At 44.5% G+C, this 72,089-nt stretch overlaps 1 protein-coding gene and 2 pseudogenes across 1 annotated transcript; 2 read left to right on the top strand and 1 right to left on the bottom strand.

Moving 5' to 3' along the window:
• Positions 1-22,917: 22,917 nt before the first annotated feature.
• LOC136488342 (uncharacterized) lies at positions 22,918-25,740 on the top strand (annotated as a pseudogene).
• Positions 25,741-25,763: 23 nt separating this feature from the next.
• Positions 25,764-47,575, top strand: LOC136488237 (uncharacterized; annotated as a pseudogene).
• Positions 47,576-47,587: 12 nt separating this feature from the next.
• LOC136486377 (uncharacterized) lies at positions 47,588-51,470 on the bottom strand. The gene is made up of 8 exons (XM_066483253.1): positions 51,116-51,470; positions 50,895-50,993; positions 50,235-50,394; positions 49,975-50,154; positions 49,738-49,872; positions 49,070-49,152; positions 48,883-48,976; positions 47,588-48,791 (listed from the first exon to the last, which is right to left on the bottom strand). Exons 1-8 carry the CDS (start codon positions 51,424-51,426, stop codon positions 48,705-48,707), a joined length of 1,149 nt encoding a protein of 382 aa, XP_066339350.1. The 5' UTR covers positions 51,427-51,470; the 3' UTR covers positions 47,588-48,704.
• Between the last annotated feature and the right edge of the window lie 20,619 nt (positions 51,471-72,089).

Here is a 72,089-nt window from a genome sequence, read left to right as displayed (position 1 = left end):
CCTCTGATGTTCGGCCTTGATCCTGTTGCAGGTGTCACAATGTGCAACATGTCCCGCAATATCTGCTTTCATGTTCCTCCACCAAAAATGCTTCTTCAAATCAGCATACATCTTAGTGCTTCCTAGGTGGATGCAATACTTAGAGTCATGCCCCTCTGCTAAGATCTCATCACACAAAGCTTTATCTATGGGTATGCAGATCCTGTCTTTGTATCGGCATGCTCCCGGTTCATCCTCCCTAAACTCAGGGCACTTGCCTAGCTTCATGAGCCTTTGTATGTCCCATATCTCGAGGCACTCTTGCTGGGCTCTGCGGATTCGCTCTCCAAGGTTGTACTATACTCGAAGCTGGTTCAACTGACCTCTCGAAATCACCTCGAGCTGAAGCTTCTCCATCTCCTGACTCAGCTTTGGTGGTATGGCGTCAGCTAACAAAGTGTGACAATAGCTCTTGCGACTTAGGGCATTAGTGACTACATTAGCCTTCCACGGGTGATAATGTATCTCCAGGTTGTAGTCCTTTATCAGTTCTAGCCATCAGCGTTGCCTCATGTTTAGATCTTCCTAGGTGAAGAAGTACTTCAGGCTCTTATGATCGGTATAGATGTCATATTTATTCCCGATCAGATAGTGCCTCTAGATTTTTAAGGCATGCACAACAGCTGCAAGCTTAAGGTCATGGGTCGGGTAGCGCTGCTCGTGCCCCCTTAGCTATCGAGAGGCATAGGCTATGACTCTCCTATTCTACATCAGAACACAACCAAGTCCCTATCTAGACGTGTCACAGTAGACTACGAAGTCTTGCCGAATGTCAAGTAACGCTAGCATAGGGGTGGTAGTGAGCTTTTCCTTCAAGGTCTGAAAACTCTGCTCGCATTCTGGCGTCCACTCAAGCTCGTTGCTATTCTTTAGGAGGTTGGTCATTGGCTTGGCTATCTTGGAGAAATTCTCAATGAATTGACGATAGTAGCCTGCCAAACCCAAGAAACTCCTGATATCAGTCACATTGTGCGGCTGTTCCCACTCTTTCACGGCCTCAATCTTGACAGGGTCAATAGCTACTCCCTTAGCAGTGAGTATGTGACCTAGGAAGGCAACTTCTTCAAGCTAGAACTCCCACTTGCTGAACTTGGCATACAGCTGATTCTGACTCAGCTTCTCCAGCACAATCCTTAGATGCTGCTCGTGCTCTTCTAGGGTGGCCGAATAGACTAAGATGTCATCAATGAATACCACCACAAATTTGTCCAGCTCATCCATGAACACCTTATTCATCATGTTCATGAAATAGGTCGGGGCATTGGTGATTCCAAAGGATACGACTGTGAACTCGTATTGCCCGTACCTAGTAACAAAAGCTGTCTTGGGAATGTCCTTGGTCTAGATCTTCATCTGATGATACCCGGATCGAAGGTCGATCTTGGAAAAGAACTTGGACTGGGAATTGGAGCGCAAGGGGTAGCGAGGAACGTCAGCGGTGGGTTCTTCTCCAGTGGGCGCGGCTGAAGCGCTCGACGCCACCGTCGAAGGGAAACTCCCACCCCGATAACCAGGGAGAGTTTATTCCTTCTTTGGTAAAGATTACAATCTCCTAAGGTGCCCTTTATAGTATAGGTGCACTTTCCTAAACAAACTCCAATCTAATCTCTTAACAAATCTCTCCCTAATCTAATCTCCTAAGCCGACCAGCCTAGCCACGGCTTGGGCCCATTGGCTGGCGTGGTCGACGCCTATAGGTGCGTCCAACAAAGGAGTCTATAACACATAGAAACCCATGCAATAAACAGAAATGTGAGCTTTAGACTACCCTAAATGTTGATCATATTAATACGAGAATCATTTAATCTACTTAACGATATAAGTACAGGCATGTGAGTTCCCCAACTTCAGAAGAAACAAACCCATGCTGCCTCGTCGTAATCAACTAGCTCTCTGTACTTTCATAATGAAGCAGTGGTTCATGTTTTCTTGTTGTCCATGAACAAGCAGTGTTTCGTTTTAATTTTTTTAAATTTTATCTTGTTTTGTATTTTATGCAGCGTTAGCACAAGCAGGAACATGTCCAAATAGGGTACAGCACAACAAATTGTATTGCATGTTAAAGGGATGTTTGGTTCTTTAGTCGTTTCAAAAATCCACGTCACATCGAATGTTTAGATACTAATAAAGAGTATTAAATATAGATTAATTATAAAACCAATTACATAGATGGAGGCTAATTTGCGAGACGATTTTTTAAAGCCTAATTAATATGTCATTAACATATGTTTACTGTAGCATCAAGTTGTCAAATCATGGACTAATTAGGCTTAAAAGATTCGTCTCGCAAATTAGTCGTAAGTTGTGTAATTAGTTTCATAATTAATCTATATTTAATATTCTATGTATGTGTCTAAACATTCAATGTGACAGGAATTTTAGACGCCCCTGTAGAAACCAAACAGGGCCTAAATCATGCTGAGAAATATTTGCCGCATAACAGAATGAAGAATGAATTATTTTTATCTCTGCGTCAAGAAAGGTGAATTCGCACCTTCGTATTGCGTGACCCTGGCCGGTGAGATCGGTGCTCTATTATTCTTGTCGTCCTCCCACAGGGCACTAATCTTCATGCGGTACCATCTACAGGCAAACAAAAAATCAAGGCAAAAAGGGAAGAATTGAATTTCAATGCATTGCAAACAAAAAAAACCAAGGAAATGGAACAGCAAGAGTCCCATAAGAATATGATTTGTTTCAACGCCAAATTTGTTCTCCAAACACTAGTAGAGAAACAGGCCGTACTTCCGGTTCTCAACCCCCTTCAGTCCCGATTTTGGAACCGGGAGCACGAATTCGGGACTAAAGGGCCCCTCCTTGAGTCCCGGTTTCGCGCCCGGGCCCGGTTGGTAATACCAACCGGGGCTAAAGGGGCCTCCCGGCCTAGCCACGTGGGTCAGCCCTTTAGTCCCGGTTGGTATTACCAACCGGGACTAACGGTTTTTCTTTTTTTTCTTTTTTTTTTTGTTTCTATTTTCAATTGATGAATCGTTTTGGTTTTTGAATAGGTTTTCGAATACGCATTCTACGCTGCTAATAATATACGTATTCTACACGTTTATAATGTTCGAACATTTTGTACAAACTAAAGTATGAAACTAACGTATATATTACATGCATATACATATATTGTACGTTATTTTATGTACATATAATATGTATATATATATATATATATATATTAGAAATAAATCTTGCATTGTATATTCTATCATATTCTTGGGATAACAAATTCACTCCATCTGGTTTGGCTTCCATGTTTCGTTCACGTCATTGTAGAACTCGTCGGCAGGGTTTAGGATCTGGTCATTAAGAAATTCTGCTATGGTCTCTTGAATTGGTTTCAGTTGGTCACGTCGTATGATTTTTTCCTTCAACCATAGAGTCTTCAATAAAAGTTAAAGGAAAAGTATTAATATATATATGTGTTGGTCACGTGATTACTTATATATATGAGCAATAAAAGAAATTGTGAATATATGAATATATTTATATAACATACTTTGAGGTTCTCTTCAGGAGTTCTTTTTTAGTACGCCATGATGAACTCGCAAACATAGTATCTGCAATAGTTGTTCCCCTGTTCTTGCCTCATAACCCACTTTTACGAGAAAAAAGATCCGGTGAATTGAAAGCATGCATGGTGTTAATTGAATTATATATATATAAATATAGCTAGTACTTACTTTGTGTGCGATTACATCCAGTGGCGCTTTGCAATGTTTCATGTGGTGTTCCTCAATGAAATTTTTCCAAACACTGCGCCCAATAAAATAAAAAATTAATTTGGCCTTTAATAATTGTTGCAGTTAAGAGATCGGGGTATATATAGTTGCTAGAGAGACCAAATTACCCTTGGATAATATCTATCATGTCTTGATACTCTGATTGCTCTTTTCTTAACGAGTCTAAGATGCTCAACCGACTATTGGCCATATCGATGACCATCAATATCCAGTGATTGTTGCATATGTTTTTATACACAAATATGATCGACATTAACTAGAGTCAACATATATATATGGGAGATAGCTTAGCTAGTAAGCAAATAATTGAACAAATGTCCATATAATCGACATTAATTATTTAACACTCACTTGAAGTTATAGGGAAAGAGTATGTCCTTGTTTTGTTGGTTCACTAAGAACCTCATGAGATTTTTCTCGAGTTCAGCTTTCCATTGAGGGGGGGATCAGGGTGTTTGAATATGACATTTGGATCAATGAAACCAACATCATTATCCTTTCTCTTTCTGAGTTCTATCATCTCATATCTGCACATATAAAAATATAGTGTGAGGATATATAATTTATATATATACATGTAGCTTTATATATATACACTTTAATAGTAGAAAATAATCACACTTACAGACAATAGCAGCTAATGAGACTTTTGTCGAGAGAGTCCAGGTGGCATAGTTGGTGTAATTCTAAAAACTAGACATATATAACGTCATCTCCACGGAAGTAATGTTGGTTTCTAACTCTGACAGAAATAAAGTTCTCTCCCCGTTCACACGCTGCCATGTACCACTTGTTTAGCAAGTACATTTGCGTACCCAGTTCACCTAAGGCCTCAGGGTTGTATAGACTCTTTCCATGTTCAAATTTCTTCCAAGGATCCACTTTCGGAGCAGATGGTCCTTCAGCGAGCACTTAGGTAAGGTCCAAACCGGTATCCTCGTAAAACCGAACCATTTCCTCAAAATCGACGTCCGGTAAGTCTAAGTTTGAACCATATTCATTACGAATGACAAGAGGGAGGATTGATTGTTGCGATTGTTGTCCGAGTTGTGCAACACCTTTCCCTACTCTAGTCTTTTTCTACGCCGCCTCAAATGACTTGGTGAGAGAGTGGTCGTAGTCCGATTTTGGCCGGGTCTTTTGAGATTCCCGCTTTTTCTGGTCCACCTTCTTTCTTAAAAAATCTGGAGCTAGGTAGAAGTACGGTTTCTCTGGGTTCTCCCTCGCTTCTCGTTGCTTGCTTACTTTTTCGAAGAAACTTTTTACATCTTTTTGTACTGCATCCTTTAATTCCTTTTCACTTTTCTCATAAGACAGTTTTTGAGGAATAACTGGATTAGAGGAGGCTTTCTTCTTTGCCGGCTGGTGGGCCAACGGCTTCGTTTGTAGGGCGGACCTCTTAGGAGCTGGTTGCTTCTTGATCATCAAAGGAGGCGGGGCAGCCGTTTGAGACCTCCTTGGAGGCGTTGGAGACCTCCTTGGAGGTGGCGGCGGTGGAGACCTCCTTGGAGGCGTTGGAGACCTCCTTGGAGGTGGCGGCGGTGGCAGCGTTGCATAATCGATGCCCGGAGCACTATGATGATCTGGAGATTGAATAATTGGACTTAGGTTGGCGGAGGCCCTGCTATGTGATTACAAAAAAGAATAATTAGGTATAAGAAATTGTTATTATTAATCATGCATGTCAATAGAAAATTTGTGAAAAAATTGTTTCGTTCACTTTTGTCCGCACCTATTGTCTGGCAGTTGAGGAAGCGGCGGTGGACTAGAGGCCCCGGGAATAATGATGTAGCGCTTGCGCCGTAGTATGAATGTCTTCTCTGCTTCTCCTAGAGTTTTCTCCCCATCACCTCCTGGAATGTCAAGAGCCAGATCACTAAAACCTTTGTTAACTCTATCCACTAAGATGCTAACATATCCAGGTGGTATTATTGCCCTATGGATTCTTAGTGTCTTGGTAGGATCTGGAGGAGAAAAAACACCAAGAGCCACCATGATTGTGGCATTCTCTTTTAGAATATGTAGCTCACATGATGTAAACGGTGCAGTGATGTCATCCACAGGGAAACGTAGCATTGCATCATCTTGATTTGGCAACTCCGTGGAAGCGCAGCTGCTTTTCAACTGATCAGGGGGGCTAATATTAATGTTGATTCCTGGATCTGATGTCTGCCTTTGGGCACTCATTGCTATTTGCACTTGCTTTATGATTTTGTCCTGCATTCTGGCTTGCATGTCTTTTTCGCGCTCCTGTGCTTGAAGCAATGCCTCCCGTGACTCACGAACCAATTCCTCCAACCTACTGATCCGCGCTGCATCCTCATCCTTCCTTCTCTGCCGGCTTCTGTAGGTATCTCTATCGTCAGGAAAACCATGCTCCCAAGAAATATTCTGTCCTAAACCTCTCGTTTGGCCACTGTGTTCAGCGGTCCTGAGGGCATACGTTAGTTCATCCTTCTCTCTATTGGGCCTGAACGCACCAATAGCTTTAGCTTGTAGAGCATAAGAAAATCTTTGTGTTGCTCTTTCGAGTTTTGTGCCATGAACCAGCATCCCGGTCTCTAGGTCCAGTCTTTCCCCATGAGCAAAAAATCAATTCTTCGTGCATTTGGGCCAATTGAGTGATTCTGGTGTGATACCCTTGGCAAGAATGTCCACTTCCATTTTTTCCCACTTGGGAATGGCAGTCGCGTAGCCACTTGATCCCATGCCATGGTGGTATACCTTCTATCGGGCATTCTCTTGGTTCCTTCTCACCCGTTTCTCACCCTCTTTCGATGTCTTGTACTGTACAAAATCATTCAAGTAGGGCCTCAACTTCGCGAGTGGGCAACTAGTATTGAAATTGGGCGTTAGGATCTTCTTGACGTATTTCGTGTATAGGGATTTCTTCCAAGTCTGAAATTGTGTGGCCATCTGCTTCATAGCCCACTTTCGACTAGTTCCTTCAATTCATCATCGTTGATAGCATCACAATCATCCGCTTGCAACGTGAAATGTTGAAGGATATCATCCCAAATTAAATTCTTATCAAGATCAGAAATAAAACTAACATGAGGCTCGTTGATCTTTTGCTTCCATTCATGGCCACTGATCGGAAGTCTGTCCCTTACAAGGCACCCACAGTGTTGCATGAATTTCATTGCATGTGGACCAAATGGTTCGCCTGTCTCGATATTGAATTCCGATATTATGTAGCGCCCCTCCAATGGCTTTTTTGGGCCTCGAATATTTTTGCTTTTCGCCGTTGTGGTCGTCGATCCAGAGGGTTACGTATAAAAAAGAATAAATAAATATCATGTGTACACATAATAGACGATAGATATTCAAATATATATATAAATATATATACCTCACCAGTATTTTCTTGCACAATATTTTCTTGGTTATCTTCAAGAGCCAGGTATTGACTCCCGTCATCTACATCCTGCTGGTCACCATCGGCAAATTGAGTGTCGGTGTTGATAATATCCATCATTTCTTCATCCATGTTGTCTCTCGGGGCAGCCATCTAGCTTTTACACCACTAGATATATCTATAAAAAATAAAAACTATATCTATCAAATATCCATCAAATTCTAGCTCAAAAACATGTTTAAATAAATAACCATTCGTACTAGTTGACCTTGCTTTCATGAAAAAATTAATTCTAAAAAAATAGAATCAAGTTGTTCTTAAGACCAGACAGCCTAAATTTATTTGCAATGAATTGTACCACCTCCTATTCCACAAGTTGATTTGTACGTGGACCTCCTATTTATTATGTTTAGGGAAAAAGTTCTCGACCAACAGATATAGATTACTAGCGAATCAATGCAAACACGAGTATACTGTATACACAATACAGGTAGTTGGGCACAAGAAAAATAGAATCTTGTGGTGAACTTGTTTTCTTCGCTGTCCTAGACTCCTGCTAATCCGGCACTCAGCGAAGATTAGCCACCAGTCCACCACAAGATAGCAAGACAAGCACTCGATAGCTAGCACCAAATCGAAGCGATACATTCATTGAGCAACGGCACTGAACGAGTTGGCCATACAGCAGCAAGAGATCTGAACGAGTGCAGAGGAAGAGGGAGACCGGGCCAAACCTGCTATGGATCTTGGAGAAGGCTCGGGCGCATTCTAGTGAAGCAGCGCGCGCGGGGAAGGCTCGGGCGTGCTCCGGTGAGGCAGCGCGGGGAAGGCTCCGAGGCTCCTCATCCTCGAAGGTGCGGCAGCGCGGCGAAGGCTCGGGCGTGCTCCGGTGGTCGCTGGGGGTGGCGGCGGGGAAGGCTCGGGCGTGCTCCGGTGAGGCAGCGCGGGGAAGGCTCCGGGGCTCCTCGTCCTCAAAGGTGCGGTAGCGTGGGGAAGGCTCGGGCGCACTCAGATGGTCGCTGGGGGCGGTGGCGGGGAAGGCTCAAGCGCTCCGCTGAGGCAGCGTGAGGAATGCTCCGGGGCTCCTCGTGCTCGAAGGTGCGGTAGCGTGGGGAAGGCTCGGGCGCGCTCCGGTGGTCACTAGGGGCGGCGGCGGGGAAGGCTCGGGCGCGCTCTGGTGAGGCAGCACGGGGAAGGCTCCGGGGCTCCTCATCCTCGATCTGGTGGAGAAGAGAGGCGACGGTGTGGCGGAGACAGAGAGGAAGAGAAGGGAGAAGGGCGTGGTTTATAAAGGGAGACCTTTAGTCCCGGGTGATGATTAGAACCGGGACTAAAGGTTCTTTAGTAGTCCCGGGTGATAGTTAGAACCAGGACTAAAGGCTCTTTAGTCCTGGGTGTAAGGAAAATGGACCCTAAGCCCATTTACTTTGGATTTTGGTGTTTGATGACCAACACAACCAAATTGGACTAATGAATTTGCAAGTGTTTGTTTTGTAGTCCAACAGGGTGCAAGACGTGACTTGGACAAAGGCGATGTGATGATCCGATGATCAACACCTTAAGCAAGACTTTAGGAGCACAAGAAAAGACCCAAGATATCAAGCAAAGTCCAAGCATGAAGATAGGAACCAAACCGTACGCAAGATCACGAAGAAACGAGCTCGCAGACGCGACCGGACGCAAGGACCGGACGCTGGAAGTGGGATCGGATGCTGGAAGCGCGACCGGACACTAGACCAGTGGCTCGGCAGACAGGCGACCGGACGCGAGGACCGGACGCTGGCGGCAACCGACCGGACGCAGGAATGCAGCGTCTGATCAATTACAGTAAGGTTCCAGAGCAGCAAATCTATGACCGGACGCGTCCGGTGGTAGGCGACTGGACGCTGGACAGCGTCCGATCAGTGTTTTGCTGGCTCAACGGTCAGGACGACCGGACATGTCTGGTCAGGACGATTCAGCGTCCGGTCAGTAGCAGTTTCGCGGGAATTCGACCCCAACGGCTACTTTCTTAGTGGGGCTTATAAATAGACCCCCCCCAACCGGCCATTTGAGAAGCGTGGAGCTGAGGAAACATACCAAGAGTGTTGATACACCATTTGAGTGATCTCCACATGCATAGTGCTTAGTGTTTTATTAGGTGATTAGCATAAGTGATTTGTGAAGTGCTTAGGTTGATTAGACCACCGCTTATGCGCTTGCTCTAGGTGTTTGCCTAGTGTTTAAGTGAGGTTTGCATACCTCTTGCCACCCTGTGCTTGCGAGCACAAGTGTTGTACATCGGAGGGGCTTGAAGTCTTGCAAGATCACACCAACCGCGTTTGTGGTGTGGCCGCCACCGTGTACCGGAGGGAACAAGGCCCGCGGCGTTTCGGCCAGAAGCTTGATAGTGAAGACAGCGGGGAGCATCGAGGAGAGGCTTGCCGAGAGGCACATCGGAGACCCACTTGCACGTGGGGAAGGCCCGAGGCTATCCACGGAGTTACCCGACTGGGAGCTTGGCCCTTGCGAGGGATTCCTTGCGAGGGGCTCCAACGAGGACTAGGGGGAAGCTTGCGCGCTTCTCGATACCTCGGTAAAAATATTGGAGTCGTCGATGGGAGTTTGCATATCTCTACCTTACTCTTTAAGCTTCCGCATTTACATTGATCATATTATTATCATTTGCGGTAGAGATAGCAACACACTAGCAAAACCATAGTTGCACATCTAGATAGATTATCTTTTGCATAGGTTTTGCTGGAGGTTGAAAAAGAGGCGATAGTTTAGAGTTAGAATTTTAAGTTGCCTAATTCACCCCCCCCCCCCTCTTAGGCGTCACGGTCCCTTCAATTGGTATCAGAGCCAGTTGGCTCATATTTGGACCTTTGGCTTAACTGCCGTTGAGCCAACGCTATTGTAGAGTGGTTGGGATGGATACCGCTAGGCCTCCACAATTTGACGGCACTAACTTCCCATACAATAAAGCTAGAATGGCTTGCCACCTTGAGGCGGTCGATTTGGGTGTATGGAGAGTCACTCGTGACGGGATGAAACCCATCAAGAATCCCAAAAAACCCACAAAGAGTGACGAAAAAGAAATGCATTTCAATGCTAGAGCTAAGAATTGCTTGTTTGAATCCTTTAGCATGGATGTGTTTAACCAAGTGTTCACCTTAAATACGGCACATGAAATTTGGTTAAAACTCCAAGAGCTCCATGATGGCACAAGTAATGTCCGTGAGCAAAAACATTGTCTAGCCAAGCAAAATTATGATTCCTTTGCTATGAATGATGATGAGCTTGTTCGTGATATGTATTCTCGATTGAATCTAATTATCAATGAGCTCCATTCAATAGGATTATTAAAGCTAGATGATGCAGACATCGTAAGGAAGATCATCTCCGTTCTACCACAAAAGAAATATGTAAGCATCATCACCATCCTTCACAACATGGAGAACTTGAGCACCAAGACCCCGGGCATTGTCATTGGCAAGCTAGTGGCATTTGAAATGTCACGTAAGATGGGTCAAGGAGAAGCATCTTCATCAAGCAAAGGCAAAGCTCTCGCTTGTAGCGAAAAGAAAAAGATGAAGGGCAAGAAAGTTGAGTCAAGCTCAAGCTCAAGCTCCTTAAGTGAAGAAGAAGAAGATGAGGATGATGATGATGATGAACAAGAATCAAGTGATGATGATCAATCTTCCTCCTCCACCTCCGACCTTGATGAAGAATCAATCAAACTTATCAAAAAGGTGGAGAAGATGATCGTAAGGCTCAATGTCAAGGGTGTGCCCATCCAAATTCAAGACCTCATTTTCACTAATCAAAGAAATGAGCAAAGAAAGAGGGGATGCTATGGATGCGGCGAGTTGGGGCACTTTGTTGAAGTTTGTCCAAACAAGCCCACACCCAAGACAAAGAAGAAGGCGTGCAAGAACAAAGCCCTCACAACAATAAGGTCATGGGATGATTCTTCAAGTGAAGAAGAAAACCATCATAAGAGGCGAGGTCACAAGCACTCATCATCAAGCTCTTCTCGTGTGTGCCTTATGGCACGAGGTAACGAAAGCTCATCCTCTAGTGAGAGTGATAGTGATGATGATTTGCCTTCTTACAATACAATTGTGCAACAAAATCTTAAATATGCTAAAGTTTGCACTAGTCAACAAAAGAAGCTCAAAACTTTAAAAGAAGAGCTACGTAGTTCACAAGAAGCATACAAGAATTTGCTTGAACAATATGAAAACTTTGCAAATCTCAATGTTGAACTATCTACTAAAATTGAGCAACTTGAGGCTAGTTTAACAACAAGTGCATGCACAATTAATGATAAGCAACTTGAAAAGAAAAATGAAAAATTAAAAGAAAAGTTAGCTAGCTCACAAAATGATTATAAAAGTTTGCTTGCTAAAATGGAAATCATGTGCAAATATTGTGATGAGCTAACAAATAAAGTTGCTAATCTTGAGGCCGTCAAAAATACCCCCACCAAGGCATCTAAAAGAAATGACATAATTAAAAAGGATGCATCTACCTCTTGCAATGATTTATGTTTAGACTCACCTATGTGCAACCAAGCTTGTGTTGAGAAAGTGATTGTAGATACATGCACACAAGAGGTTGCAAAAGAGAATGAGCAACTCAAGCAAGAAGTAGCTCACCTCACCAAGGACTTGACTCAAGTGAAAGGCAAGGCAAAGCAAACCCAACTTCATCAAGATAACACCGTCAAGGGAGTGAAGAAGCTTGATGAAGGACAAACCGTGGTTTGCTACGTGTGCCACAAAGAAGGCCACAAGTCCTATGAGTGCAAGGTGAAGAATGGGGGAGGAGCAAAGAAGAAGGAGAAAAAGCAAACAAGCAAGCTCTCCAACACCTACACCAACAAGGTGGACAAGAAGGCCTCCACACCTTATCTCTTGAAGAAGAAGAAAAATGACAAGGTGGTGGCCATCAAGGTGAACAAGCAAGCCAACAATGGGGTCAAACGCTTTTGGGTGCCAAAGGAAATCATTTCCAACATGAAGAGCACCAAGAAGGTTTAGATCCCGAAAGGGAAGTAAGAAGTATGTCCGACTTCAGGGAATTTGGAGACCTAGCAAAGTATGGGTGCATTTTATGGGGTGCATCATGATGGACTAAATCATTGCCAAGTAGGTTAGTGAATACTATGGACCCAAATTCCCCTTCCCATGTTAGGTAACTAGATGTCATTCCTTTCAATTGGTATTGTCTTTCAATTGGTATACTCTTAAAGCATCTAGTTATCTTTATGCCTAATGTTTGCATTTACATGCTTAAATACTTTGTCATGCATTCAATAGGTATATCATATGGTAGACTTGCTCAGTTTCATTATCAACCCTTGGAGCAAACCTACATGGTTTAAAATTGTTTAGGAGCACGGCACATAGCTTGTTTTACAATTAATTATCTAATATGTGCCATAGTCCAAATTGTAGATAATCTCTCCCAAATATCATCTTTCAAGTGGTATTTTGATACTTAAATCAATGTGCACAAATTTTACAAGTATTCAACACTTGTGTGCACAAATTTAGGGGGAGCTTAATCTACAACTTGGATGCTTTGAGACTAACACTTGTTCAAATGGTATCATTTTTTTAAAAATCTATCACATGTGTAGTAGTCTCATTGTAAGGAAATTGGAGTCCCCGGAGTTAAGCATCGTTCTTCAATTGGCATCATCATGTTGATTTCATTTCATATTTATATGCTTTCTCCATGCATTATATAGATTAAACTCTCTTGTGCAATAAATTGTTAATTATGCATATGCTTTGCTTTCTACCATATGTGTGTATACATTTAGGGGGAGCTTAGTCTATATAATGTGAGAGTCAAATTTTGTGATCCATTTCATTCTATACACAAAGGATCACGAAATTTGACCCTCCCTTGTGCTACTAATGTCTTCCTTTTCGGTGTTTGATGCCAAAGGGGGAGAATTTGAAGGACCAAAGGCAAGTATTTAGTTACAAGTAGTAATGGTCCAAGAAAGGGAGGAAAGTAAATCATGGATTAGTCTAAGTAATGGAAGATTTTTTTTAGAACACTAGGCTTTAATCCGCTTTAATCCATAATATCACATGGGGACATTTGCAAGGGCAAGACAAGCTTTTAAGTAAAGTTTCAATTAGTATCTATCAAATTAGTATCATATAACCTTGCCCTTTGCATTGCAACCTAGCAAGTAGGTAGTTTTTAAATTTCAAAATCTCTATCATTTGCTTGCTTTGGTCGTGTTGTCATCAATCACCAAAAAGGGGGAGATTGTAAGGAAAATGGACCCTAAGCCCATTTACTTTGGATTTTGGTGTTTGATGACCAACACAACCAAATTGGACTAATGAATTTGTAAGTGTTTGTTTTGTAGTCCAACAAGGTGCAAGACGTGACTTGGACAAAGGCGACGTGATGATCCGATGATCAACACCTTAAGCAAGACCTTAGGAGCACAAGAAAAGACCCAAGATATCAAGCAAAGTCCAAGCATGAAGATAGGAACCAAGCCGTACGCAAGATCACGAAGAAACGAGCTCGCAGATGCGACCGGACACAGACTGGACGCTGGAAGCGCGACCGGACGCTGGACCGGTGGCTCGGCAGATAGGCGACCGGACGCGAGGACCGGACGCTGGCGGCAATAGACCGGACGTAGGAACGCAGCGTCTGATCAATTACAGTAAGGTTCTAGAGCAGCAAATCTATGACCGGATGCGTCCGGTGGCAGGCGACCGGACGCTGGACAGCGTCCGATCAGTGTTTTGCCGGCTCAACGGTCGGGACGATCGGACGCATCCGGTCAGGACGATTCAGCGTCCGGTCAGTAGTAGTTTCGCGGGAATTCGACCCCAACGGCTACTTTCTCAGTGGGGCTTATAAATAGACCCCCCAACTGGCCATTTGAGAAGCGTGGAGCTAAGGAAACATACCAAGAGTGTTGATACACCATTTGAGTGATATCCACATGCATAGTGCTTAGTGTTTTATTAGGTGATTAGCATAAGTGCTTTGCGAAGTGCTTAGGTTGATTAGACCACCGCTTATGCGCTTGCTCTAGGTGTTTGCCTAGTGTTTAAGTGAGGTTTGCATACCTCTTGCCACCCTGTGCTTGCGAGCACAAGTGTTGTACATCGGAGGGGCTTGAAGTCTTGCGAGATCACACCAACCGCGTTTGTGGTGTGGCCGCCACCGTGTACCGGAGGGAACAAGGCCCGCGGCATTTCGGCCGGAAGCTTGATAGTGAAGACGGCGGGGAGCATCCGGGAGAGGCTTGCCGAGAGGCACATCGGAGACCCACTTGCGCGTGGGGAAGGCCCGAGGCTATCCACGGAGTTACTCGACCGGGAGCTTGGCCCTTGCGAGGGATTCCTTGCGAGGGGCTCCAACAAGGACTAGGGGGAAGCTTGTGCGCTTCTCGATACCTCGGTAAAAATACTAGAGTCGTCGACGGGAGTTTGCATATCTCTACCTTGCTCTTTAAGCTTCCGCATTTACATTGATCATATTATTATCATTTGCGGTAGAGATAGCAACACACTAGCAAAACCATAGTTGCACATCTTGATAGATTATCTTTTGCATAGGTTTTGCTGGAGGTTGAAAAAGAGGCCATAGTTTAGAGTTAGAATTTTAAGTTGCCTAATTCACCCCCCCCCCCTCTTAGGCGTCATGGTCCCTTCACCGGGTGATGGTTAGAACTGGGACTAAAGGTCTGAGCTTTAGTCCCGGGTGTAGCCACGGCCTGGGAGTAAAGGTGATTTTGGCGGGCCGTGAAAACGCAGCCCACCTTTAGTCCCGGGTGGTTGATCCACCCGAGAGTAAAGGTGGGCTGCAGTTTGGCTTACCGTCGGTTTCTAGAAGTTTTTCCTTTTTTATATATTTGTTTTATATAAATATGCAGAGAGTTGTTAATTGCCTAGTAAATAAAATATTAGCAAAAAAATTACAAAAAGAATTCCTAGACCTGGTTTTGCATTATTGTACATAAGAAAAATTTGTAACCTAAACTCTTTTGTTTTACCGTATAAATATTTAACATAGTGTAAATAATAATCATAATTTTCACCATGCAAAAATGTACTACTTAATTAAAATCATTAAAACTATAGCTTTTCGACAGGAAATTAGTTTTCACATCTTATTAACGTTGAAAATTCATTTAAACCGTAGAAAATATGAAAACACGACAAAAAAATCTGAAGTCGCAATTATTACATAATAGGTCTAATACATCACCATATCAAGCTAGGACTAAAACAAATTTTTCACTAATTTTTTCACATCAGATGCATTGCTTTTGCTTTTTGCTTTGTGCGACATGGAAATCCCACCATCAAACACAAATTTAATATGAATATAGAAAAAAGGAAACACCTAATAAACATCTATGAATTCATAATTATTACATAATACCTCTAATACACACTGGTAAACATCACTATATATATCAAGCGGGCACAGTAGTGAACTTCTTCTTAACGTATATCCCTTGGTTATGATCGCGTCATAACCATGGAGTGTCCTCATCATTTAGCTGGATGCTTGGGTCTTTGTTCACTATGAAGGGTGGAATTCGGTCATCCTTTTTATAATCTTCTAATATGTCTGACTTGTCTTCAATTCCAACGATTTTTCTTTTCCCTGAAAGAACTATGTGGCGCTTTGGCTCATTGATTGGGTCGTTGTTGTTTTTCCCTCTCTTCGGTTTTATAGACATGTCCTTGACATAGAACACCTGATTCACATCCTTGGCAAGGACGAACGGTTCGTCTTTGTACCCAATATTGTTGAGGTCTACGGTTGTCATTCTATACTGGTTGTCGACTGCTACCCCGCCTCCAATCGCCTTTACCTATTGGCACTTAAACAAAGGTACCTTAAAAGTAGGTGCATAGTTTAGTTCCCATATCTCCTCTATGTGGCCATAATATGTTTGCTTATTTTCATTAGGGTCGGTGGCATCTATGTAGACACCACTGCTTTGGTTGGTACTCCTTTTATCTTGGGCTACTGTGTAAAATGTATTCTCATTTATCTCGTACCCTTTGTATGTGAAGATATGCCACGATGGCTGCCTGGCCAACAAATACAGTTGCTCATCAAAACTCTTATCACCCTGACACTCTTTTCGCAACCAGTCGCTGAAAGTTTCCATGTGCTGACGCGTAATCCAAGCTTTAGACTTCCCTGGAAACTCGGATCGAAGCAACTCTTTATGTGTCTCGATATACGGATCCACCAAGGAGGAGTTTTGCAGAACTATGTAGTGTGCTTTATTAAAATAATTGTCCTGTGTACCAATATATGTTTTCTTCCCTAGTGTCCCCTTTCCACTTAGTCTCCCCTCGTGTCGTGATTCAGGAACACCAATTGGGTCAAGGTCGGGAATAAAGTCAACACAAAACTCAATGACCTCCTCTGTTCCATAGCCCTTGGCGATGCTTTCTTCTAGCCAAGCACGGTTGTGAACATATTTCTTTAGGACTCCCATGAACCTCTCAAAGGGGAACATGTTGTGCAGGAACACAGGACCGAGAATGCTAATCTCCTTGACCAGGTGAACTAGGAGGTGTGTCATGATATTAAAGAAGGAAGGAGGGAACACCAACTCAAAGCTGATAAGACATTGAACCACATCATTCTGTAGTTTAGCTAGATCCATTGGATCGATTGCCTTCTGAGAAATTGCATTGAGGAATGCACATAGCTTCATGGTGGCTAGACGTACATTTGGAGGTAGAATTCCTCTTAATGCAACTAGAAGCAATTACGTCATGAGCACGTGGCAGTCATGGGACTTTAAGTTTAGGAATTTCTTCTCTGGCACATTTATTATACCCTTTATATTCGAGGAGAATCCAGATGGTACCTTGATGCTTGCTAGGCATTCAAACATGCTTTCCTTCTCTTCTTTGCTAAGAGTGTAGCCGGTAGGACTTAAGTAATGGCGTCCATCATCTGTCTTCTCTGGATGCAGGTTGTCTCGTTCTTTCAAATACCGCAGGTCCTGTCGTGCTTCAAGTGTGTCCTTAGGCTTCCCATACACACCCATGAAGCCTAGTAGGTTCACACAAAGATTCTTCGTCAGGTGCATCACGTCGATCGTGCTACGTACCTCTAGGACTTGCCAATATGGTAGCTCCCAAAATATGGACTTCTTCTTCCACATGGGTGCGTGACCGTTGGCGTTGTTCGGAACAGGTTCACTGCCATGTGTCTTTTCAAATACTACTTTCACATCCTTGACCATATTGAGTACATCCTCACTAGTTCGGTTGCCCGGCTTGGTCTGATGGTCTGCCTTACCTTTAAAATGCTTGCCTTTCTTTCTTAGGGGTGATTCGCAGGAAGAAATCGACGATGGCCAAGGTACACGACCTTTCGATATTTTTTTCAAGAATATACCTTTAATGTCATCGAAACAGTGCGTGCATGCATTATATCCCTTGTTTGATTGTCCTGAAAGATTACTTAGAGCAGGCCAATCATTGATTGTTATGAACAACAATGCTCGTAGGTCAAAGTGCTCCTGTTTGTGCTCATCCCACACACGTACACCTGGTCTATTCCACAAAAGTAGAAGTTCTTCAACTAGTGGCCTCAGGTACACATCGATGTCGTTGCCAGATTGCCTTGGGCCTTGGATGAGCACTGGCATCATAATAAACTTACGCTTCATGCATAACCAGGGAGGAAGGTTGTAGATACATAGAGTAACAGGTCAAGGGCTATGACTACTGCTCTGCCCCTCGAAAGGATTCATAACATCCATACTTCAAGCAAACCTTAAGTTTCTTGCGTTATTTGTAAACTCCGGAAATTCTCTATCGATTGCTCTCCACTAGGACCCATCAGCAGGGTGTCTCAACATATTGTCTACCTTACGGTCTTCTTTGTGCCATCGCAACAACTTTGCATGATCTTTGTTTCTGAACAGACGTTTCAAGCGTAGTATTATAGGAGCATACCATATAATCTTAGCAGGAATTTTCTTCGTGGGACGTTCGCCCTCAACATCACCAGGGTCATCTCGCCTGATCTTATACTGCGATGCATGATATATCGGGCATGCATCTAACTTCTCATACTCCTCGCCACGGTAGAGGATGTAGTCATTAGGACATGCATGTATCTTCTGGATTTCTAATCCCAAAGGGTAGACTACCTGTTTTGCTTCGTACGTAGTAACGGGCAATTCGTTATCCTTCGAAAGCATCTTTTTTTTGGATTTTCAGTAACTCCCCAAAACCCTTGTCAGATACACCATTCTTTGCCTTCCATTGCAGCAATTCCAGTGTGGTACCCAACTTTTTCTGTCCCGTATCACAAGTTGGGTATAGCAATTTCTTATGATCCTCTAGCATGCGCTCGAACTTGATCTTCTCCTTTTTCACTTTCACATTCTCTTTGTGCGTCACGAATGGCCTGACCAAGATCATCAGTGGGCTCATCTTCTGCCACTACCTCTTCTTCAGCTTCCCCCATTGCAGTATCAATGAAGGCACCATATTCAGCAATAATGTCATTATCGTCTCATTGTTCTTCTTCATCTTCTTCCATTACAACCCCGGTTTCTCCGTGCTTCGTCCAACAAATATAGTTTGGCATAAAACCTGACTTCAACAAGTGTGAATGAAGACTTCTTGAGCTAGCATATTCCTTCAAATTCTTACATATGGCACATGGGTCGTACATGAAACCATCGCGTTTGTTTGCCTCGGCCGCAAGTAAGAAAGAATGCACGCCCTCAATGAACTCTTGGGAGCGGCGATCAGCATTGTACATCCAATGCCGGCTCATCTGCATTACATGACATACATACCATATTAAAACCTAGAACATAATTAGTTAATTATACGACATGCATGCCACCACACAAGGTATTAATTTATGAAAGTCTCGCTACAATGTAGACAATCCTAACTACCACTAAAAAAACTAAGGTTAAAATGCACTTCAGCAGCATAAGGATTTCGTGACCAATCCCAACTAAAACAGACAGATCATGCGTTTGTTCAACATCTATGGGCTTCTTCCGCAGGATCACTGCCTCATCAGCCGCCGTAGTCGCCTGTGCAAGAGAGTTTTGCACGTGTTCAACATACTCTTCCTCCCAGTACCAGCCTGAACATCCAGTGCCATCCCACTGAAATTAAAACAAAAAAATAGAACTTTAATCACAATCATCATGAAAATAAGTATAAATTAACCATAATCATCAAATGTGACAAAATAACTCGCATTGCGATCCGGACACTTGTAGAAGATACGGCCCTTGTTGGGACACTCCTTCCTCACCCGGTACTCCATCACAATCTTCTCCTCACATTTGTCGCATACAATGAGAGGGAGGTCCGGCCTCAGTCGCTTTGGAACCCGATGACAGGCCGTGGACCCGGAAGCAGTTGCCATCTACTTTCTATACTAATTTTTAATATAATATAAATTTCTCATTTTATAAACAAATAAAATTAAAGAAAACTCTAAAATTCTCTATATCTCTAAACCATGAAATGTGCTATGCATGCTAGAAATGAAAACTGAATACTAGTTTTGAATAACTACTTTAACCTTCCTTCATCCAAATATGCAAACTTTAAAGTGATTTTGAGCTTAAATGGCTTACAAATAAAAAAATTCACCATAAAAAACCATAAATATCTAGTCCACAAAATGAGATATACTACTGATAAAACATGAGAGTATAAAGTTGGTAACCTTTAGAACCGAAGAATCGATGGAGGAATCGAAGAAATCTTGTGATTACCGACGATGAGGAAGAAGAGAGGCCGGCGATGAAGCAAGAACACTGAGCTCGAAGTGGCTCGGGCTCGGGGAGGAAGAAGGGCTATATAAGAGGCGACCTTTAGTCCCGGTTGTAGACAGAAACCGGAACTAAAGGTCCATTTCTAGTCCCGGACGGAGCCTCCAGCCGGAAGAAGACTTTTACTCTTGGTTTTATGACCAACCGGGAGTAAAAGTTAACCTTTAGTCCCGGTCTCCAACCAGGACTAAAGGTCCCCTGCAGCAAAAGGCTGCCGCAGTAGCCGTTGGGCAGGGACCTTTAGTCCCGGTTGGAGCTACAAACCAAGACTAAAGGTCTCTCTAGTCCCGGGCGCGAAAAATACCGGGACTCAAGCCAAATTTAAAGGTGGAATTAAAGGTCGTTTCCCTACTGGTGAAATTAACAAACAATGTAATGCGTATCTTTTTCTACCCATCAAGGAGAGCCGAAAGAATGCATGCCATAAAAAAATGAGAAAGTTAATATGTTCTTGAAAGGAAAAGGAGAGGGGCTGGAAATTTTTCCCCGAATCCTTGTTAGTTGTTACCCTTGCTGGAACAGGACCAGATTGTGGAAGCGGTCGATGTAAACGGCCACCTCGTGCGCCGTCTCCATGACAACCGACCGACGCCCGTGCAGGAATCGCCACACGGCGGTGATGCGACGCCGGCGAGATCGCCCACCCCTCCTCCCGCTCCCCGTACGCCTTGGTCGGGCCACCCTTAAGCGACCTCCTTCCTTCCTGGCCTCTTGTTGCTGTCCGACGACAACTTTTTTTTAAGCCAACCAATGGTCGGACGGACTGGTTAATGGGCCCACAGGACCATAGCGCAGCTCTCATCCGCAGGCCCATTCGTGGAAAAATCTTCCTGAATTCCAATGATAATTTGAGCGGACATAATTTCCAAGCCAAGATTTGAGTTTTATGGATTTCTTAAAAAGGTCTATTTTATCTCTCTGAATCAGGATGGTTGCTCGTAATATTCTCCAGGAGACAGTGGTTATAGGGGTGTAGTGTTTGCCGGGTTGTGTTTTGGCACCATCAGGCCATTTTGCTCTTTTTTCCCCTAGTTGTATAGTTTTGTTTTATTGTGCTCTGCCATCTTCTCTTTTGTTATTTTTTGTATAAAAGGTCGCTGTAGAAAGGCTGGATGGTACCTTCATTCTTATGCTTTTTATTCCTATCGTCTAGAAAAATTGCGAAAAAGCTTTTATCGTTTTTTCAAAAAAAAAAATTCTCTCCAGATCGCCATAGTCTGATTCTTCTTCTCAAACCCTAAAACTATACATCTTATCCTTGTGTGACGTCTTAAAACCGGTCAAGTTACCTCCCTCCGATGGTTTGTAGTGGTTTCTAAAGATGGTTTTATCTTTTCTAGTTTAAAAAATTCGATAAATACTTGATGGTCTTTAAAGCACAGAAAATGTATATAAGCTTTCAAAACTTTTGAAGTTCTAAAGATAGGTTTTGATATGACAAATCAAAATAAAATATTTAGAGCTTATTAAAATATCTCTAGATGCTTAAAAATAGATTTAGCTCTAGGAAAATGAAAAAAAATCAATAAAAAACTAAAAAAATCTCAAAACATTCTAATTGATATGTCAATGTGTTTTGAAAACTTTTTGCGAAAAAACATAATACACAACTAACATGGACGGACGTATAACATGAATGCATTCAACATTAATGTATGCTACATTATGCTAGTTGCATCTTATATTTCTTATAGTGAAAAGTTTTTAAAACATGTTTATATATTGATTAGAATGTTTTGGATTTTTCTAGATTTTTCTCGATATTTTTCTCATTCTCTAGACCTAAACCTAATTTTTAAAAGTTTCTTAAGATGTTTCACGCGCTCTAAATATTTTATTTGGATTGGTTGTATCCTAATATATCTCTAGTTCTTTTGGAATTTTTGGTAGGTTGGACTTGGAGACATTTTCTGTGATTTAAAAATCTTATATAGTATTTACCCAACGTTTTCTAAAAAAAGATAAAATCGTCTTTAAAAGCACTCTAAACTAGGGCAGGGAGGTAATTCAAAGTGAAAATTCTCTATATGCCACTGAAAATAGTTGTGCTTCCTTATTTAACACTAAATTTTTAACCTTCTCTATCTGACATCAATTTTATCTTTCGTTCGACACTTCGGTCAGTTTATAGGTATAACTACGTTAAGTGGACAATGGTAAAAAAAGAAAATTTTGCCCCTGCCAAATGTGTGTCCTCGGTTCTTCTTCCTGCTCTCCTCCATTCCCTAAATGTTGGCAGTTTCCCAAAAAAGAAAATAGTAGCAGTAGCACGTTCCAATACCCAGGGTCCTCCATGATCGGCTAGGGCCCCCGATCCTGGCACTGTGTTTGCTGCCCTCTCTTTGGACAGTCGTGGCCATGAGCCTATTGACATGCTCCGTCTTCCATGGCTAGGGGTCGCCCCACAAACCGCCACTCCACCATGCTCCATGGCCGACTATTGTGCGACCGACCCAACCAGCAGCCCAAGCAAGTTGCCATGCCCCCTTCTCCATGGCTGCACCTTGCCATGGTCTATGATTTTGGGTGGAGCCCGACGAGTTGAGTCGGGTGGAACATGAGGATTACACCAGCCTGATTATTTTCCGGTGCGAAAATAACTCAAGGGTATTTTGGTCTTTATACCGTCACCCACACGATGTTGTAATGCCAAAAGAAAAACGGAAGTGATCATATGTCGAATAACGGAATAAGGCATAAAACATAAAATCGGTGTCAAATAAGAAAGTTTGAAATTTTCGATGTCTAATAAGTAAGAATGAGTTTTTCTAGTGTCAAATGGCATTTTTCTCTAATCCGAATGGTTTTGAGAATTTAAAAAACAAGATGTCTAATTTTAGAGTTCAAAGAGAAAGATTGGACTTCAACTATAGTCTAAGTTTAATTTAAGGGATAGAATGGACTTGTTCGTCTGGGTGTGTCCGGCCCAGGCTCAGCCCACGAGGGTTATATCCTTCGGCCTGCTAAAGCCCCCGGCAAGGCGGCAACCCGACGCCACGGCGAGCTCGCGCCGCCGCCATGTTCGCCTCGCGCGCCCGCCACCTTCTCCTCAGCATACGACCCGCCAACCACGGCATCCTCCTCTGCGGCCCGACCTCCCACGCATCCCCTCCCGGGTGCGTCGTCGGCGCGCAGCGCCACTACAACCACCACCAGCTGCAGCAGGAGGACGAGTGGGAGGAGTCCAAGGCGGTGAAGGTGACGGTGTGGTGGGATTTCCAGAGGTGCCGCCTCCCTCGCGGCGCCAGCCCGCGCCACCTCGCCCCGCGCGTCACGGAGGCGCTGCGGCGCGCCGGCATCCGCGGGCCCATCGAGATCACCGCCTTCGGCGACGTCGGCTGCATCCCGCCCGCCGAGCAGGAGGCGCTCGCCGACACCGGCGTCGCCTTGTCGCACGTCCCTTCCAGTTGCGTCCTCTGTCTCCTCCCTCCACTACTCTCCCCCATTTCCTCGCTCTCTGTCATACTAGCAATTTCGCGGTAGACTCAGAATGTCACTGGAGCGAAAAATGATTGGTCGGTTTACTTCCGATTGATTAGATTATATGTAGTTAGCACTGCAACAAGTTTACCTGAATAGTATTTTTGGCTGGCTGGCTGGCTGGCTGGCTGGCTGCAACAACGTGTTCGGCTGGCTGGCTGGCCAGCCACCTCACAAAAACACTATTTACGTCAGTATTTTTCTCTCACAACAATCAGCCAGAACAGTATTTTTCAGTCCGGCCGAATATTGAATACGGTGTTGGAATCATGAGGAATCTTTTCGTGATCAGTAGATATTGGCACAATTTATCTGAATAGAGGGGGCTTGGTTCATATTAGTGTTGGGCCAATGTTTGTATAGTAGCTCAAGGGAGCATTGCAAAGACTAGTACATAATTGTCGACAGTGTCAGGAAGCAGTTTTCCTTCAGCTAACCTTCAGCCTGTTCGCTTGGTCATAAACGATTGTGGATTATAAGCCAGAACAGTATTTTTCTCACACCAAACCAGCCAGCAGTAATAATCCACGATCGTTTCAGCCGAAACGAACAGGCTGCTTATTCGAGATGAATAAATTAGGACGTGGATTATCAAATATTAGGACTTGAATATCATTAGTGACTTGTTACTTCGGCGCTGCTGTTGCCGTTTCAAGTTAAATAGGACTCCATAAACATCAACTCAAGTCATATGTTAAATTGTTTACCTTTTCCAGAGATAGTTGATACACTTGAATTTTTTATTTTGTTTCCAAGTTGCCATTTAAGAATGACACCCTTTAACTTTGTTTTTGTATTTTGATTTCAGTTATGCAGTGTTGTCTGATCATACTAACAATATGGTTTCATTTTCTAGGTGGAAAGGATGGTTGTGATCGATCATTCATGTCTGATCTTATCTCTTGGATTGCTCAGAACCCTCCCCCATCTCATTTCTTCCTTCTATCCGGGGATAAAGACTTTGCAAACATCCTGCATCGTCTTAGGATGAGCAATTATAACGTATTGCTTTCTTGCCCTGATTCTGGCTCCAAGATGTTACTGCAGTGCAGCAACATATCTGTGGGAATGGGAGGATCTAGCTAAAGGGGTGGATCTCAAACCCAAGTATTTAAATCATCCACCTGATGGTTTATCCTCTTCTTGGTATGGTCGATGCAGTGAACCTGGCCGTGACTTTCTCCTGAAACCAAAGAACCCCATGGCTTTACCAAGGAAAACCAAGGAACCTAACGTTCCCAAATCCGCTGTTGTTGGAATTAAGAGAGTGCTGCGCTTTTATCCTCAAGGGATCAGTGTTTCAGACCTAAGAAGAGAGCTTAAAAGGATTCATGTGAATATTGATGCAAGTGCATTTGGCTTCAAAAATTTCTCTGCCCTTCTCCTAGCCATGCCTGATGTTGTGAAATTTATAGATCCTCTACCAGGTGATAGAGGTGCAGGTGCAGAAGCTGCTGTGGTTGGGGTTTTCAAGAGATCAGGGGATTCTGCTCGAAGTAGCATTCCAGAAAAATGCCACAAGGAAGGTGAAAGTGAGGAGACATCACCATGTACAGAAAAGAGAACACTTCAAACGGAAGTCCCATCATCCCCATCAGATCAGCCATCTAGAGACAACAGGAAAGCTCTTGGATTTACTCAACGACCGGAGCCACCTTCCAAACATGTGGAAGCTGATGTTACTCGGGCTGGGGATGTTCCAGCACCACCATCTGATGCACCACTTGTAGACCAAAGGAATGATGTGGCTGTTGATCCTGTTATGCAAACAGAACGACCAGTTAGCTCGATGGAAGCTGATAAGGTGAATGCTGTTGATGCTCCTTCCTCGTCAGGGGGGCAAGGTAATATCAGCAACAAAAGGGGGTTCTTTGAACGCATATCATCCTTATGGAATGGCCAAAAGGCTTAGGTTTGATGGCGTCTCTTCTAAAGCAGTAATGAATAAGTAGAATAGATAATGTAGAATAGATGTTCAGAGGTGTAGTGAGCACAGCACAGGAACATGATGAGTGTTCATCTGAATATGCTTAGTATAAGGAAGACTGGTATGTGAAGAGCATTGTATTTTTTCTCTCTTTTCCTTTTTTGGGGTGAGGAAGAGAGGATTGTATTCATTATTCACGTATGTTAAGCAAGGTTTAACGTACGCCAGAAAAAGAGGATTGTATTCATTACTGAGCGTACGTTAAACCTTGTTTTCATAAGGATAGATGATGCAGCGAGATGTTCTCGTCTGAACAGAAATTTCGCTGGTGCCTGAAAATCCATCTATATTTCATGGTTCTTCTGTTACATATTTACATAGATGTTCCGTAATGCTGAACTATTTGGAGATGCAGCTTTTTTTTACACCAAAAGCAGAATTGGTAACTCTTTTCATTGCACAATGCCTCACCTATTGAGAAAGGTTTAAATTTGGATAGCAATTGCAGTCGAGTTGTATAACAAGCTGATCTGATGATATCTAAGCTGGGCTACATCTGCATATACCGCTGGTAATCTTAGTACATGACAAGTCAGAATCATTTTAGAATTCTGTCAGCTCCTTTTTCTTTGTGATTGACAGCAAACTTCCAATCAAGGACAACAAGTGGCATTTTGAACAGGGCAGCACTCGCTGGTTACTGGAAACCAACTGTGAACGACCGAGCCTTTGGCTGGTGCTTGTCGTAAACGATCGTAAATTTCCAGCCGGAACAGTATTTTTCTCTCACACCAAACCAGCCAGCAGTACTTTCTTCACTGATCCAGCAACGAACAAGCCCAGCCAAACGAACAGGCTGCTTGTCTTCCTGCAATCTCCCAACCCACCATGTCTTGCCTGCAATCACCCAGTTAGCTTCTCATTGTTTGTGTTTGATGGAACCAATGAGTTACTCATCATTTTGAGCAACTATTGTTGAGTGACCAATATATGGTTTGTGGAATGGATCAGCAGTTACTTAATAAGGCCTTGTTTCGCAGGGGACGTTAGAAACAATGATGAAGTGGGGAGGGCTGCCATGAACATGGTGTCAGAAGGCTTGTTTACGTAAGCACGTACAATGTGGTGTTTGGAGGGAAGCCGATTGCCAACGGGAATGAGGCGCTGCCTTATTTTCCTATCGAAGACCATGTCGATGCTTATGGGCACAGCAAATCAGTTGCTGAACAGTTGGTACTGAAGAGTAATGGGCAGCCAGCAAAGTAAGTTTACCTTTTTTTCTAGGCTTTAGTGTCATGTACACAGTAAGCTAACTTTTACCTCCTTTTGAAAATTAAAGATATGAAGGCACGCCGAATCGGCGGCCTTCTAGGATGTCCACGTCAGTTCTTTTAATTTAGTGCGTTAGATCGAAATTTCACGGCTCATATGAAACGCATCTCGACCGGCCAGGTGAGGTGACATGCATGGCCGGTGGCCGTCCTCGCTTTGCATGCATGCATCGTCGATTTGTGTGCACCATGGCCCCATCCCGTCCTCATTTCCGGTTCTCGTCCCATCCCCGTCCCCATCTCCATTCCTCCCCTCCTCTCTCTCCTCTCCGTGCGCTCTCTCTCCTCTCCGCGCTCTTGCTCTCGCTCTCTCCCTCGCTCCTCGTCGCCACCGCCGAGGCTCCCCGCACCCTGTGCGCGGCGCAGCGGCGTCCCCCGGCATGGCGCCATGGTGCGCCGTCCAACGCCGGTGTCTGCGGCCGCGTCCGAGCCCCTGCTCTCCCCCCGGCGCTGCCTCGTCCCGCCGGTCCGCGTGTGGTCGACGAAACCCTACCTGCCTCTTCCTCTCCGTCGGCGGCGGCGGCGACGAAACTCGGCGCCTGGATCTGGCGGTACCTCACCCTCTTCCTCTCCTACCCCGACGCGGGCCGCCCCCGGAGCGGCGGCGGGCGTCCTCTTTTTCTCCTCCCCCGACGCTGGCGGCTCCGGAGCGGCGACGGGCGAGCCGGCCACGTCAAGCCCCTGCGCGGGCGGCGTACCGCCGTGGGTGGCCCCTGGAGCGACGGCCCCCAGCACGGTTGCTCCCTGCGCCACGCCGTCCGGGCGCAGCCGAGTCAGAATCTGCCTCAACCTCAGTCGGCGGCAGAGGAGCGGCAGGCACCCGTGCAGAAGCACCGTGGCCGGCATAGGAGAAGTGGGCGCGGGCGGCATGTGGAAGTGATGGCGGCGGAGCACGGGATGACGTACCACAGGTACACCTCCCTTCGCCAGCGGCAGATCCGCGTCGAGACGGAGGCGTGGGAGCAGGCCGCCAAGGAGTACTGTGAGCTTCTCGCGGACATGTGCGAGCAGAAGCTCGCCCCCAACCTGCCCTACATCAAGTCGCTCTTTCTTGGTTGGATCGAGCCGCTGCGGGACCAGATCGCCGCTGAGCAAGAGCTTGTGGCAGACCCCGGGTCCCGGGCCTCGCACGGCCCCTTTTTCAACATGCTCCCTGCGGACATGATGGCTGTCATCACCATGCACAAGCTCATGGGGTTGCTCATGACGGGCAGTGGGGACGGCAGTGTTCGAGTCATCCAGGCCGCGTGCCAGATTGGCGAGGCCCTTGAGCACGAGGTATGTGAATTGTTGCTTGGAGGGTGCTTCTTGACTCGGGGAATTGACGCTTCTTGTTGTTACTTGTTAGTAATGTGAAGTCCATGAACATCGGTGGAGGTTAATATAACGAATTTGTAGACCAAATAACTCTAGACGGGGAGCTAATAAGATATCTGTTCTTCTCTCAGTGAACTATTTTTCTTTCATCGTGGAAGTAATCTATGGTTAGGCATCATTGCAAAGCAAAAAAAAATGAGTAATATTATTTTAGTCAAAGCATGTTTATATCTGCCATAGATAAACTTTGTCAATCATAATTGACAGACAGGCCTTAACTTCTTGGAGTAATTTAAGGGTAGGAGCTATTATTTTTATATTGGTACGGCAGTAATTCAATGTGCGTTTGGTAATCTGGCAATTTCATATTCTCTGTTTGAACCCAACCTGTTAATTTTGTAGCTATTTTATTAATTTCATGTTCTCTGTCTGAACTCAGTCGTCTAAGTATGAATTTCTAACCAGTGCCCTATGTCTTTGAAGGTGCCATAAATATTATGTATTTCTCATATTTTTTACCTTGTTATTACATTTTCACTACCGGAAACCGGCGATTTGCCGAGTGCCGAGGCTTTGCCGAGTGTATTTTATCGGGCACTCGGCAAATACCGTGTTTGCCGAGTGCCAAATAAAATACACTCGGCAAACAAAAACACACGGCAAAATACGTCTTTGCCGAGTGTTTTTTTCTGGCACTCGGCAAAGAAGCTTTTTGCCGTGTGCATTTTTTTTGCCCTCGGCAAATCATTTTTTCGAAGCAATTTTTGAGGCCCTAAATGAATTCAAATGAAAAACTTTTCAACTACAAAGTTGTATAACTTCTCAAGATCTACAAAGTTTATTTTGGTCATTTCTTCATTTGACAAAGCGACAATAACGTTGTTCATAAAATCTACATATCTCATATCTCTCATATTAATTTCATGAAAGTAGAAGATACATATATAAGATTTGTGAACAATGTTACTACCACTACGTAGGATGAACAAATGACCAAAATAAACTTTATAGATCTTGATAAGTTATGAAATTTTGTAGTTGGCAACATTTTGATTTGAAATCATCTGGTCATGCAAAAACGACGTTTGAATTTGAAAATTTTAAAATTTGAATTTTTCAAACGACCTCGGATGAAAAAACTTCCTAAATGAAAATTGTAGATCTCCAAAAGTTATGAAACTATGTAGTTGACAACTTTTTGATTTGAAATCATCTTATCATGCAAAACTATGTTTGAATCTCTCAAATTTAAAATTCAAATTTTTCAAACGACCTCGGATGGAAAAACTTACTAAATGAAAATTGTAGATCTCAAAAAGTTATGAAACTTTGTAGTTGACCACTTTTTGATTTGAATTCATTTAGGGCCTCAAACAAGCAATTTACTCTCAGTTTGCCGAGTGCCTTTTTTCTAGCACTCGGCAAAGCCGTATTTTGCCGAGTGCCTATATTTTGGCACTCGGCAAAGAGGTATTTTGCCGTGTGCATTTTTTTGGCCCTCGGCAAATCAGTTTTTCGAATCAATTTTTGAGGCCCTAAATGAATTCAAATGAAAAACTTTTCAACTACAAAGTTGTATAACTTCTCAAGATCTACAAAGTTTATTTTGGTCATTTCTTCATTTGACAAAGCGACAATAACGTTGTTCATAAAATATACATCTCTCATATTAATTTCATGAAAATAGAAGAGAGATATATATGATTTGTGAACAATGTTACTACCACTATGTCGGATGAACAAATGACCAAAATAAACTTTGTAGATCTTGAGAAGTTATGAAATTTTGTAGTTGGCAACATTTTGATTTGAAATCATTTTTCATGCAAAAACGACGTTTGAATTTGAAAATTTTAAAATTTGAATTTTTCAAACGACCTCGGATGAAAAAACTTCCTAAATGAAAATTGTAGATCTCCAAAAGTTATGAAACTATGTAGTTGACAACTTTTTGATTTGAAATCATCTTATCATGCAAAACTACGTTTGAATCTCTCAAATTTAAAATTCAAATTTTTCAAACGACCTCGGATGGAAAAACTTACTAAATGAAAATTGTAGATCTCAAAAAGTTATGAAACTTTGTAGTTGACCACTTTTTGATTTGAATTCATTTAGGGTCTCAAATAAGCAATTTACACTCGGTTTAGTATAATATATTGGGAACTAAAACGGAATCCAGACACAAGTGACAGTGTGGTGTAGTGGTAGAGGAGGTTTGTGCGCAGCGGGAGGTCTTGGGTTCGAATCCCGTCGGCCGCGTAGCCGTGAAATTTACGCGAAAAAAGCCGGAGATGGATGGGCGCTGACCGGTGGGGGCCTCCACCAATTAAAAAAAAATTTTCATTTTTTTTGGGTAAAAATTCCCATTTTTTCGGCTTTTTTTTCGGTTCCAACTTTGCCGAGTGTCGGCACTCGGCAAAGGCTTTGCCGAGTGCCCGACAAAAGACACTCGGCAAAGACGTCTTTGCCGACTGTTTTTTTGCCGAGTGCTCTTTGCCGAGTGCAGCACTCGGCAAAGCCTTTGCCGAGTGCAAATTGGGCTTTGCCGAGTGCCCCTGGCACTCGGCAAATTCACTGAGTCCAGTAGTGTTTATTTGGTTTGAATAAATTTATAGTTTGGTGTCAACTCTTTAACGCATAACCCATTTCAGTGACAATATTTTGTGTCATGGTATCAGATGCTAATAAACCATGGCATATTGGTTGTTTCATCTTTCACTAGGTTCGAATAAACAGATTTCTGGAGAAGACAAGGAAAAAAAGCAACAAAGAAATGGAAAAGGAAGAAGCTGCTGCTGGTGACACAGACATTGCCAAAGAACAACAACGTCTAAGAAAGAAAGTCACTGACCTAATGAAAAAGCAAAAGTTACGGCAAGTAAGGAAGATAGTGAAGAATCAAGATAATTCCAGGCCATGGGGTGAAGATGCTCAGGCAAAAGTCTGAATCTTATGTTAGATATTTGACTTTGTGTTGTTTTCTGCCCAACGCCTATTTCGACTTTTGACATTTCCGATTAACCTTTGTTGTTCTACAGGTCGGTAGTCGTTTGATTGAGCTCTTTATGGAAACATCACATATACAACCACCTGCAAGCCAGTCATCAGATGGTCTGCCTGACATCCGTCCTGCTTTCAGACACGAAATGAGAACAATGGCAAAAGAACAACAGTAGTAGTGTTACCTTCCCTTCCTTTACTACAAAATTGATTCTTGATGGTCCATCCATAGGTTATCTAAAAAATTTCTGCCGTTTGATTAACTCCCAGGTTTTATTAGCTGGGAAACGCTTTGATTAGACGACTATAGGGAAAAGCTGAAGGCTTATTTAATTGCATGTATACTTCCATGTGCTATTTATTAAACTGTTCTGTCACTTTTTAGAAACTATATACATAGCATACATGTGCTGAAAGGCAATTAAAGATCATTATACATTAGGACATCCTGCAGCTAAATGCTGGCGATATGCTAATTTGAACTACTTCCCATGCAATTTCAGAGCTGTACTGACTATTTATTAACATATTTTGTCACTTTCTAGAAACTATATACATAGCATACATGTGCTGAAAGGCAATTAAAGATCATTATACATTAGGACATCCTGCAGCTAAATGCTGGTGATATGCTAATTTGAACTACTTCGCATGTGATTTCATAGCTGTACTGACAAATATATAGCCAGCTAGGTTGTAAAGATAACTAGCTTAATATTTTTTTCCCTAAATGTAGTTTGTTATTTTGCCTAACCTATATGATCATCTATTTTTAATTTAACAGGCATAATAGTCGCAGATATGGTATGATCAAGTGTGATCCACTGGTCCAGCAAGGCTTGGATAGAAGAGTTAGTTGACCCTCTTACACAAATCTTGATTTATACTGGAATGCTTTTCTCCTAATTTTGGATTCCTTGGTTACCTGGGCATGTTCTCTTGAACAGGCAAGGAACTGGAGCTGGACCTATCAAGTCTCAATACTGTAAATACAGTGTTTGCTGCTCTGTTTAGGTAACTTAAAGATGATATATCTGCTATTCTTCTTTACTCGATATTATTTGCCTCATTATGTAATGCAATATATTTGTGCAGCAAACTAGGTGTACCAATCAAGACCACTGTCTCAGCAACAGTTTTAGAGGAGGCATTGAATGGTCAGTAGAGATTTCTCAGCTTCAGCTGGGCAAATCTCTATGTAGGAAGGTTGGCAACTGCTCCTTTTTTTTCTTTATCTGTTCACTTTTTTTAACACCAGTGAGTAAGCTTTGGTATTTTTACACATGTTGGCAGGTAGCAAAGCAGTCAGCTCACTTTTATTCTGTGGACATAACAGATAAAGAAGCCAAAATGGGCTTAGTTTGCATAGTTCATTCAACTTCTAAAAGTAAATTTAAGGTTTGTTGCCAACGTGCTATTCATCCATCTTCTATGATCGTTTGACCATATAACGTCTATGTTGCATCAGTTATTGTGTTTCAATTCTAAATGTCACGTTCCACTAATAAATGTGGTCCTTTTTTTTAATACAGAACTGACCATGTAACTTGATTATGTCAGTTAACTGATAAGCATCGTCATATTTTTAATTGTAGTGTTCCATAAGCAACCTATTTTGTTCTTATTCAGCCTGTCTGCAGATTTTGCGTGGGAAAGGCTTGCCTCAGTTTTTCCCTTCCCCAGACCCCACTCATGTGGCAGCCTCCGGCACTGGGTCTGCCCCCTTTACTGAATATAAGTCTACCTTTTTAGTGGAAAATATTATTTCACTTCCATTGTTATTAAATTATGATAGTCGCTAGATGATCAGCTGATTCTCTTTAGTTGTTGATATTATCGCAGCGTAGAATGTTTAAATAAACCAAATACTTGATGTACTATGTAATTGCAGCAAAACAAGTTTGTTGACACTTCTCTTTTCAGCTGTTGTATTTTGAGCTTGAGGACAATAGTGGATTAAGCCTTGCTTTACAGGTATGCATGTGTGTAGCCAGCTTATCTTTTTTGTTAGTACAGATGAAAAAAGAAGACAAAGTTCTATTGGTTACTGGCTTATCACCTGCCATTCTGCCAAGCATATGACGCCAAACATGTGAAAACAAATATTTTCGTACCAAGTTTAGATCTTGTTGATTTGGCATGGCAACCTTGAGGGCACAGCCAAGTAGCTACAGCGCACTTACTGCCATAACTGTAGTATGTTAGTACCAATAATGCTTTGTTTATCACTGTAGATGTGTTTGGCATCTGTTCATTCCAAAATGTAGCTAATGTGGTATTGTGGCTGAAGCAAGTCCCCTCAGCATGATTTTTTACAGTTTAGTAATGTACTAATATCGTTGGCTGGGCAATTTCACCCTGACATTATAAGTTAATTTTGTGTTTTTTATCTCAATCTCACAAGATCAGTGTTCGATTGGATGACCTGTCGGAAATATTTCTGTGTTATATTAAATCTGAATATGTTCCTTAGCATTATGTACAATCCATCCAGAAGCCTTTATTAGTCCAGAAATATTACCAAGGGTTTCAAGGGTACGTGCTATCTACATAGTCTCCCACAGTCCCACTCTCCCAGGGATGAACTGTGTGTACCTTGACTTCATTATTAAATGTTATGTTATCCATCTAGAAGCTTTTAACTATAAATTTACCAGATACTGAAATGGACAAATGGCTGCTACCACACCACTGCTCTCCAAAATGAACAGTGGAGTAATTAGCTTAAGGAATCTGATTGTGAGCACACCCTGAGCTGTTGTGAGATGCTGTCACAAAGGAAAAGACAGTAATATCTGGCCCATCAATTCTTGATGCTGTGAGAGGATGTTACTTCCCCTTGGTATTAAAGTCGGTTCTTATTGAGAGAGATCACTCAGTTGCCTATGTATTTAGGGAGAGTGTAGATGAGGTAGGAAACATATCAATCTACTGCACTTGGATTAATGTAGTGCAGTATTGATTCAGATATCATGTCTAGGGAACCAACCCAAGTAACTCAGTTGAGCCATTTTCGGTAAAGGGAACACAAAAACTATACAGATAGTATGTCATGGATGCACATAGGGCATCGCAAGAGAATAAAACAGACGCATCATTTAGAAAGAGCATCATAGTTACTAACTTATTTCTGAAGTTATTGCCTTGTTTGTATTAAAGTCTGCTGCTTGACAATGTTCTTCTATCCAGAAGGGGATTTTGTGACCTTACCATGTTGTCTGAGCATGATTTCAGCTAATGTCTATTAGCCTAGTGCAGGAGGATAGTGCAAAAACTGGAAAAGTTACTTCTGCGGGGATGTTCTTTCTAGGCTTTCCTGTGTATCGATTTGAACAAAATAATTCAGTGAGTATACAAATTAATGCCTTTTTGCCTCCTTTTGTTTTTCTGTGTGTTTATTTTCATGGCATGTGGTGATCCAACTTATTAGGTTGCACAGGTTTGTGTGACTAATTTGATATTGCATCTTTATCATATTTGTTGCAAATTTGGCACTCCATCCTTTTTATATACCTTTGGTATTATATCTAGCTGATTTAGGCTTGATTCTTTTAATCCCTTTTTATTAGGTTATATAATCGCTAGAACTTGAGCTCTATTAGCAAAGGTCTGGGTAATCTCTTTTCTTGTCTGTTAAAAAATGCCTAATAAGGTGAATTTTTTATAAATAGTAGAGTGACTGCACATGCTGCCCTCAGAATCAGAAGTGGAGAAAATAGCTAACCTATGACCCGAGTGTATGATCCAATAATGAATTCAATATTTTGTGTGACCCTACTGAACATAAGAGTCTAACTGGTTGGTTTAGCTCCTTATGAATATCAAAGTAATTCATAAGTTACAGATTACCTGATCCGAAATTAGCTTCATACATGTCACATTGATTAAGAGAGTTGTCCCCTTTTCAGATAGTAATAGAGCTATCCCGTGAAAAGTGTTATATTTCATCTGATGTGTTATATTAATTCTAAAGACTTCTCTACCTTTTTCTCGTTGAATTTGTCTAGTGAGTAGTGAATGTAGATGCATATGCCAATGAACTTTCTTGGTGCCTCAATACATTTATGTAAAATATTGTATTTCCTGATGTCATGTATTTTCAGCATATATTCCTGTACACAGTTCATACTACCTTGCAAGTTGCATTGCCCATATACTATCTGAGTTCTGATAGGCAGCCAGTAGCCCACTATTTTTTAGTCTAACCTGCTAGAATGTTCTTGATGAATTGACCAGTTGCAAGTAGCTTACAAATCCAAGAACTAATAAAAAGGCGCACACTGAGATGTAGAATAGCATCCCAGAGTTTCCCCTTTTGTTTATTTTATAATCATGAAAATATGTTACTAATTTACAAGTGAACATTCATTGCACAGAAGAATTGTTGCAGTATACAGTAGCATTGTATATAGTGTGATACAATAGCATTTTATCTTAGCTCTGACCTGTGTGGGTTGTGATCATATCTGTGATCTCATATTTGATTAGTTATCATGGTTATTATTGGTTATGACCACGTTGCCACATTCTGATCCATCATTTAGGTGTCTGAGAATGTCGTGCAAATTGTTACTGTTGGTGACATGCCAATACAACACCAATCATTTGGAACTATGTTGATGTTTACCATTTATTTACTATTTTGCTTCATCAGCAAACTAATACGGTATAGGCGGTTGGTGTGTACCTTTGTTGTTTGCATGAACCGTTCTCTTTATTCATTGGGAAATGATTTGCTCTATGCAGGGGCCAGTGAGGGCATCAGGACATTGGCCGTTTACCGATAGCATTTGTGTGTGGTTGCTCCGTTTTGAGCTAAGCGTTTAGTGATGTGGGATACTTCATTGATGGATCTGTAGTGCAGTTTGAGAATAACCTTGAGCAAAAAAACTTTTGCTATATTGAATGGACGACAGATTGATGATAAAACTATTGTTTTTTTATTGTACAACTTAGTATCTATGTGGAAATAATTGTTGTTGGTGCTTGACTTATGTGCGTGCAAATGCTGTATGAACAAAGTGTGGCAATGCTTAAACCATGGTACACGAGATGACTGGAAGAAAACAGAAATGAAAAATCTCATTTCTGAAAAATGTTTTACACAAGTGATATCGTTCACAGGTTACGACAAGTACACAAGTGAAAAATGTTTTCCACAAGTGTGGCAATGCTTAAACCATGGGAATCATCTCAATACATGTTCCTATGCTCATGCTAACTACGGGTACAACACTAGAGAATGGTGATGAAAAGCACTACTAACTACGGGTACATGTTCCCTAGGACAACTCATCTACTTTGTCGGACCAAACGGCTTCATTCCTGACCTCGGCTGGTTCTTCTTCTGCACCGGCTAAGGATCTGCCTCATCTCGTGGTGGTGGCTGAGTGAGGGGAAGCAAGGACTCTACTTCTGATACCTCTGAGGGTGGAGGTGCTGGTGGTACTGCAACACCGGTTCTCCTTTTTGGCGGGTGGACAGGCATTCCCTCCAAGACCAAGGGTTCTTGCCTTTCTGTGTCAAGTGTCCTACGCTTGGCCCTTGTGACCAGATAAGCATCCTCCAACTGCTGGGTGCACCGATCTTCAGCCTCCTTCAGGGCTTCTGCCATGGCAGTCTCACGACTTTCTGCGGCTGCCACATTGGCATGCGCCTCAGCGAGCTGCACTTCGAGCATCCTGGAAAAGATCTAGGCTTCCTCATCTCGGAGGAAGCACTTCCTCGGCTCCGAGGCCTGTTGGTCATACTGCTCATTCAAAGCAATCAAATACCTGGCTAGATATACCATAGTTGGGTTGTTTTCTTGTGCGTCCCCCATTTGCAAAGCGTCCATGCGAGCCGTCCATACACGTCGATTCTTTTCCAAAGGTGGAAAGAACTTCATGGGGGTACGAGCAATTGGCTCTTCATAGACCTAACAAAGATATCGCAAGGCTTTGTGGGCCACAACTTGGTAGGTGTCGACGAAGCAGAACTCGATTGCGGTCACATTCCAGGCTTCAGTGATATCGAGGAACTCCTCACTCTTCCCAATATAGACAGTGGCCTCACATCGCTCAGCGCCATGTTTCTCATACTCACGACCCTCATACTCAGGGTGATCCTTGACTCCGAGTTTTTGCAAGGTGGCATACAGGCTTTTGGGAAAACCCTCAGTGTTCAGGCAATAGCTACTAACCCAGGCTCCTGCCATCCTTGGTGAATGATGGTTACAAGGAAGGCTCGAGCAAGAAGCTTGCTCGGGAAAAAGGCTAGGTGAGCTGAGGCTCACCTAGTGGTGGTACCAAGTGGCTAGGCTAGGCCTTTTATAATGGTGGAGCGGTCATTGGTCCTGGCACAGCCTACTATTTAGTCTGGCGTGGAGACCAATAAAAGGAGAGCGGCAGGATTTTTACACACACGAAACAAGCGGTGTCCGAAGCCATTCCCTAAGGTATCCAGAAATTTACTAAGTAAGTTTGAAAGCACTGGACATCTTCACCTACGCAGGGTGGTGTATCTTCATGTGCTTAAGTTAGCTTGTATCTGTTTATGATCTTCTCCTTACTCTAGACTGCGGATTTGGAAAGAAGAAATGGAGGAGTTGATACATTTTGAAAACATAAATTTTATAAACTACCAGAAGAATTGTGATGTTGTGGCAGTAAAGTGTATGCAGCCTGCCAGTGGCTGGGAGATGAAAAGGTGTAAACATGAGCCTGCTTTTCGATTAATCTCTTAGTTGTAGAGGTATAAAATGTTTTTTTGGACGAAACTGGAGGGCCTTGCCAGCCCCTACAGGCAATTTATTAAAAATAAGCAAGGAACAAAAGAGTACAAAAAACAGCCAGAGGCTTAAGAGACAGGGGAGTGTATCCTAATTCACTTTTTTGTAAACCCTCGCGTTAGGAGAAGTACTTGTGTTGTAGTTTTTGCTATTTCGACCTATAATGTAATCCTATCCAATGTTGTACTTTAAATCTAAGTGTGTTAGTTGCTTGAGCCCAGCTTCATCAAATACTTCTTTCCACTAACATGTCATTGATTTGCTGGCCTAGAATAGGCACCATGTAATGACAACCAGCCTCTATGTTCGTTTACAATACTGAGACCAACCTTCCGTACCAACACGATGAGAAAACATATTAGACATATGAGCCATATTTCTTAAAAATTTTCCTATACCAAGCACATCACCCGCAGCGAAGCGCGGGCAGTAGTGGCTAGTAGATGTTATGTTCGGCAAAGTATATAGACGCCGGAGTGGCTAGGCTCAACCATGTGCCAGGGGCGCACAGGTTGGAGTTTGGTTTAGTTGGATTGGTAGTCATTAGAGTTTGGGTAGTTGAGATTACAGAGTCCTAAAAGACAGGGATAGTTGGTTAAGTTGAGTCCTATATGTATCAAACTCTATGGATCAGTAAAGGTTAGCCAGGGATTGAGATTATATCTCCCATTGGCCCCCTGGGCAACCACGTCTTCTTCCTCTCTCGCAAAACCTCCCACAGCAACGGCGCCGAGCACGGCGCCGCCTGTTCGTCGTCCTCGCTTCAAGCCTCGTCCACCCACCCGCCACAACTATAACCTCAGAAGCCTAAGCTCTAACAACCTGGTATCAGCCATGTCTGCTCCTGCGGCGTCCGCTTCGATACCGCCCTCCACCTCCACCGCCACCCCGTCAGTCACCGCGCCCGTTAGCTCCGCCGCCATCATCACCACGACAGCGCCCATTGTCTCGGCGACGGTGCCCATGCTACAGCCAGCCTTCTCCCCGGCAGACCTTGCCCAGGCGTTCAATGGGATGACCGCGGCCATGGGCGCGTTGCAGCGCCAGGTCGCGGAATTGTCGCTGCGTGTGTCCACGATTGAAAGCCCGCCCTCCTCCTCCACGTTCCAGTATGGGCTGCCGGGCTATGGTGGTCTCCCTCCACCGCCAATGTCCAGACCGGTGCGGGAGCTGCCGTTCTCCTCACCGGCTCCTCAGATCACGCTGACATCACCGATGGCGACCACTGCCAGTCCAGAGGGGTTCTCGGCGCCGCCACCGACACAAGGCCTACCGATCACGGAGATCTCCTTTCCGCCGTCCCCGTCGCCAGTACCTTTGCTGTCACAGATCATGCAAGGTTCTGGATCACATGCCCCGATCCAGTCGCCAACATCAGTGCATCACCGGCCTTCAGACCCTGAACAATCAGCGGTGCCACGCTACCACAAGCTTACGTTCCCGTGCTATGATGGGGCGGACGATCCGTTGGGATGGTTGCTCAAGTGCGAGCAGTTCTTTCGAGGACAGCAGACCCGGGCCGTCGATTGGGTGTGGCTCTCGTCCTTCCACATGACCGGCAAGGCCCAGATGTGGTATACCGTCCTCGAGCGGGACGCCGGGCGGCTGACATGGGATGATTTCAAACGGCTTTGTCAGCAGCGGTTCGGCCCTCCCCTCAGCACCAGGCACGGCTGCCGTTCTCGTCGAATGTTGAAGCTTATCTGGACGCGTTCCAAGCAAGACTGACACATGCAGGCCGCCTCTCGCTGGACCAGCAAGCACAGCTCTTCACCGGCGGCCTTCCTGGTCACATCCGTGTGGATGTCGAGCTCCACGATCCGCGCGACTTGCAGCAGGCGATGCGCTTAGCGCGCGCGTATGAATGCCGAAACGGGCCACAATAGCTGGCTCTACCAGCACCATCGGCGCGCCCTGGCCACCGTGTCGTCACCGCCGCCACGGCGTCGTCCTCAGCATCAGCCATGGTACCGGCCACCTCAGGGCTATCTCCGCGGCCGTTCAGGAATTTATTGCCGGAGGAGATGGCGGAGCACCGCAAGCAAGGCCTCTGTTACAATTGCGATGGGCAGTATGTCCGTGGTCACAAGTGTGCCCGCCTGTTCTATTTGGAGGCCTCGGATTACATTATGGAGGAGCCGGAGGACAGCTGAAAGCTCTAGTTTGGTTTTGGTGAATTGATGAAACCCTAAGTGCTAACCTAGTTTATCAAGTGATCATGAGATAGGTAGCACACTTCAAGTGGAGAAGCTAATGAAGATCATAACATGACAATGGTGATGGCATGGCGATGATCAAGGGCTTAAACTCGAAAAGATGAAAGAGAAAAACAAAAAGCTCTAAGCAAAGGTATAATCCATAGGAGCTATTTTGTTTTGGTGATCAAGACACTTAGAGAGTGTGATCACATTTAGGTTTGATAGCCATACTATTAAGAGGGGTGAAACTCGTATCGGAATGCGGTTATCAAAGTGCCACTAGATGCTCTAACTCATTGCACATGCATTTAGGATCTAGTGGAGTGCTAACACCCTTGATAATATTTGTGAAAATATGCTAACACATGTGTACAAGGTGATACACTTGGTGGTTGGCACATTGGAGCAAGGGTGGAGAAGTTAGAAGTGAAAACAGAGGAGATGCTGGCGTCGGTCAACTGACCGGACGCTGGATCCAAAAGCACCGGACGCTGACTGGCTGCGTCCGGTCGCGTTGACTGGCGGTACAGAGGCTAGGGTTTACCACCGGACGCTGGACTGTGTCCGGTCGAAGAAATACGCCTCGGGGAGCTTACTGGAAACGACCGGACTCTGAGGCTCTAGCGTCCGGTCAACTCAGGCGCATTGTTCGGTCAAGGTAGATGACCGTTGAAGTCGGGACACGTGGCCGCCATCGGGCGACCGGACGCTGAGGAGCAGCGTCCGGTCAGTTGGACCGGAGCGTCCGGTCAGAGCGCAGTGTGCCCAGTGAAGGGGTACAACGGCTCTATTTCGTGGGGGCTTCTATTTATGCCCCATGACCAGCTGTGGCTCACATCTTTGGCCATTTTCATTGACATAGCAACCTTGTGAGCCTAGCCAAAGTCCTCCCACTCATCTCCATCATTGATTCATCATCATAGTGAGATTGGAAGTGATCCAAGTGCATTGCTTGAGTGATTGCATCTAGAGGCACTTGGTGTTCGTGTTTCGCTGTGGATTTCGCTTGTTACTTTTGGTGGTTGCCGCCACCTAGACGGCTTGGAGCAGCGAGAATCGTCGAGCGGAGGTGGTGATTGTCTCCGGCTCCGATCGTGGTGATTGTGAGGGGTTCTTGACCTTTCCCTGGCGGAGCGCCAAAAGGTACTCTAGTGAATTGCTTGTGGCTTGTGTGATCCTCATCTTGTGTTGGTTGTGCGGCACCTTATTGAGGGTTTGGCGTGTAAAGCCAATTAGCGCGTGAACCTCCAAGTGAGTGAATCGCCACAACGAGGAGTAGCTTGCCGGCAAGCAAGTGAACCTCGGTAAAAATCATTGTGTTCATTCATTGATTCCGAGGTGATTGGTCTCCATTGTTATTCATCCTTGTGATTGATTGGTTCACTCCTCTACACGGCGGTATAACTATCTTGATCACTCTCTTTACATTATCGCAAACTAGTTGACAAGCTCTTTAGTGTAACTAGTTGTGAGAGCTTGCTTGCTTGGTTAGTGTGGCTCTTTAGTTAGCCTTTGAGAGCACACTAACATAGGGTAGTGTCATACCTCTTGTGTGAATCGACACTATCTAAACTATAATTGTGGTAGGTGGCTTGCTTTTCAGTAGGCTAGCGCAACACTTGCTTCGTCTCATAATTATCTAATATTTCGTTAAGTGTTGTTGTAGAAATTTTTATTAGGCTATTCACCCCCCCTCTAGCCATTAGGACCTTTCAACAGCGCTGAGTCAGTCCAATCCACAACAGCAGCAGCAGAACCATCACCGATCGACACCGAGGCCCCGCGGATCTCGCTTAATGCCATCACCGGCATTCGAACAGCAACAACGATGCGGCTCTATGTTCAGGTCGGCAATACACAGCTTGTTGCCCTCCTGGACTCTGGGTCTACGCATAACTTCGTGCGCGCGAACATTAGTCGCCGCATTGGCCTCCACTTCGAGCCATGCCCGGGTGCGGGCGTGCTCGTCGCGAACGGAGACCGCGTCGCATGCAGCGGCCTCGCCACAGACGTCGCCATCAGGATTGCCGATGAAGCGTTCATGGTGGACTGCTATTCTATTCCGCTGGATGGCTACGACATGGTCCTCGGCATCAAGTTCCTTCGCACATTGGGGCCAATCTTGTGGGATTTCGACGACCTATGCCTGGCTTTCACAAGGGCAGGTCACCGGGTCTTCTGGAGGGGGATCGGCTCCACACGGTATGACGTTCAGTCGACACGGCTCCATGCTGTACAACCGGACAGGTCGGCCCTATTACAGAACCTACTGCAGGAGTTCGACGACCTCTTTGTGGAGCTGAAGGGACTACCGCCGGCTCGACGTTGTGATCACTGCATCCACTTGTTGCCAAACACAGCACCCGTAGCAGTCCAGCCATACAGATACCCGCAGCTTCAGAAGGACGAGCTCAAGGCTCAGTGTGCTGCCATGCTAGATCAGGGGCTTATCCGCCCGTCGACTTCGGCGTTCTCAGCTCCGGTTTTGTTGGTCAAGAAGCCGGATGCGTCCTGGCGCTTCTATGTTGATTACCGGGCTCTGAACGAGCGCACGGTTAAGGACAAGTTCCCTATCCCAGTCGTGGAGGAGCTGCTCGACGAACTTGGCGGCGCATGGTTCTTTACGAAGCTGGATCTTCGTTCCAGTTACCACCAAGTCCGGATGCATCAAGAGGACATCGAGAAGACGGCGTTCCGGACACACCATGGCCACTTCGAGTTTTTGGTCATGCCGTTCGGCCTCACCAATGCGCTGGCAATGTTCTAGAGCCTAATGAACGCCGTCCTCCAGCCTTACCTGTGTAAGTTTGTCTTGGTTTTCTTCGATGACATCTTGATCTAAAGCCCGTCATGGACATCGCATCTCCAGCATGTAAAGGCGGTCCTCGTAGCGCTCCGAGCACAACAGCTGCGGCTCAAGCACAGCAAGTGCTCGTTCGCTGAGCCCTCAGTGGCGTACCTCGGCCATGTGATCTCGGCTGAAGGTGTGGCCATGGACGTCAGCAAGGTGGACGCCGTCACGACATGGCCGCAACCGCGTTCGGCGCGTGGCCTACGCAGCTTCCTCGGTTTGGCCGGTTACTACCGCCGGTTTATCAAGGACTACGGCGCCATCGCGGCACCCCTAACCCGGCTTCTTTGGCGCGACGCGTTCAACTGGTCGGATGAGGCTATTGTGGCGTTTGAAGCCCTCAAACGGGCACTGTCTACAGCGCCGGTGCTGCAGCTACCGATGTTTGACCGGCCCTTTATGGTGGACTGCGATGCGTCAGGGTCGGGATTTGGCGCTGTTCTTCATCAGGGCATCGGTGCAATTGCTTTCTTCAGCAGGCCCTTTACGCAGCGCCACATGAAACTGGTGGCATATGAGCGTGAGCTTATTGGTCTCGTGCAGGCCATGCGACATTGGCGACCATACTTGTGGGGGCGTAGTTTTGTGGTGCGTACCGACCACTACGCACTCAAGTTCCTGCTGGACCAGCGCTTGTCGACACCGCCGCAACATCACTAGGTGACCAAGCTCTTCGGATATGATTTCACAGTGGAGTTTCGGCCAGGTACCTTGAACACGGTGGTGGATGCTCTTTCCTGCCGTCATGACAACGACGCAGCTGCTCATGCTATCTCTGCTCCGTCGTTTGAGTTATTTGATGAACTAAGAAGAGAGGTGCAGGAGAACCCGGACTTGCGCGCCCTCCGGGACACGGGTGTCGCCCAGCGCGGCGCGCCATGGCGCGTGGTCAACGGGCTTATACTTTACGGCAGCAGGGTGTTCGTTCCGGCTGGGTCGCCACTTGTGCCCACGGTGCTGGAACTTTCTCATTCAGCAGGCCATGAGGGGTTCCAGAAGACTTTGCAGCGCCTCTGGTCTGAGTTCTTCATCAAGCATGACAGCGGGCTGGTCCGTGACTTTGTCCGCTCTTGCGCCATATGTCAGCAGAACAAGGTGGATTCCCTCCGACCAGCTGGCCTCTTGCAACCCTTGGAGGTTCCTTCGCAGGTGTGGGCAGATATAGCTCTAGACTTCATTGAGGGGCTTCCGCGGGTGCATGGAAAGAGTGTTATCCTGACTGTGGTGGATAGATTTTTGAAACATGCTCATTTTATACCCCTCAGCCACCCGTACACAGCTATGTCAGTGGCCAAGGCGTTCTTTGAGGGCATTGTTCATCTCCATGGGTTCCCCAATTCAATTGTCAGTGATCGGGACCCGGTGTTCACTGGCCACATTTGGCGTGATCTCTTCAAGCTTGCCGGTGTCACGCTCAAACTCAGTACAACATTCCATTCGTAGACGGACGGTCAGTCGGAGGCGGTGAACAAGACTATAGCTATGTACCTCCGGTGCATCACAGGAGACCGCCCGCGCGCATGGCTTCAGTGGCTTTCTTGGGCGGAGTATTGCTACAACACGTCCTACCATTCAGCTCTCCGCACATCGCCATTCTAGGTTGTGTATGGTTGACCGCCACTGGCCTTGCTGCCTTATACTGCCGGTTCCTCCAGCACAGATGCTATTGACGGCCTCCTGCAGAACCGAGATGACTTCCTCGCTGATGTGCGCGCTAGGCTGCTCCAGGCTCAGGAGTACGCCAAGCGCCAATATGATCGCACTCATCGTGCTTTGGAGTTTAAGGTGGGTGACTGGGTTTGGCTTCTCATCCTTCATCGTCCGACACAGTCACTGCTACCGGGGCGTCGCGGCAAGCTCAGCCCTCGGTTCGCTGGGCCGTACCAGATCGTCGAACGCATCGGCGAGGTGGCGTACCGCTTGTCGCTGCCAGCAGGAGCCAGGATTCACGACGTATTCCACGTCGGGGTGTTGAAGCCGTTCCGAGGTCCTCCACCGTCTTCAACGCCAGCTCTGCCTCCGCTTCACTAGGGACGTCGCCTGCTCCAACCGGATCAAGCCTTCTGTGCACAGCTGCGTCGCGGGGTCTGGCATGTGCTCGTCAAGTGGGCTGGTCTTCCACCAGCGGAGGCAACATGGGAACCGCTCGAAGATTTCCGCGCCGAATTCCCCACCTTTCAGCTTGAGGACAAGTTGTTTGCCGAGGGGGGGAGTGACGTTATGTTCGGCAAAGTATATAGACACCGGAGTGGCTAGGCTCAACCGTGTGCCAGGGGCGCACAGGTTGGAGTTTGGGTTAGTTGGATTGGTAGTCATTAGAGTTTGGGTAGTTGAGATTACAGAGTCCTAAAAGATAGGGATAGTTGGTTAAGTTGAGTCCTATATGTATCAAACTCTATGGATCAGTAAAGGTTAGCCAGGAATTGAGATTATATCTCCCATTGGCCCCCTGGGCAACCACGTCTTCTTCCTCTCTCGCAAAACCTCCCACAGCAACGGCGCCGAGCACGGCGCCGCCTGTTCGTCGTCCTCGCTTCAAGCCTCGTCCACCCACCCGCCACAACTATAACCTCAGAAGCCTAAGCTCTAACAATAGATGTCCTGGAACTGGAATACATGAACCAAGGTTTTAAAACTATACCAAATGTACACATTTGTTGCATGGAAATAATTAATTTGTATTAATGGATTCACCATCAAAGTACTGCCATATCATTGTAATTTTTAATATTCTTTGCTGATGCACGATTGAAAAATATGGCAACTGTGCTTACTTGTTGGAGACTGTTGACATCCAAAACGACAATTCTAAATAAATAATTTAAGCCAATGTTACTCTTTGCACAATTCCTAAGATTGTGAAAATCTTAGTGTTGTCATGCATAATTGCTCCTTCTTAAACAACAGATAGTCATTTCATTTCATTTTGTAAGTCAAGAGTGACATTTGATAATACGCAGCCTGTCTTACTGATTTGGTGAAATCTTGCAGAAGTGATAAAAGTACACGTCTTTATACATGTGTGATTCGCCCTGCTGCTATATATGGGCCAGGTGAAGAGCGTCACCTTCCAAGAATCCTGTCCCTTGCAAAGTTGGGATTAGCATTCTTCAAGATTGGGGGCCCAGATGTCAAGACAGATTGGGTCTATATCGATAATCTAGTTCTTGCTCTGATATTGGCAAGCATGGGACTTTTAGACAACATTCCTGACAGGAAGGGAACCCCTGTAGCAGCTGGTCAGGCGTATTTCATCTGCGATGGTAATTGTTGTTAACCTTTGTGATGCTACTAAATGACATTCATGCAGGTGTCATCATTGTGCTTTGTTTTTCTGTCTTGTCATACTGCTATTTTTATTACTTTAATTTAAAAAAAAACTTTAATCCTAATCAAAGTAGAGAAGACATCCAAGTTTTGATGTCTTGATTTTTACAGTACTGTGATTGTTAGTGATTTATTTTCAGCTGATGTACTGCATAGAATATAGATCCAAAAAAGTAGTTATTTAGTGACTTCCTTTTCATTTGTTCTGAACACTAGAAGCTTAACACAATTCATTTTTTTTCCGTAATCAGGTAACCCAGGATTCCATTATTTGAATAACAGAATTGTTCGCAATACAAATACATAGTGTTCTATGACATGTTTACAGAAGTGAATAACTGAATACTGAACCTTTGAAATTTAGACTTTTCTCCTTAAGGGAAGTATCACCTGAAAAGTTGTTTTCTTGGAATGCCTGTGACATAGAGCACAGTAAATATATATTTGCAATTATACATTTCATTGCCTTATTGAGCCATGACTGTTTCACAGGATCACCATGCAATACTTTTGAATTTATCGTCAGCCCCCTATTTCAAAGTTTGGGTTATGCTGCTCCTCAAGTGACACTGGATACCTCTGTCGCCCTTGCCATTTCAAAAATATTTTTATTCATATCTACACTGTTCTATCCATGGCTAGATAGTAAATGGATCCCACAGCCTCTGATTCTTCCTGCTGAAGTGTACAAGGTCAGACTCTTTTTCGTGTTGAATTTGGTCTCTCTTTTATGTTGCTAGTTTATCTAACCCAATATAGTTTGAAATGTGAATATAATGGTAAGATGCAAGTGCATTGGTCATGTAAATTTCATCTTTAGTTTGAAAAATCAGTCCTTTTCAAGGGATCTCTCTACTGAAAACTACTCTTGACTAGGCCAGCAGATTTGCAAAATAATAGTTGTGCTTGATTTGATGTTGGACAAAAGTTAAGATCATATGTAAATAGTACATTGATGTTGGTTGCTAATTGTGGCAGGTTGGTGTTACACACTACTTTTCTTTCTTGAAAGCTAGAGAAGAACTCGGCTATGTACCTATGGTGAGTCCTCGGGAAGGCTTGGCTGCAACTATCTCATATTGGCAGGAGCGGAAGAGAAGGGAACTAGATGGCCCAACCATATTTACTAGGTTGGCTGTAGCAATCGGGTTGCTGGCTGTATTTTCTTCTGCTTGTCTTCCACCAATTGGCCCGTTGAAATTGGTGCTTGACATCCATTTGTTTGTTTTCCTGCTCAATGCTAGTGATCCGGCTGGTCTTTGTGACAGCAGTTGCATTGCATCTTGGGTTCTTGGCCAAAAAGGTTGGATCCAAGGAATGCTACAGGGTGGTTTTGGCAAACCTTTGCTCTAGGGTTCTTCTCTCTCCGTTATCTTCACAAGAGAGCCAGAGAGTGAATCTGTGTTGCTTGATTCCAAGGTCAGCTCCCTGGACACTGTCATCTTCCTCAGTTCAAGACTTCAGATGGCTGCATCACAAATCACTATGCCACTATGGTTTTGCTTCACTGTTGCTGTGGCTGTGCTCCTCGAATGCAGCAAACTAGTTGCCGTGATGCCTTCGTATGCCACGCGGACGTGGCTCAAAGGCCACGACGCTATCCTGATACGCTGGAAGCAGCCGGACAAGGGTCAGACAAGAGGATCGGACATATCGCGGGATTTGATTCATTACTACTTCATGAGCACGGATAGATGAGATGTTCTTGTCTGAACACCGTGTCGCTCGCTGAAGCTAAACCTACAGTTTTGTGGTTCTGTGTTACAGAGATGTTCGTAATGAGGAACAATTTGGAGATGCAATTTTTTTAACCCCAGAGCAAGAGCCATAAATGTATTATTAAGGAGCAGGATTACAATTTGGGCTTGCAGTTTGTCAATCTCCCCTTCATATGTTACTACCTTGTAATTACTCTAATAGAAGCAGATCCTTTCTGCCACTGGAGCTTGATATTCAGTCCTCGTTGAAGCAACAATTTTCGTTGCACGATGCATTCACCTATTGAGCAAGGTCTTAATTTGGACAGAAACCAAGTTATATTCAAGCTGAGCTACATCTCCATATATGTTCAGCCGTCGAAACTAATAACAACATACATAAGTGTAAGCTATAATTGGCCCCTTGGTGTATGACAAATCTTCTGTCTACACCACCCTTATCATCTCTGTAAAACGAAAGCACATAGGTCTACTGGGGAAAAATTGGAAGGAACATAAAAGGCGCTGTCGAGATGACTTTTGATGTACCAGCAAGCATTTCATTCAAACGCATCAAGTCTTCTTCCAAACAGCTCCAACCTTAAGCATTACACCTCCGAATTGCTCTCTAGTTATTCGTAACAAAGAGATTGTTCTGTAAGCTCAGATCAGCATGTCAGGCTAGTCTTAGCTTTTGCTTTCCTTCCTCTCATACAGGAGCACTGAAAGATCACCCCATTTTCACATCTTCACCACTAGGGAAATCCATGTCCAGCTGAGCTGGGTGCCTGTTCCTGCAGTATGAACACTATTTGACTTCCAGTTCAATTCATGAGTTCACTGAAGTCCAGATGTTGAACTCATCCATTCTTAGAGTGAATGAACTAGAACTTTGTTTTCCACCTCCACCATATGCCTACATTTTTATGATGTGGCAAGAGATGAACAATCAAATCCAACTACAAGGCCATGCAGATTTGAAGAATACAATTACAACGGTGGCATACCTTTGCAATCTCTGATGTATTAACTGTACTGTCAGTAGTCCTCAAGCAAACCTTTAGGACACCCCGTTGCATGAAGACCACTGCTCCAATTGGCCTTTGATGAAAAGGGAAACATTATTCAATAAATTACCAAAGCAACACAAAATAGGCATGGATGTGTTCTGTTAAACCTGAATAGAGCTCATACCTTAATCCAGCAGCAGCACTCCTCTGACTTAACTCCAAACCAATTTCATGGCTCAATTCTGTGTGTCCATCTGCTCTGATTGCCTTATAGTTTGAAAAAGGAAAAGAAAAACATTTACTATAGCAAATGTGACATTTTTAAAGCTAATTGTATAATATTTTTCCCAAAAAATAACATTATATAGGCCATATAGAGCCAGTCTCTAGAGCTGGTCATACTCAAGCGTCCAGCCAAGTTCAAGGTCAGGTACACAACAATCCAAGAACACATGTGGTTAAAAATAAGCATAAAACCATTCCGTCAATTTGCATCAAAAGTCCAGTTGAAAAAACTCGGCAAGCATGAGCTACTACAATAGAACATCTTATACTGTGCTCTTGGAACGTGGAAGAAGGTATCGATCAATTAAAGATGATAACATAAGGCTAAGACAAGCATTCAAATTTGCACAAAACATGCCTATCTCCACTAGCTAGTAGCATATAGTATCACTAAAGCAAGAGCACTCATGGATGCAAGAAGTACCTGCCTTTGCTAATGCAATGCAGTTTTGCCTTCAGTAATCAAAAGAGCTGTGCTGCGTACGTTATGCAGCATGAAGCTATCGAAGTTAGACAAACACAAGTGATGAAATCAGTATAAAATGCAAGAGCGTGTTGTTCACATACCAAGCATTCACCATACGACCCTCTTCCAAGCTGAATCCTGAAAGGCTTCTGTATGAACTCCCCTGCAGCCTGCAGGCGGTCATGAGCTTGCGATTTCTCCCTAGCAAGCAGATCGCCAACATCAAGTTGTAGTAGCTGTGTGGGGTGCCAATACAACAATGCAATCATTGACCATGTCATTCTAAATGATCAGGGTCTTACAAACAACAAGAATAATGGCAGAATGTAGTGCTAAACCTGTCCAAAAACATGAGGATATGTGACACAGTTCAACTTTGCGCGTTCATCCCTAAGTGCTGTCTGAAATTCCTTGGTGTTAGGCAGCTGATACCGTCGCAAGTCTGCATCCTCTATGTATTCAAGAACATTTGAAACTCGCTCCGCATCTTCTTGGTCCAACAAGTTTTCACACGTTCTCTGTGTGGAAATAGAACATCCTCATATTTCTTCTAATCATACAAGATAATGAACATAAATGAAGTGTTTTCTCTACTCACAGAATCAGATTTTGTTCCTGCTAGCTCCTTGGAGAAATAATCAAATACAGATCGGGCACTGCCTTTTGACATGTCAATATGAAGCTCCACATTGCTTGGGCACTGACCCAACTTGGGGATTCTTGCTAGCGTACTTTGCCGGTGATCAAATGCTATCACACTGCATCAGTCAGCAATGTCATGAGGGTATACCCCTCTACCATGTTGCTCACTTAAACGAGATCTAACAACATAGTATTTGTTTTACATCAGCCAAAAAGTAAGGGGTGTGTAACCATTGGGCAATTACACTATGTACATGAATATGAGCCATATGGAGTGATTAGCAACTTCAAGTGTTGTAAGTATGTAAACAGCTTACTTCACAAACTGGTATCATCACTATGCAAAGCTTGTAGGCTAAGAGTAGATATGTTCCTCTCTTTTGATTGTTCCACACAAAAGCAACTTCTTTTTTAAAACATTGGCAGCAGCAGTAAACTTCAACTAATTAATTGGCGTTATTCCAAGTCATCTTTTGAACATTGTCGGCAGTAGTAATAATTAACTAATTATCAGTGTTGCATCGACTACTCAATTCACCAAGCCGTACAATGAAAAGCATCATCCAGTATTCCAGTGACCCATTTTAGCTGCAACTCATTCTCTCTGGAAACGCACCTGGGGACGAATCGGGCGAGCTCGAAAGCAAACTTCTTGGGCCCAATGAAGTCCAAGAGATAGCACGTCTGGAACCCCACATCCTTGAAGTCTTCAGCTCTAATCGATCAGTTCATTTCAACAACACAAGCCGTCATGGGAGGAACAATCGCACACGCGGATTACAACAATTGGTAGGAGCCAGTGAAATCCGAAATGGCGAGCCACGAGCGGGGACCAACCTGAATGGCACGACGGAGGAGAAGGGGAGGACGAGGAGGCGGCGGCGGACGCGTTGGTGGAAGAGGCGGGCGGCGAGCGCGGCGTAGGCGCCAGCGAAGGTGGGGTAGTTGTAGAGCGCGAGGCTGGCGGGGCCCGCCTGGCCGTCGTCCGTGTCCGCGTCGGAGGGGGGTGAGGCGGTCTTCGATGGGGCTGAGTGCAAGTGCGAGTGCGAGCGGATGGCCTCGAGGGCGGCTTCCGAGCGGAAGGCTCGCCGGAGCACGGCCGGCGGCGGCGAGGGGGCTGCGGGGAGGCGCGGTCGGCGGCGGAGCATTGGTGGCTCGGTTTCGGCCCGGCGGTTGACTCGGGTCGGGTCGGGGTTTGGGTTTGCTAAGTTGTCCTTAGTAAGCATAACTCCCTGTTGTAAGTACCAAAACAAAATCTTGATTTTCAGTGGTACTCTTAACTTCCGAAGTGGGCTTTTTACCGAGAGGACTCCTTGCCTAATCATAGTCCTATACATAGACCGGACCATGAACAAGCCATTCTTAGCAAGGTTCCACCGAAATAAATCTCTACCAGTTGTGAGATTCACAACGTGAAAAATGGTCTATAGTAATGGGATAATTTTTTTTTGGGACGGCTGGTGATACAAGCCGCCTCTACAAATGGGTCGGATTTGTAGGGGTGGCTCACTCACCAGCCGCTCCCGGTGTTGCTATTTGTAGGGGCGGCTAGTGATTGAGTCGCCCCTACAAATGCCCCGCGTATAAATACTTTCGATTTGTAGAGGCAGCTCAATCATCAGCCGACCCTACAAATGACCTACATATAAAAAAAAATGCATCACCTTCTTTCTCCTCGGGTCACTCACTCCTATTCGTGAAAGAAAGGTGGGGAGGCCTTGAGCACCTCCAAAAAATTGCTCTACTAAGGGGGAATGTTTTGGTCTCAAATCCTTTGGTGGAGAGGTTGTAGAAGGTAAGAAAATGCTATTCCACACTTTTTTGAAATTTTAATGGTTGGTTAGTGAGTAATTAGAGTTTTGCTTTTCTCTTTCTTCTATGGTGCTTGAGCTACTTATGAAGCAAATTAGACCCAAGTTTTGAATGTACTTGGGTAAATTAGGTAGGGAAACAAGACCATACATTTATTTGATCCATGTTTCTTGATTTTAGTGAACAATTAGTTAGTTTTATGGACGTTTCATGTGCATGTAGATCTAGATCTAGGGTTTGGTTTTTTTATTAATTTTGTTTTTGTAAATTTATGTTTGATGAAATTGGACTAAGGTTTGCATAAAAGATATTGGTGAAAATATAATTGTTGCTAATTGTTGTCTTTAAAATTATTTATTGTAATCAACAAATATGTATTTTAAGATAAATGTGCATTAATTAATTTTCCTCTACCATGGTGTGTTTGTATGCTTCATATAATTATATTTGATTTATATTCATATATATATATATATGAAGTATATACAATGTTTGTTTTGTTGTTGTTGTAAAAGATGGAGTACATGAACTCTTGGATGTATGGTTCGTTAAGGTTCAAGGCAGGTTTTCGTGAAGAGGTGGATAAATTTATTGAAGCCACAAAGAAGCATGCAACGACATTAACAGAGAATAAGGATACAATTATTTATCCCTATAAAGATTACAAGAACCGTGTGGCAAAGACAGATGTGACTATCATCGGATCACATTTGATTATGCGAGGATTTGTTGAGGACTACACAGTGTGGATTCATCATGGTGAAACGGTTATTGTTAACGACGAGGATGATGAGGAATACGATGACGAAACCCTAGAATCCCTGTCCCAATATTCAGCAGAGCTTGATGCACGAATGGATCCCGAGTTTGGCAATGAACAAGGTGGTGATACTGGTGGTTGGGATGGTAACGACGAAGGTGGTGCCAATAATAATGGTGGAGCACGTGTCGGGGATGAAGATAATTTGGAGGACATGATTCGAGGCCTTGGACCAGAGATTTTACTAAAGAGCCCAAAAGATCTAGAAAATTTAGAAAGGGTGACAAAAGCATCGAAGGAGACTGTGTATGTTGTTGAAAAGGGTTGTCCAACACATTGGACATTGTTACATTTGTGCTTGAGCTACTCATCCTGAAGGCTAAGTACGGCTGGTCAGACTATAGTTTCAATGATCTATTGCGTCTCCTGTCATGGGTGCTGCCACAACCAAACTTAGTTCCCGCCAACACATACCAAGCGAAGAAGGTCATAAGTCCATTGACAATGGGGGTTAAAAAAATCCATGCATGCCCCAACCACCGTATACTTTTTCGTGGCGAAACGTTCAAGTCACTAGATAAATGTCCCTGGTGTGGGGCCAGCCGGTACAAGAACAATGACCTTTACGGTGGGGACGACGCCTCTATGGGAAAAAGAGGAATAAGAAGGGTACAAAAAGGTGGTACAAGAATTTTAGCCCCCAGAGGACACTCCATTAGGCAATGATGCAAAGCAGAGAAGAATTTCTGCCTTGGTAACGTGGTACCTGCCAGTGACCGACCGCTTGAGACGTATCTTCCTAAACCCTAAAGAAGCCGCACTCATGACATGGTGGGATGATGAGCGCAAGGTGGATGATGATAAGATTGCACACCTGGCTGATTGTAGTCAGTGGCAAAGGTTCGATGAGAAGCACAAAGAATTCAGCGATGACCTAAGGAATGTACGGTTTAGCTTGAGCACCAATGGAATGAATCCTTTCAATGAGAGGATGAGTGACCACAGCACTTGGCCAGTGATTTTGACCATGTACAACATCCCAACGTGGTTGTGTTAGAAGAGAAAGTACATTCTTCTCACTATTTTTATTTCTGGCCCTAAACAATCAGGCATTGGTATAGACGTGTTCCTCGAGCCTTTGAGCAAGAAATGGAGAGGATATAGAGGCATGGGGAGCCGATGTACGATGCATTCCGAAAGGAGGACTTTATATGTAGAGCAATAATATTTGTTACTACCAATGATTACCCTACGTTATTTGCTTTGTCTGGACAGATCAAAGGGAAGACGGGATGCTTGGTTTGCTTGGATGGTACTACATGGGTGTACCTAGATGCATCCAAGAAGATAGTTTACCTAAGGAACCGACGCTTCTTAAAGACAAGTCACAAGTACCACAACAAATTATTCTTTAGATTTTATGACAACACCCCGAAGATTGAACCTCCTCCAGAGAGACGTCATAACGAAGAACACGTGTACAGAATGGTGAAAAACATACGTGTCATCTATGGAAAGAAGAATTCGGATGGGATAAACAGAGATAGAAGCACACCTCCTGTCGAAGGCGTACCTTTCAAGAAACAATCGATCTTCTTTCAGTATCTGCCTTATCGGCCAGACTTGGAGGTCCCCCATGCCATTGATGCTATGCACGTGTAGAAGAATGTCTTTGAGAGTCTCATTGCTACCTTGACCGACACAGGCAAGTCAAAGGATGGTCTAAAATCACGGAAAGACATGGTGTAGCTAAATGTGATGCCACAGCTTCACCCGGTACATGAGGCTAATGGAAAATACACTCTGCCCGCGGCGTGCTTCAACCTAACACCAGACGAGAAGAGAGCTATATGTACTTTCCTGAGGGGGTCAAAGTCCCAACTGGGTTTTCAGCGAATGTGAAGAAGCTAGTGTCGATGAAGGACTTGTCAATAACATACTGCAAGGCTCACGATTGTCATGTGATGCTGATAGTGTTTCTACCTATTGCAATCAGGGCTATAAAGCCAGAGTTCTTGAAAATGGCCATCACCCGCATGTGCTACTTCTTTTCGAAGATCTCACAGAAGACGATTGACAAGCAAGAGCTGAGTGACCTACATGAATTTGTGGTGGAGACACAAAACCAACTAGAGATGTGTTTACCTCCTGCTTTTTTTGATATAATGCCACATCTCATGATTCACATGGTTCATCAGATACGGGCGTTGGACCCTTGCTACTTGCATGAAATGTGGTCCTACGAGCGGTTCATGTCGGTTCTAAGTCGATACGTGCATAATCAAGCATACCCAGAGGGCTCCATGATAGAGGGTTATAGTACTGAAGAAGTCATCGAGTGCTGTCAAGAGTACCTAAAAGTACAGAAAGGGATGTGAAACACGCCGTAAGTCCTTGTCCTCCCAATATGATATGAATGTAATCTTTGGATTTTGTTGTAACTAAGTCACGTCGTGATTTGTAGAATGCAAGTGCACATTGTAAAACAAATGCCAAGTATGAAAGCCGGGTATATAGACCCTCAAGCTATAGCACAAACAAATTTTAATTACCCTAAACAGTGGAAACTGGATGACAAAGAGCTAGCTGTTGGAAAGACCCTTCGGGAGAAAGAGGACATCCGTACGAAGAAACTAAGGCAAGAGTCCCTTAAGGTTTTGGCATACATTGTCCTGGCTTTTAAAATTCTCCAACAACACTCTACTATATGGCTACCATACAACTTCGAGTAAGTTCAACTCTATACTTAAAGCTTTGTTCGATATATTTTATTCGATGCAAAAGAGCTTATCTAGTTCTATAATTAAATCCATGCAGCAACCACTGGATTTGTATAGGCGTCGATGTCAGGAGGAGCATGGCATGGGTCTTTGATTCAATAGATAGGGACCCGGTGACATACAAAGACTTCATATCGATTCTCAAGACGTATACATATCGACAATCCTTATTAGCTTATATGTTTGTATACATACTTGTAATGTTCACTTTTAGATACTAACAAGTTGTATTTGCTAAAATAATTCAAGTATGGCATTTAGGTTCTATGTCACTAAACATCACGGAAGGCATGATCCAGCGAGGAAGGAAAAGCTGGCTATAAAAACACTATGTGCGGTAAGTGTAACTTACTTCTTCAGTACTCCATTACATGGCTGTCAAAAGCATCACTTAACATTTCCATATGCAAAACACACAGTGCCCCAAGCAGAAGCCTGGGAGTGTACATTGTGAATACTCTGTATGTTCTATGATGAGTAACATCGGTGCCTACAGGAGACACCCCTTAAGGGTAAGTTTGAACCTCTTCACCCGTAGTATAAAAACTTCGGATATGGTATGAAATACTAAATCAAAACTTGTTCTCTTGTAGTGGAAAGAAGAGAAAGAAATGAAAAGAGACCCATACAAGGATGACCAACTCTTAGAGCTCGTCGGCGACCTTTGCAACTTCATATTGGACCAGATTGTACACGTCAAAGGCACCTACCATGACCGAGAGTCTGACTTAGGTAGAAATCCTCAGTGCCAACACCTTCGTGAGACCGAAAGGCTAGCTATAGGCCGTTGATAACAATGTGTATGGAATTTGACATTGGTTTTACCTTGTGAATTATATCTATTTAATGATGGATTGTATATATTCTTGTGAATTGTACTTATAATTGTAGTTTATATAATACTCTTGAACGAACGTGGCTCGGAGGCTGCGTTTTGCGAATCGCGGGTCGTAGTTAAGTTTCGCGTGTTCCATGCCCCGGGCGATTCCCGGTCGTGCGTTGGTCGTGGGACGTTCGGCGGGATTATCTCGCTTTCCTCGCTCACTCGCAACGCGAACACGGGAATACGCGGAAACAAACAGCGCCATATGTATGTTCTGGTCGAATTTGAATTGTAAATTTGAATTTTTTTTGCGAGAAAATGTACTATAGGGGTTTTAGACTGAACCACCCCTACAAACAGGTATTATAGGGGCGGCTGGTACTATAGCCGCCCCTACAAATCGATTTGTAGGGGCGGCTGATAACACCAGCCGCCTCTACAAATCGATTTGTAGAACGCGGGAATACGCGGAAACAAACAGGGCCATATGTATGTTCTGGTCGAATTTGAATTTTTTTTGCGGGAAAATGTATTGTAGGGGTTCTAGACTGAACCGCCCCTACAAACAGGTATTATAGGGACGGCTGGTACTACAACCGCCCCTACAAATCGATTTGTAGGAGCGGTCTGGGAACCGCCCCTACAAATGCATGATTTGTAGAGACAGTTTGGTAGGGGCGGCCGGCCAAACCGTCCCTACAAATGGTCTTGAGTCGCCCCTACAAACCCTGTGTGACGTGGTGATTAATCAGGGCAACTTTTGACACTAAGTCATACCCAGAGTTGAGATTTTTGTTTACCAAACACCTTCTAAATGCACATTTGCCACCGTATCATCCTTCTTCCTTACAATACTGTAAATATTTGGATATGCTTCTCTAAGGGTTTTGTTTCCTAACCAATTGTCTTTCCAAAATCTGACTTGCTCCCCACTTTGTACTTTGAAGGAACCACCGGCCAAAAATCATCTTTGACTTTCAAAGGGCCAATCCAAAAATGAGAGTCTCCTGGCTTATGTTGCACTTGTGTTAGAGTTTTGTTAGACAAATATTTCCTTCTTATAAGGTTTTGCCACACTCCATCTTCATTTATAAACTTAAATAGCCATTTACTCAGAAGTCATTTATTTTGAACTTCTAGCTTTTGTATGCCTAATCCACAAAAATCCTTAGGTTTACAAAGAACACTCCATCTAGCGAGACGATAGTTCTTTTTGTGCTCATCAAATTGCAAAAAAAAAAAACATGAATGATAGTAACCTAGTTTTTAAAGGATTCCTCTAGGGATTTAAAAGAAAGATAACATGAACATGGCCAAACTAGTTAGCACCGAATTAATCAAGACAAGTCAGTACTTAATTTTTCTAGAATTTCACCACGATGAAGGCCCAATCCTTTCTAGATAGTTTCTTATGATTCATCGGTATACCTAGATACCTAAAAGGAAGGCCTCCTAACTTGCACCCGAGCAAATGAGTATATTCTTGTTCACAATCCTTGGCTACTCCATAACAAAACAGCTCACTTTTGTGAAAATCAATTTTCAGCCCCGATAATTGCTCAAAGGTACTAAGCACTAGCTTTAGATCTTTGGCTTTGATCGTGTCGTGGTCCAAAAACATAATAGTGTCACCCGCATATTGAAGGATAGATAGACCATCTTCTACCAGGTGAGGGACAACTCCCTTGAATTTTTCATTAGACTTAGCTCGGAAAATTAAGGTTGCTAGCATATCTGCAACTAGATTAAATAAGAAATTTCCTACATCATCGTTGACTTTAACACTAGCACTTCCTCCCCCCTCACAATTTGACCAATCCATCAATTTGCATCACTTTGGCGAGAAACCTTTCATTCTCAAAGTCTACTGTAGGAACGACCATTTCACCTCGTTGTAGGCTTTCTCAAAGTCTAACTTTAAGATTACCCCTCTAATTTTTTCCTATGCATTTCATGTAAGGTTTCATGCAAAACGACCACCCCCTCCAATATATTCCTACCTTTCATAAATGTCGATTGTGATGGTTGAATCACGTTCTGAGCCACTAGAGCTATATGATTAGTCATTACTTTTGTGAAAATCTTAAAGCTACCATTTAACAAACATATGGGTCAGAATTGTTGGATTTGTGTAGCTTCCTTTTGCTCTGGTAGTAATGTAATTATACTAAAGTTAAGGCTAAAAAGGGGAAGGTCACCTTTGTGAAATTCTTGAAAGAGAGGCATGAGATCAACTTTTATCAAATCCCAAAAAACTTCATAGAATTTGGTAGGGAAGCCATCGGGCCTGGAGCCTTATTATGCTCTATTTGAAAAATAGCCTCCCTAACCTCGTTTTATGTGAATTCCACCGTTAAGACATTATTTTCTAATTGTGAAACTTGTGCAATACTATCTGTGAAGGACTCTATCATAGAAAAGTTATTACTATCTGGTTCTCCCAAGAGACCTTTATAGTAATTGGTGATGAACTTTTTAAGATTTTCATCATCCGATATTATTACTTCCTCTTGTTCCATCCAGAAAATCCTTGTTTTCCGATCCTATATTTTCCATTGGACACTAAGAGGAAATATTTAGTATTGCAATCACCAGATAACAACTTAGTTGTCTAGGCCCGTTGATACCATTTGATCTCCTTCTCCCGTAGAAGAAGAGCATATGTCTCTCTTTATAATAATTTTTAAGATCAAGTACCCTACTATAAGAGTTTGCAACTCCGCCTTTTTATCTAACTCATCAGCTTTTCTTATCAACTCTGCTTTTTCTTTCTTATAGTTACCATAAACATTCTTGGCCCAACCCCTTAAGAATTGGCGAAGCCTTTGGATTTTAAATTGCCATCTCTGTAGTGGTGTTCTGCCTCTCAATTCCTTTTTCCAAACATCAACAACCAACTCATGAAAATCATCCCTTAACAACCAACCTAGTTCGAATTTGAACCCTAGTTGTTCGTTTCCATGTGTGCCATTACCAGTATCTAAAAGCAATGGAGTATGATCTGATATTTCCCTTGTCAATGCTTATACCCTCACAAGTGGAAATTTAGATTTCCATTCCGTGCTCACTAAGATCCATTCTATGTTCATTAACTAAACTGTGAACTAAATAAGCTAGCTTGTGATTTAGATCCTTCCTCTTATATTTATGCACGCCTAATCTAGAACTATAGTTGTCTGGCCCTAGACTTAGCTTAGCTTATTGTATTATACACATGGGGTGCAGTTTGAGTAACTGGACGCAATTATAACTATGCATGGACATAATCGTGAAGTATAATATTCTGCTTCTTAAGTTTAGCATGTTATAATGATTTGTTGCTTCTGTTGCTGTGAGCCTTCTCCTCGCGGCAATATGAAGCTGATCTGATGGTTGCTTCCCCTGATGCGACGCTTGTCCATGGTAGCATATATGCAGTCATAGGTACGTTCCTCTCTCGTCCAGATAAAGTTTATTGATTCAGATCTTGAAACATTGAATGTCACCCATTCTTTGCTCCATCTAGGTAGCATTTCTGATTGAGGTACCTCATCACAGTTTTCGCCAATCTTTTTTTGACCTTCGTTACTATTTACTAAGCATGAGGCTATTTTGTTTCGATGTAGTGGTTGCACGAGTTGTTGGTTGCTATACCAATCTGCAGTACAAATTAATTTGCCTTTCATTGATCATGCACTGACTTGCCATTGAATTTGACATTAAACATATGTATTTGATCATGCCCTGCTTTCCTATACAGGAACCTGGAAGATGCACATGCATCGGTGTTCTTAGCAAAAGGTAATTCAGTGATCAATTAGCTGATGATGCTCACTTGTCTATTGGATTAAGCTCATGCGCACCCAGGAATGTTGGCCGTGGAGTCGTAGCAAATATTAATGCACCATTCAGATGTTTATTCACCATTCAGATGTTTATGCCTAGCAGGGGAAGCAATGTCTTCATGTTATGATGGTTGCGAAGGAGAGTAACTGAAGGTGGTTGCTGTTGACACTCCAACTAAAGCGTGTATTCTTGCTTAGTGCCTATGTGTATGCTTAATTTTGTACAAGAGAGAGACTGAAACATCTGTACTGCCTAAAATGATATTGAAGAGCTCTGATAGCTACGAGATGATTCATATGTTGTCATATGTATGTGAAATAGTAATCTAGAATGGCCATGCAGTATGGGTTATCAAGATGCTTGGTAGGGTGCCGCGAAGCGTGCAAAATTTTCTAGTTTGGCTTTAAGTTCCACTACCTAGTTGGACTGCACGGGATTTGGATCTCCGTCAGTGATCAGCGTAAACTAATGTTCTTGATACCTACAGTCCTCGTGACAACTGTCAGTGGCAACGTGCCTTGGCGAGGCTGCTGAGGTCGCAAATCTAGAGGAGGATCAACTTGCGTTTTGTTTATACACGAGCTGCAACTGCATGCAAGCAGTGGAGTTGTTCTTTTGTTTTTTTTCCTACGAAGTTACACAATTCTTTTTTTATTCGTAAAGTATTCCTAGCATCGATATAGCTCTATTTCTCCTTTTTAGTCTTTCTAACATTTTTTTAGTTTGTTAATTAATTTATCATTATTTTGGTGGTTCATGGACAAACTAATTAATTTAGTTAGGACGGCAACACATATATGGCAAGGGAATATTTCACTCAAAGATCATGATAATGCGTCATCGGCATACTAGAACTACATGTAGACTAGCTATATCTGCCCCCTGTTGGCTAATGGGCTACGATGGAGTATAGTTATATTTCCTAAATGAAAAATAGAGGAAAAAAATTTGTTAGGGGTTCATGCTATTGCAAGCTATCACAAAGAATTACGCATGTAGATAGACTAATCTTCTCGAGAACTGCAGATCCAGTGAGGATTTTCAAATGGTTCTCGTGAATCTAGAGGAGGATTAACTTAATTATGTATTGTTTGTGGCACTGGCACCATCTGCAGGCAGTCAGTCTGGGAATCGGAAAGCCGCCACGAGCCGTTAGAGACGTGAGCACGCGTAGACACTACGTGAAAAATGGTTTGTAGCAACGGGACAAATTTTTTGCAGGAGCGGCTGATGATCACTACTACACAAACTTTACTGGAGGCGGGCGTTTTTTATTTTCCGCAGCGGGCAAAGCCGTCCGCCGCGGCCTAGAGGCCACGGTAAATCGTGGCTTAACTGCGGCGGGCGGCTTTGCCCGCCGCGGTAAATATACTTTTACCACGGCGGTCACGTTGCACCGCCCGCCGCGGTAAATTATTTTACCGCGGCGGACACCTTTCGTGGCCCGCCGCGGTTATGTTCGTTAGCCGTGGCGGGCATTATTATTTGCCCGCCTCGGTAAATTATTTCCTGAATTAAAAAAATACAGCAGGCATATAAATTCAAATTCAAATTCAAATCACATCCAGATTTCACAGATTAAACTTAAAAAGTATGCAGGCATTACACATGAGATAATATACACATATATACATTCACTTAGTCGTTCTTGTCATCGTTAATTCATTACATTTACATATTAAAGTCGTTATACATGCCCTAAGGAGTAATCCTGCGGACACATCATCGTGGGCCATTTCCTCAGCCTCTCGTACTCCGGTAAAATCGCTAGCTGGCTGTTCTCATTGAAGAACGTGCTCCCTTCAAGCACGCATTTGTCTAAGACAAACTTACATATGTCCGTCTTTGTCTGCTTGAAGGAGTGTTGGGTGTTCTGCACGTCTCTCCACCAGTTCAATCCATTCTTGAGCACCCTCCAACTGCTGTTGTACTGCTTGCACTCCCTCAGGTAATCACAGACGTAGAAGCCACAGGTTTGTGATCCTACCGGTTGTTTGGCACACTGCATGATCGATACACAAGCATTAGAATACAGGCATTAGAACGCTTATGAACAGAAAGCACAATTAAACCTTTCAAATACTTACCGGAAAGTTGCGTCTGATTTTGATGCGGTTCTTATGCTTAGCCTTAAAATTCTCTGTTCTTCGATCATAGCATTCAGGATCCTTCACGTACTCCTTATTAGCGCTATACGAAATGTACTAGTATTAGGTAGGGCATTAGAACGCATATGAGAAGACAGTTCAGTCACTTACACTCTGAGGCAATCTTCAAAGGCCTTGTACCCTTTTAAGTTTAGCATTCTCAACGAATCAAATACGCAGGCCCTGCCATCCTGAGGGTAGATGATAAATGCAACCCAGTGACCCTCGAGGCCTTGGCTGCGCCATTGAAACAAAATACAGGTTACGACGAGAAATAATAATACTAGCTAGCTACCCACTTATCTCTACAGGCATGTCTTCGACTTACCCAAAGTGGTAGGCAGCTACAATACACCCATTTCTCCTGATCTTCTTCATTGCTCCTAGTATGTACCTTGAAATGTTCAACTTCTCATTGTCCATCAGTTTCTTCCTGTGCGCCTCTCTCTGTCGCTTGGTCAAGTCTTTCATGGTTGGATGATTGTCATCTAGGTGGTAACCAATGATGACTCTTTGAGCAATATGCATTGGAGATAGATAGATAACATCAAGTTTTAGTTCCTTGGATATATAGGCCATCAACCTGCAAGGACAAGCCATCGTGGCATATATAAGTAGTCTTGACCGATTCAAAGGCAGGTGATATGTGAAACTCGCAATTCATCACTTACATAGAGAACAAGGTGACTTGGGCGATGTCAAGGTCTTGTTCCCGTAGTAGTCTGTACATGTTGTGGAAGTCCACAGGGAGTTCTACATCGTTGCCGGGCAAGTGGATGTACTCCGCCACAACCTTGACTAGAAAACCATGCAGGCCAGCTTTTGCCGCTTCCTTGTACTAGAGATGAAACCTCCTTGTCTCCCACCTTTCCTCGTCGACGAGCTGGGCCTTGGTTATCATGAACTTCCCATGCTCATAATGGCCGGGGCAGTCATCCGATTCAGGAAATAGATGGAAAGGTGATCTCGGCCTGGGATAGAAATGTTAGTACCATATTATGGCAAAGAAAAGTTATTAGCAAATTATGCTCGCCGCTACCATACCTTTCGAACTCAAGTGAGTATGTGAGATGCCCTTGGTCGCCTTTAGTCTTCGCCGGCGGTGGAGGACAGTGGCTTGTGCTTGCAATGGCAGCAGGCGGTGTCTTTGCTCCCGGTTCCTCCGTGCCTCCTGGTCCTTTGCTTGTGCCATTAGACGGACTGTCGGGAGGTGGAGGTGGACTTGTTGTTGGAGGAGGAGAACGAGGGTGAGGGCTTGTGCCTCGGGGTGACTTCCTTCCCTTATCATCCCCGCCATTGCCTTCGTCATCGCCGTCGCCGTGATCCGGATCATCGGGGGGACAAGATCCGGCAACGGATGGTTGTGATGCTGGTGTCGCCATCGGCGTAGAAGTCGGCGTCGAGAGAATGATCTCTATGTCGTCCTTGTTCCATAGGACTTCGGAACCAATGGCAGCTCCAAGGATTGTTACCCCTTGTGCAGTTGGATATTCCATTTCAAATTCTTCGTATTGGGTCGCATACCATGTAAGTATCACGGCAGCATAGTTGGCAGGGATCTGGTCTTGGTTGAAATCTTTGATATCTTCTTTGGGGTACATGTAACCCTCACCCACGGTCAACTTTTTCGCCCTGTCGAACAGGATGTTGAGGTGGACGTGCATGGGTTGCCGGATGTCGTCGACGGGGTGCCTTGGGCGATCCTCGATCATCGGCAGTGGCTGCCCTTGTGTCTGCCCTTGTGGAACTTGAGGCACGGCCACGCCAGCCTGGCGAAGCATCTGTGACCTCATCGACACCATATCTGGGTCATTGCTCGTGAAGGCTTCTTGTATGGACCGACTGATCATTTTGGCCACGCCTTGATCATAGCCCTTCTAAAAGATGCCCTCCTTGTACCTCTGCCTTGACCGGTATGTGGCAGCGTCAGATTGCCATGACTCCACTAAGTTCCAGCTCATCTTCGACGACATGCCACGGATGCAGCCAGCGGTGCTCGGGGGTTCCCAGCGCCAGGGTCAGCAAGTCCTGGCCCCTACGAACCTCGAAGCTGTCCTTGGATTTAGCGGCCTCGATGAGAGCCCTCTCCACCTCCTCGAACTTGGGCTCATTGAACTTGCTCGCGCCCTCCTTGAGCTTCTTCGGCTTGTGGGCATAGATGAAGTCCTTAGCCCTCAAGTCTACACTATCGTACGGATCGGGAAGCCCGGCGGCAGCTCTAGCCCTTTCTTCCTCCCGCCACTAGGGCCTCTTACCAGCAAACCCAGTCATGCCCAAGTCGTGGGGGTGCAGGTTCTTCTTCACGAGTGCGCTGAACTTGGCGCTCTTTGCCTTTGCTTCTTCTGTTGTTCTTTGTTTGCAGAACTCTTCCCAGTGATGTTCCTTCACCATAGTGTATTTGACACAGGGTGACTTGCCTAGCTTTAGGTAGTACCTGGTTAGCATGGACTTGAAGTTTCTAAAGGCTCTTCCTGCCACGTGCATGACCCACTCCCTGCACTTGTTTAGATCGGCGTCCTCGGGATAATGGAAGCTCCTCGTCACCTCACCCCAGATATGTGTCTTGTAGTCAACCGGGACATTGTTCCACTCCTCCCAAGTGATCTCCACCTTGTCCTTGACTATACATGCCACCTGGTTGCTGAACTTGGCAAGGACCATGGGTGGCGACAACGGGTTTCCCTCTGGTCCCACCTCATGGATCACATGGACTTCGCCGTGGATTTCCCTCCGGTGCCTCCCGTGTTCCCCCCTTCTCAGCTTTGTCCTCTGACCACTAGACTTGCCTAAAGTGGTTGGAGATGGAGCGGGGGGTTCTTTGTCACTGACTTGTTCCTCCTCAAAATTCAATTCTCGAGGCACCACCGGCATCTGTTCAGGGTTTGGAGACCGCGCACTTTCAACTTCGTCGTCCCTCGGTTGGTAGGTCGGATCATCTTCGTCCTCTGTATGACATTTCTTTGTTGGCCTCGGGGTCACGGACACTTGGCTCTCGAGGCTAGTTGATGATGATGCACTAGGGGTAGGGTCGCGCCATTCGCTTATCGGTTCCTCCGCCATTGGAAAGCTACAATGAATACATATTTCAGTTGTATAGACACAGTTATAGAGTAGTACTAGAGTAGTAAAGTAGAGTAGTAAAGTAGTAGTAGTTGGCTCAGATTTGCCCCATTGTCATCACATCGCTTTTAAACTGGTTGCTTGTATCTGGTATACAAGCCATCCTAGTTTAGCGGGGGCACTCGATCATCATCGCCGCTGCCTCAGCATAAAAGGGTTCACATCATTGCATATGCCACTGCCTTAGCTTAGAAGTGTGAAAAGAATCATCATTGCAAATACCAAACAAAAGCCATCAAGATAGTTTCAAAATTCGGCCCCAAAGGGTGGCCTTCGGCCATCAAGATAGAGTAGAAGACTAGAGGAGGTGAGAGTAGAGTAGAGTAGAGTAGTACTAGAGTAGTAAAGTAGTAGTAGTTGGCTCAGATTTGCCCCATTGTCATCACATCGCTTTTAAACTGGTTGCTTGTATCTGGTATACAAGCCATCCTAGTTTAGCGGGGGCACTCGATCATCATCGCCGCTGCCTACTGAGGTTTAGTAGAGTAAGAGTTGTATAGCTCAAAATTTAGAACTGTACATTTCAGGGGTTGAGACAATCCAGCAAGGAAAAAATTAGTATATATGGCATGAAAGCCTAACAGCTCATGCCCTGCTCCTCAATGATTTTTCTCAATGTCTCCACACCCTAGATCAGGGATAAGATTAGGAGTTGAGAGGGAAATTAGAGAAAGAAGGGAAAGAAATCAGGCACCTGAGTACTGGGAAAAAAGACTAGCTCAATCGAATGGTTTAAATAAGACCACAGCATTCCTTTCATTTGCAAATTAAGGATATGCTAATCTAACCCTAACAAAATATCGATAGGTGTGAATTAGTTTATAGCCTGAGCAGTCCAGTAGGATTAACATACATGAACTTATGCATTGATTTATTGTTCAGCGTCCATCTGCTGAACACTAAAATTGAAAAAAAAAATCTCACAACATATAACCAATTGACAGTCCGATATCCAATCACCTTTCTGATCCAGGACAAAATGTGCCATACAAATACCGGAAAATATAGTATTCTATCATTCATGGGGCTAGTGTACATATGTTCACTCAAATGACTGTTTGATAAAGAAAATATGAACAAGAACCGCCCATTCTGTTCTAGACTAGGGAAAAGGAACATGTAAGCACCTAACTGCACCAGATATCGATGAACATGCTACCCAATGAGTACAAATATACTATGAGCAGTATGCTGGGGCCTCGGGGCAAAGGGATATGCATTCGCAGAATGTCTATTTGAAAAACTGCAGATACGAGATTTAAATTTGGTCCTGGTCGGCGATACCGGATATACAGATGAAAGGCATCTTTATGGTAATCCACCAATTCGTAATTCTATAAGCAGACGTGGGTTACAAATCAATGTATATCATGCACGCCAGGCAGCAACCTTCTCCAATTCAAAATGGTGAGAAAAAAAACCTTTGCTTCCTGTAAACTTGCAGCACAAGGAGTTCAGGAACCCAAAGTTCAGCGCTAGCTACTTTAGTCAAAGGCGAAGTGGAGTACTGAACCTAGTTTACCCAAAAAGGCCGGGACAAATACTCATAGGTTCCTCCCCAGAACCGCACACCAGATGCTCGACGATATGCCCCAGAAACCAACCAGCACAAGAATACCAATAGCTTGCTCCACGAATTTCCCCCAGGACATAGCACTGATAAAATCGACACTAATAAACAAACACGGCGTGAAGACCGTAGAAAGCTGCTACTAGGAGAGTAGGAGAAGGGCATGGTTTCAGGCGCAGGACATGCAGAGGTTAGGTTACGTACCGCTGGTGGCGTTGTTTCCTTGCGCGCTGTGTAGTGCTGCCTGAACTGGAGAAGGGTGGAGAAGGCCGTCGAGGAATTTGGCGGCGGCGGACGGGTCGGAGCTGGCGACGCACCGGAGCTAGGGTTCCGGGGACGGGGCGCCGGAGGAGCACGGGGACGGGGCGCGGGCAAGGGAGAGGAGGACGGGGGCGGGGCATGGGCACGGGGGAGGAGGATGGGGGCGGGGGTCACCACGGAGGAGCTCGGCGGCGGGGATGGCGGCGGCGGCGCTATATTTCAGCAGCCCTTCGGGTCGAATTCGAGGGCGCGAAGGAATAAGAAAATTTGTGCTAGCAGCGGCACATATATAGCCACGGATTAACCGCGGCGGGCAATATAATCCGCCCTGCCGCGGTAAATGTTTACTGTAGCGGGCACCTTAAACTGCCCGCCACGGTTAATCGATTAACCGCGGCGGGCGCTGTTACGTGCCCGCCACGGTTAATATTTTTGCATTTGCTCACTGATATTTATTATCAATCTAAAACTTATTAATCTAAAATTTATGGGCACTGATATTTATTATTAGTAGAGAGTAGTAGTGTGTAAGTAGAGAGTAGTGTTGTGTAGTAGTAGAGTAGTACTGTGTAGTAGTAGTAGAGTAGTGCTGTGTAGTAGTAGAGTACATGTGAGTAGTAGAGAGTAGTATTAGTACAATAGATAGTAGTAGTATTCTATAGTAGTAGTAGGTTGAGTAGTACTAGTAGAGTAGTATTGTATAGTAGTAGTAGTAGATTCAGTAGTACTAGTAGAGTAGTATGGTTCCATGATATTAATAATAAGTTACAAAACTTGTCTTCAATAGATCGAGCTATATTATTACATATATGTCTCTGGGATACATATATCATTTTGGTGCAGGTGCTTTCACCGTCCTCTTCTCACCGTCGGGGCGGGCCCACGGCATCATCCTAGGACTTGTTGAATCGGTCCTCGACGGCCTTGATCTTCTTTGGATGATCGGTAAAAAGCTCGAGCTCTGCGTAGTTGTTGTATTGTTCGGGACTCTGCACCCCATCAGCTCCCACAATCCGCTGCTTTCCAGACACAACCACATGCCTTTTTGGGTCATCTGCATATATAGTAGGCCACTTGCGCGACATTGGTTGCTAGTACCCACGGGTCATCTTTGTAGCCGATACTTTTGAGGTCCACGGTGGTTAGCCCATAACTGTCCACTGCAACCGCATTCGGTTTGACCCACTGGCAACGGAAGACGGTTATGCGTAGGTTCTGGCCGTAGTCAAGTTCCCATATTTCTTCGACTTGCCCATAGTATTGCCTCCTCTGGCCCGTGTACTCTTCTTCGCCCTCGTATCGAACACCGCAGTTCTGTGCCGAGCTCTTCTTGTCCTTGTCTTTCGTGTGGAACCTGTAGCCCTGGACGTCATACCCTTGCCACGTGGTGATTTGGCTGGATGGGCCTAACACAAGCCTCTTAACGGTCTCCGTATCTTCATCAGGGCATCCTTCAAGGGGTATGTGTTGCTCTTTGAGCCACTCTATGAAATTGCTCTTGTGATGGTTCTGGACCCATGCCTCCGTGCGTTGTCCATCATTAGCGGCGCGGATCTCTTCCAGGTTCTTTTCAATATATTTCTCCATGCTCACTAACTGATGAAGGATGCTGTAATGAGCTTCTTGCACCATTCGGTTTGCCACATCGGTGCGCACTTTTCGGCCTGTGCACCCCATCCCTGAGGTTTTGCCTTCGTGGTGATGGACAGGCAGCCCAATCACCCTCCCATCTCTTATGTACCTCATACACCAGTTCACGGCCTCCTCCGTTGTGTATGCCTCGATCATAGAGCCCTCCGGGTAAGCGCGGTTATGGACGTATCTGTTGAGGGTGGACATGAACCGCTCGTACGTCCACATCTGGTGTAGGTACACGGGGCCTAGTTGATGGATCTGATCGACCATATGCATCATTAGGTGTGGCATAATATCAAAGTAAGATGGTGGAAAGCACATCTCGAGCTGGCAAAGGGTCTCCGCGATGAACTCCTTCAGGGCAGGCAGCTCAGCCTTATCAATGACCTTCTGGGTGATGCGATTAAAGAAGTATGACATCCGTGTGATGACCATCTTCACGTACTCTGGATGGATAGCCCTAATCGCAATTGGTAGGAACACCGTCAGCATGACTGTGGCAGTCGTGTGAGTTGTAGCCGGTCATTATGAGGTCTTTCATGGAGACCAGGCTCTTGATGTTGGAAGAGAAACCAGTCGGCACCTTGATACCCCTAAGCAACTTAAGAAAAGTCCGTCCTCTCGTCTTGCGTTAGGTTGCAGGCCGCACCCGGGATATTGACTTTACCGTTCTGAGGCGGTCCCGGGTGAAGGTCCGGCCTGATGCCCTAGATTGACAAGATCCGTCCGTGACTTGATACCATCCTTTGTCTTGCCCTTGATGTCCAGCAGGACACCGATCGTGCTTTCGAAGACATTTTTCTCTAGGTGCATGCAGTCGATGGCATGGGGTGTATTCAGTGTTTTCCAATACGACAGGTACTTGAAGAAAATTGACTTCTTCTTGAAAGGAACGGCGGCGGGGACTTCCTCCGTCTGGTCCCGCTTTCGCTTCCTTGTCTGCTTGCTCCCCTCTTCAGGCGGCTTCTTCTTCTTTCCAAACTCCACCTGATCCATGTCCTTGACCATCTCATACACCTTTGTCCCCCAACTAGTCTGCGTCGGTTGATCACGCTGCGGCTCATCCTGATTGTCAAAGTATTTGTTCATAATACTTCTTCTATACCTGTGATTTTTTGCGAGGAACCGTCTAGTGCCTCGTGTACACCATCTTATTGGATCCCTTAAGGTAAGTGTAGCAGGTCCTGTCGATGCAAATTATGCAGCCGGTCTTCCCTTTGATCTGCCCCGATAGTGAGAAGAGACCGGGGTAATCGGTGATGGTGACAAAGATGATTGCTTTTAGTGTGAACTTCTCCTTGCGGGATGCATCCACCATCTGGACCCCAACATCAAATAGTATCTTCATTTCCTCCATGAACGGCTCCAGGAACACATCTATATCGTTGCCGGGCTGCTTCGGTCCGGAGATAAGCATGGTCAGCATAAGGTACCTACGCTTCTGACATAGATGGGGAGGTAGGTTGTACATGGTGAGCACGACGGGCCAAGTGCTGTGCGAGCTGCTAAGCTCACCGAACGGGTTCATCCCGTCGGTACTTAGCGCGAACCTAACATGCCTGGGCTCCTTGCCAAACTCTGGGTAGGCCTCGTCGAAATCCTTCCACTGCTTGCCATCGGATGGGTGCCGTAGCTTGCCATCGTCGTTCAGGCGGTCAGCTGATGCATGCCAGGACATGAGCTTGGCATCGTCCGGGTTCCCGAATATTGCACGCAGGCGATCGGTCACGGGCAGGTACCACACCGACAGTGCTGGACTTTTCCTGTGCGTGTAACCCTCTTCTTCATCGTCCTGCTGAGCCGAGATCTGTTTGGCCACACTGCTCTTCTTTGCCCCCTTCTTGTTCTTCTTCCGACCACCCCGCAAGCCTCCCTCGTCTTCTGCATCCACGCGACAACCAGCATTTTTCTTGTACCGACTAAAGCCGCAGTGCGGACAACTCGTCAAATTCTCATACTCATTGCCCCGATACAGGATGCAGTGGTTAGGGCATGCATCAAACTTTCTAAGCTTCATCGCCACTGGCCGGATCAGCTTCTTGGCCCGATAAGTATTGGCGGGCACCTTGTTAGCCGTTGGGTACGTGGTGGCAAGGTAGCTTAACAACTCATTGAAGCTAGTGTCAGACCAACCATGACGAGCCTTCAACATCAACATATGGAGGTTAAAATGGAGCGCCGTGCACTCCTTCGGACAATCGCCGCCAGTCCTTATAGAGAGGATCAACTGCCGCCTGCTTCAACTCTCTGAAATTCTCCAACCACTTTGGGCAACCCAACACAACGTCGTCTTCATCGAAATGTTTGACTAGATCTTCAACAAGCTGCACATCCTCGGGTTGGCTCACAGTATCCTGACCATCCCCACCGTCGCCGGCTTCGTCGGCCATGTCTTGCATTAGATCATCCACCATGATGTAATCACGACAACTGTTGTCACTGTCGGCTGGCGCAGCTGCTGCTGAAGATGATGAGGAGCCGGGTGCTCCTAAAGGATCTTTATTCACCGATGGTGCTGTCGTCGTCGGCGTCGAAGAGCTCACTCCAGATGCACCGCCACTCGCACCAACTCTTTCGCCGTGAAATGTCCAGACTGTGTAGCCCTCGACGAAACCATACATGATCAAATGAGTTTGCACCTCGCTGTCTCGGTGGGCTTTCAGGTTCTTGCAACGAGAACATGGACATATGGTTGTCATCCGCTTCAGTCTCTCACGGTGAGCTTTACCAGCAGCAATAAACTTCCTTAATTCAAAGAGGTACCGCGGATCATTCACTCTATCGATCCGGTACATCCATTCTGACCTATCCATCATACCTGCGAACATTATCCGTCACAATCAACAAATAAAGAAGAATTAGGAGAAATTGATGATTTTTACGTCCAAAATCATGAAAAAGAGAGGAAATAACGATGTGAAAGATGAAGCATGCATCTATGATGAATCTAAGGTTAAAGAAATACATGACATCATTTTTTCCATTAAAATTGATCTAGATCTAGATATAGATCTAGAGAGAACTCTAGGTGATGGAAATAGAGAGAGAGGATGGAAGGAGAGAGGGGGAGCCTTTATG

Source organism: Miscanthus floridulus, chromosome 10 (assembly GCF_019320115.1).
Source record: "Miscanthus floridulus cultivar M001 chromosome 10, ASM1932011v1, whole genome shotgun sequence".
NCBI classification, from domain to species: Eukaryota; Viridiplantae; Streptophyta; class Magnoliopsida; order Poales; family Poaceae; genus Miscanthus; species Miscanthus floridulus.
The sequence above is the reverse complement of the archived record's forward strand: the minus strand, read 5'-3'. Positions and strand labels throughout refer to the sequence as shown.

Excerpts from the sequence above, each read along its gene's own strand:
- LOC136486377 (XM_066483253.1), bottom strand. The coding sequence starts at position 51,426 with ATGCTCCGCCGCCGACCGCGCCTCCCCGCAGCCCCCTCGCCGCCGCCG. Across the intron at positions 50,155-50,234 it reads CAGGAACAAAATCTGATTCT|AGAACGTGTGAAAACTTGTT; the intron begins GTGAGTAGAGAA and ends ATTTCCACACAG. Across the intron at positions 49,873-49,974 it reads ATCCTCATGTTTTTGGACAG|CTACTACAACTTGATGTTGG; the intron begins GTTTAGCACTAC and ends CACCCCACACAG.